Here is a 72,089-nt window from a genome sequence, read left to right as displayed (position 1 = left end):
TTCCTGGCTGGACACCGTTTTCCATAGTCAATGTATATTTTCCTGCAGGCGTTACGAGTACTAATTCTCTGGATTCCGCACTAGCAGCATGCAGAAAGAACATAATAATAGCAGGAGATTTTAACTCTCACCACATATCGTGGGGTTACCGATCCGATGCCGGTGGTAAACGGCTGCTAGAATGGTCCAGCTTGAATGGTCTTCAGTGTGTAAATTCCAGAACCCCTACTTATGTATCTGGCCTATCACGTTCTGTCATAGACCTGACCTTTTCAAGCTCCGGTTACATCATTTCGTCTTGGTCTGCCATCACTTCGGCCACAAACAGTGATCACCAACCAATATTTTTTGAAATAGCGTGCCCACTTACGTCATTAAGCAAATGTGTTCGCAATTATGTCAATTACAACAAATTTAAAGATTCATTACGGTCACTCTTAAACAAGCAAACAGGACTAAGTGACCAAGTAAAGGCACTTAATTTCTGTCAACTATTAGGAGATAGTATGAAAAAAGCTCAATTCAGTGTGCAGTCAACTAAAGGCGGCGCTCATGCGCCATGGTGGAATCCTGACTGTGATCGCGACTACAGGCGACGTAAAGCAGCTTGGAAAAAATTACTTTACAACCAGTGTCCACGGAACTGGAAAGATTATAAATATGCTGCTGCTACATTTAAACAGACTATTAGCAAAGCCAAAGAAGATTATAACTCCAAACGATACAGGTATATCTCAGAGACAAAAAATAAGAAAGCATTATTTAGGTTTCTGAGACACAAAAAGATTGTTCCCCCACCAATAAATTTAGAATCAGCTTGTTTATCAGCCGTAGAATTGGTTCAGTCACTGGAAACAGTTGCGAAAGGATTGGAGCGTCGCTTCACATCGGTGTTACCCTACCATTTGTCTGTTACAGAAAAAGCCAACGAATATAAGGCAGCGACCTTAGAAGAAATAACGGAAGTAGTAAAGTCACTGCCAGGCTCAGCACCGTCCAGATAATATAACTGCAGCCATGATAAAAATTGTTTGATTTATCTCCCATCGATCTCTGTAACTTTCTAAATTTTTCTATAGAAAATGCCTGGATTCACCCAGAGTGGAAAGTTGCCAAAGTAGTACCGCTGCTTAAAAAACAGGGCGCTGGTTATGCAATAGATAACATTCGGCCTATTTCCCTCACGTCGAACCTCGTAAAACTAATAGAGCGATTATTATATAGACATCTTGAAGAATGGATTGAAGCAAAACGTATACTGAATGAATCGCAAATTGGATTCCGCCCTGGACGCTCTATTTGGTGTGCCCATGTTGATTTGGAAAGTAGAATTAAACTTGCTCGGCACAAAAAACAGTATGCCGCCCTAGTGACCTTAGATATTGCGATGGCATATGACAGCGTAGAACACGCCATCTTGATTAGTAAACTCCGAAGTGTAAATGTTCCTGAATATATAATTGCATGGATACAAAATTTTCTAAGTGGACGCACATTTTATTGCTCGCAGAATGGGTTATCTTCTCAAAAATACAAACAAACAAGGGGAGTTCCTCAAGGGTCAGTTCTCTCGCCCATTTTATTCAACATATTACTAAGTTCGATTCCGTCGCGTAACGACGTGCAAGTGTATGTATACGCGGATGATATTGCATTCTTTGCATCCTCCAGTGATATACATTCGCTGTACAACATTCTACAGTCATATTTGAATGAGATCGAAATATGGCTTAATGACCTGAATTTGTCTCTGAATGTTAACAAAAGTGCTCTTCTTGCTTTTCCATTGACTTTCCCCGTGCATATCGCACTTATGTACGGCCACGCCTTTATTCCACAGGTCGATTCCTTAAAATATTTGGGTATAATATACACGCCTAATCTTAATTGGAGCTCGCACATTGAGTACATTGCAGCTAAAGGTTTACGTGCAATTGGATTATTAAGACGAATCAGCAGCACTCGTTTTGGAATGCGTAGAAAAACATTGTTAATGATGTATTGCATGTATGTACGTCCAATATTAGAGTTTGGATGCATTTTGTTCTGTGGGGGACCTGCTTATAAATTACGCCCTCTTCTAACTATAGAACGTGAGGCGTTACGTTTATGTCTCAGACTTCCAAAATTTGTAGCTAATAATATACTTTACCATGAAACAAACCTGCCATGTCTTCAAACTAGGTTTAGAATTTTAACAGTTCAAACATTTCTAAACATATATGCCTCCCACCACAGAGGCTCCCAATATGTATTTCTTAGGGAGCCGTCTACATTTTTTGAAAGTGAATGGTCTCGACTGCATCGCCCTCAAATAATTTTCGTGCAAAAGCTCCTGGAGCCATTACAAGTGACATTTAGTGATATTGATACCAGACAGCGTGGCTCTATGAAAGAGGAAGACGACGTCGCTTGCTGGTTGTTGCTGGACTGTCGCCATCTTGTCCACCCTGCGCTGTGCATTGTGAATAGTTATTAAACGAGCTACCTGTAACATTATTGAGCAGGATTTAGGCCGAAGTTCGATAATTCTTGACGGACGACGGCTTGGATCAAGGAAACCGTTGTCGGGGAAGGGTCAGGCGTTGAGAATGGAGTGACCACCGGTTGCGCTGCCTCAACTTCTCGACGAATGATGCGGGTGAGGTTGTCACATCGAGGGGCCTGGCGGAAGACGTCATCACAAGAGGAAGTAGGCGCTGTGTTCGGAAGGCGCGTGATGCTTTGAGGTACGCGGCGGGCTTTAGCCTGTTCTAGACGGCGGCATTCTTTAAGGATCGTGTCGATGCTCGCGATGTTGTTAAAAACCAGCAGATGGAAGGCGTCGTCGGCAATACCTTTCAGGACGTGATTAACTTTCTCGTCTTCCGACATGCGCTGGTCGGCCTTGCTACAAAGAGCCAGGACGTCAAGAATGTAGGAAACGTAGGACTCAGTCGAAGTCTGGGCACGCGTGGCGAGAGCCTTCTTTGCAGCGAGCTGACGGCCAGATGAATCGCCGAAAAGATCGCGGATCTTCTCTTTGAAGAGATCCCAGCTCGTTATTTCTTCTTCGTGGGTTTCAAACCATGTCCGCGGAGTGCCGTCGAGGTAGAAAAGAACGTTAGCGAGCATGAGTGTGCGATCCCAGCGGTGCGTAGCACTGACGCGCTCGTACCGGTTCAGCCAGGCGTCAACGTCGGTAGTACCATCTCCGGAGAAAGTGCCTGGATCCCGGGGAGGCGAGCATGTGACGTAGGTTGTGGCTGGGGCTGAAGGGGTCGGCGGTGATGAAGCTCCGGGAGGCGAAGTCGGTGAGGGGTCGCCGGTGTTGCGACCGCTGCGCGTTTCCATGGAGGTACGGGAATCGTCCACCTCCACCAATAATGTTACAGGTAGCTCGTTTAATAACTATTCACAATGCACAGCGCAGGGTGGACAAGATGGCGACAGTCTTGTCTTGTCTTGTCGCCTAGATCTTGGCACATACCCACAAGGGGGATTGGCCACACTGTACTTTATAATGTAAATGGTTTACACAACGCTGGCTAAAAAATAAAAAGGAGAGAAATTAGATAAGAACTATAATAACATTCCTTAAAGAAAAAAAAAAGGTGAAAGGGGCAGAAGCTTTCGATAAACCATAATATAAAAACAAATTAGCAAAAATAAAGAAGGGGATCAAAGAATTGGATGTAACTGGCGGTACCACTAGCAGCGTATCCTTCCAGTTGCCTGAATGAATTTATGTAGCGTTGACAGAATAACACTGCGGCCCGCACCCAACTGATTGGCTCCAAACGATAAAAGGGTGGGTGTATCAACTGCCAATCCGAGCATGCCAATCGGTCTCTCAAGAATTATTCGGCGCAGTGAGGCGAAACGGCGGCATGTGAGAAGAAAGTGATCTATTGTTTCCGGTTCATTACAAAGTGCACATAGGTTAGTTAATGAAAATCCTGATTTGTGGAGATAATAATTTAACCGAGGAACTCTACAGCGAAAGCTTGTTAGGGTCACCTCACATTGACGGGAAAGGCAGTTTGCGGTGTTCCATGTGAATTGCAAGTGCCGAAATTCTTCAGATTGTAGGAGCGATGTTTCGTTGATTTTTAAGATTAATAGGCGTTTGAATCGTTCAGCAGTAATAAAAGAAAACTGTGGAGCTACTAGTACCACCGGGAAATTTAACGATGCCGAAGCGAGCGAGTCAGCGGTTTCATTTAGTGCAATTCCAGCATGCCCGGGGACCCAAAGAAACCGAACTGCGACAGTCCAGCAACAACCAGCAAGCGACGTCGTCTTCCTCTTTCATAGAGCCACGCTGTCTGGTATCAATATAATATACCCAAACGCACTCAAACACACAGCTGTAATAGAATATGATGACATATTTCCAAAAAATGCTAAGTTATTGCCCATTAGATATTTAAATGGGTTGTTGGAAGACCACCTTAAAAACGTACGGATAAATTCAGTAATAGCCACAGATGCTTCTGTTACTGATGAGAAGGCAGGGGTGGGAATTTATTCAGCAGCACTAAATTGGTCATTTTCCCTTCGTTTGCCCGGCTTCACACCAATATTCCAGGCAGAATTAATCGCAATTATTCTTGCTTTGCGGAAACTCCCAGTACATATCTCTTCAGCAGTTATATTAACGGATTCCTTGTCTGTGCGTACGGCATTAGCAGTGCCACAGCCGTCGAGCTGCCTAACAGAACTTTTCTCATATATGCCCAATCACGTACGGCACGTCCGGTTGGTTTGGGTACCAGGCCACACTGGACTGATATTAAATGAAGCGGCGGATACTCTGGCGGTAGCATCCCTCACAGGACCGGTCATAAATATTCTGAGGCCGTCTTGTAATAACACGATCGCACGATTCCGAAATTTTTGTATGCAAGTAGAACGTACTAATTCTTCTGTCCTAAACAATACAGATTTTCAGCACCTTAGGTTTTCGTGGAATAGCACATGGTGTAGTACAAGGCAATTTGAAGTAACGTTAACTAGACTGCGATGCAGAATACCGTCACTAAATTTTTATTTACACAGGCCTGGTTTCGTTCCTTCCCCTAACTGTAATTATTGTAACCAAGCAGACACAATAGAGCACTACTTCACAGAATGTCGAAGATACCAAAACATAAGGCAAAGAATTCTAAAACCTCCTTTTCAAAAACTTGGCCTTGAGCTTTCCACATCGGCGTTACTCTCCCTGGGGGCGTCGGCACTAGGGCAATGCAACAGGGGCGTATATGATGCCATATTCATTTATATTAAAGAAACAAAGAGACTGCCATGTTAATATTATAATTAGATATGTCATTTCATTTATTTATTTAATTCTATCATTTAACACTCGTTTAATTAACATTCCGTTTAAAAAAAAGAAAAAAAAATCAAAATTGCCCCAACATTTTTTATTTATTTTTTTACTGTAAATTATCTTTTCGCATATTCCTTTTATTTTATTTTTTTCACAAAGTCTACTGCCGCACGCTTCGTGGCCGATCCCCCGTAGTGGGTTGAGCTATTCCCTTAAGGAACCAACCAACCAAGCTCCCTCGTGATCGACAAGTGTGCGCTCTTTGGGCAGTCTGATATGGATATTGCATTACAGGGCTCGGGCGGCAGCAGAGAGCCATGGCTACCTGGACTGAGGAGGCCACCCACCTTTGGGCTCAAGCCTGGTCTCATATAGTTAATTTTTCTCTATCTCTCTACCGAAATATAATTCCTTAATATCCGTTTCGTTCTCTTCTTCATTTTATTCCTCTTGGTTTAGGAGTGTATTCAGACCGCAGTTGCTTTGACTCTTGAAAGCCCTCTTATTCACGGACGCGTTTAATTTATGGAAGCAATTTGTGCACAAACAGAGCACGCGTCGTTTGAAAGGTGTTTTCATGCAGTGGTTCGGAGTACAGCCTGCCTTCTCTTTTTTTCCGCCTTCCAGAAATGCATGGGTTTCATCTGTTCACGGGCAACCAACGATATAAGTGAAGATGCCCATGTAATACTCCTTCACTAGACAGTTTTCCTTGCGAAATGATTTTCACCGCATGCGTTTCCCATTGGAATTACGCATGCAAGACGCGCCGCGGTATTCGTTACAATAAAGAAGAGCGCAAAACAAGTGTCAAAACCACATGATTATACACGGTCAGGCGCGTTCTAACAATACGAAGCACGTAGTGTTGGCCGCATGCGCTTCCCGGTTAAGATTCGGTCGCATAAGCTGTATTTGCCGGGAATCGGTAACTGTAGCATACGAATCAAGAGGCGACGTCGCTACACTTTCATATGCTAAATTAACCGCTGGGGTTTCACGGGCCAACGCCATTATATTGTTATAAGGCTCGCCGTGGTAGGGGACTTTGGATTAACTTCGACCACCTCGGGTTCTCTATGTGTACCGAAATCTAACTGCACGAGTGTTCTTGCATATCATCCCCGTAGAAATCCGGACGCCGTGGCCGGGAACCGACCCGGCATCCTCGAGCTTAGCAGTGCGAAATTTAACCTGCTAAGCTGCCACGGCGGGTCATATGCAAGCAAAATTAGGAGCAGCTTCCCATATTGGGAAAATGGAGGCAAGCAAAGCTTGGCGTGTGCGCGCCTGACCTATACTTGTTCTTGTTCACATTCAATTGTGGCTCACACCCACTGTGGGGGATTGGCCAATGATTGAGTGGTTTTATAAAATGTTATATTACTTTAGAAGGGAGGTTACAGAATAGAAACATTACAAATTTGATAGGAAATTTTGGCGCTCGATCAAATATGTAAAAAAAGAGTAATAATAAAGTAAAATAAATCAAATACCCTTTTTTTATATATATACATGTGCCGACACAGAAGGGTAATAATATAGATTAGCTAATTAAACCGATTGGTTTCATTGAGGTAATCCCTCACAGCCACGCAAACCTTCGCACTGGAGAACCCAGAAATAGAGGCTTCAAAAGACAAAATCACAGGCACAGCTAAATTCATTCCAATAGCACGTAAAGGTGTTTCCAAAAAGGTTTTTCGTGCTGTAGTATATCGCCTGCAGGTCAGAAAGAAATGATCGATAATTTCCAGCTCACCACAGAATGCGCACAGTGGAGAAGGTGCCTGAGCAGACCTGTGCTGATAGAAATGTAGCTTCGGTACACGACAGCGCAGCCTCGTAATTGACACTTCCAGTTACGGGTTTGGCAAAATGCCCTCCGCCAGGGATATAATAAGTGCCGATATTCTGCGGAACTTGTCAGTGCTGTGTCTGCAAAGAATTCCATTATGTTACGCCTGCGAAATAGCGCAGCCGTCACATAAGCGGATGTTTATTTATTTATTTATTTATTTATTTATTTATTTATTTATTTATTTATTTATTTCTATGGGATTGCGCAATGCTCCCTCCCAACTTTTTCCTTCCTCCGGGTACTGGACCATCACCCACGTGCTTAGCAGCGTAACGCTTCTGTTACTGTACAGGCAACAACGACAGCCGTGCGTGAAACACAATGAAGTGCAACCATGAAAGGCAGCAATGAAATGTGGCAACGTTAAATAATGACAAGTGACCTCGATAGAAGATCAGATTGTCATATCGGAAATGGCTGATCGCCGACAAGTCCACGATCGAGAGAGCGTCAGCTATATTGGAAGACAGTGCATGCAACCACCCAAAGTGAGCGGCGCATCTTCGAGGGCCGCATTTGTGCGCACCCGCATCTCTGTTCACTCGTCAGCGCCGGGTTTTTCGCAAACCACGCCGCCACCGTCAAAATCTGTAACTCATAAAACCATCGCTTAATAATCATAAAGAAAGGATCTGCCTAGCAAGTGATTTCTTTTGTGTTGTGATAGCGCTATAGCAAGGCCATGCATAGTTAGGACCCCCTAATAGCAGCATTTTGGCACAGTGCGTTTGTCTTGCTGCCAATCATTTCATGTAGTGCATTATTGCTCAATCGTTCAAGGCTACTCCATGCTCGTCTATCGGTTCAGGCGATAACACAACTTCGCTGGCCAACCGCATTCACAGCTTGGATTGGAGCAGTATTTTTTTTTTTTTTTGCAACTACAACTTATTGGGTATGCAACCAGTCCCTTCACGATCAAGGGAGATCGCTCAGCTATCTTATTGAGAAGTTCCGTTTAACTTATTTGGCGTAAGGGTGAATGTGTGACACGAAGCCTATGTCTCTTGACATAAAGACGGAGTTAAAAGCAGTTCACATGTGCCCCGAGTGACAAGGCTCGTTGGACTGTGCTAAAAACAGTAACTGACTCTACTAATAATAGAGGAGAGATGTTATTGGAACTTGCAGAACGAAATGAACTCCGCATATAATGAACGCCTTCTTCCGAAAGCATAGGAATAGAAAGTTGGCACGGAAAAGCCCTAACGAAGACACAACGACCGAAATAGAATTTATATCATGCGGTGACCCAGGCATACTGCAGGACATATAGGTAATATATAGGCAAGGTAAAAGCGTAGCTATCCTGGGTTAGCGAGGTTGTGGACGATAGCGCTCAATCTGTGAAACAAGAGCAAAATTAGCCACCAAAGAACAGGCCAACCTGGATGTACACAGTCAGGGTAAAAACAGAGGAATTTAGGATTGGCCTTCAGAACAAATACGATGCTTTAGAACGAGAAGAAAATTGCGACATAGACGGAACGAACGAAACTATAACCAGGCTGATTTCTGAAACAGATATTGAAAGTGGAGGTAAAGCACCGAGGCAAGAAGTGAGCGAACTCTACGAAACCACAAAAGACTCAATAAAAAACCGACAACACCTGAAAGCGACTAACTCAATATCTAAAAAATTCGCGGAGCTAATAATGCTGATTAACAAGAAAGTCAGTGACATAAGTAACTACAACGTCAAAGAGGTAGAGGCAGCAGTAAAAAAAAGGGGGCGCCAGCATCAAAACAGCTAAAAGGAAACTGTTTGGGAAGGAGCAAAATGCACGCACTAACAGATAAGCAGGGTAATGTTACGAGCAACTTCAATGACACACTAAGGTTGCACATAACTTTTACTCTGAACTGTACAGTTCGCAGATAAGTCATCTATCCTCGAGTGAAGGCAAAGTCAAACTAGACACTGTTATGCCAGAGCTCCCAACCCAAACTTCCTTGCTTCGGCAAGGCATCTAAGCTGGTAGAACGTCTGACGCAAGTGGCGTCAATATAGACTGCCTGATGCAACCAGCGTCAACAGCCGCGAAGTGCCTGATGCAACGAGCGCCAACCAAGCCGGTAGTCTTGTGCAGCCCACAGCAACTCCCGCGGTGCGCCTGACGTAACCGACGGCAATTCCTCACGCAACTTGCGGCAAGCCCTCTCATCCACGGATCCGATTCAAGTCAGCTACCAACGGCGGTTCCCGATTGGAGGCTTCGAACTACTGGCCGATGCAAGGGATCCCAGGGCTATAAAATAACCAAGCTGCGTGAAGAGACGAGGACAGCGAACGAAGAAATCCCGGGTCGTCATCGCACCTCAATCCGAGCCCAATAAGCTGTCGGCCCCAAGTGCCGAATATGTAACGCCTCTGTTTATTTTGTATATAAATGTTGCCTTAACTCACCGTCGCCTTGTCCGCTTCGTCTATAAGCTCTGCGCAGATGCAGCCGCAAGCTGAGACACCCGATGCCCAACAACACTGAAGTTCCATATGTAACTACCGACGAGGTTAGGAAAGCCGTACTCGATATGCCCCGCGGAAAAGCGGCCGCAGAAGATGGCATAACAGTCGATTTGATCAAAGATGTATGGGATTTAGAAACTTGAGGCCCGTTACACTCAATGCCTCAAAACATCGAAAGTGCCAGTGAGCTGGAAAAATGCCAACAATATATTAATACACAAGAAAGGAGGCATACAAGACTTGAAGAATTATAGACCCATCAGCTTACTTTGTAATATGCAAAATATTTACGAAGGTAATTTCAAACAGGATAAGAGAAACACTTTAAACAACCAGAAAGCAAGCCGGTTTTAGGAAGGGCTACTTTACGATCGATGGGAGTCATGTGATGAACCAGTTAATTGAGAAATCTGCTGAGTAAACCCCTATATACAGCTTTCATAACCTTCGAGAAGGCCTTCGACTCATCAAGGATGCCAGCATTACGTAACCAAGGAGTACTTGAAACACATATGAATTACGAATACCTAGCCAACAACTACAAAGATTCCACAGCTGTTTTGCTTCTTCACAAGAAAAGCAATAGAACTGCATAGAGAAAGGAATCAGACAAGGGGACATGATCTAGAAAAAAAATAATAATAAATATGGGACGGATACAGTCACGTGCGGGCCGGGCCGCGTGTTTGAGATCTCTGATCTATACCATATTGCAAAAAACAGCGTCGATCCAGTGCCTCCAGCGTGAAACTAGTAACTTTTTGACACTTGATCACACTGGGAGCACTAGTGCACGCTGGGATTCACTGGCACTTCAGTGAGCTCACTGGGATACGGCTGGCTCGCACCATGGTGGTGTCGCTGCTTCACCGCTATTGCGCTGGGGCGCAATGGAAAGCGCTGGAAACGCTGTAATTTTCACTGGAATGCGCTGGTGCATGCTGGAGCCTGTAGTGTTTACGCTAATACCGCGCTGCCTTCAATATATTGTGCGCGGCGCAATGTTTCAGCATCTTTAAATACCGAACGTTGGATTCAGTGTTACCGATGTCCGTTATACCAGTGAAACTACGGGGAGTAACCATTGGAAAGAGCACTGCGCACCGCGACAGAAGCGAAAAGAGTGTCGGCCCCTGCAGCACATCCCCTTACGTATGTTCATGAGTGTGTTTGCTGGGCACGTACCCAGGATTTTTTTTGTTCGTGGTGGAGGAGGAGGAGGAGGGGGGTAACCCAAGGTAATGTTTCATATTTCTATGCAAATAAGGGGAAGGGTGTACCTTTACTAGTACAAAGGTCAATAACGCACACCGTTCGCCATAAAGGCACGTGAACCCGCTAACGAGAAATGAAATAAGGTGTATCTCACAAGTACGCCTGCGAAGCGGAGCGTGAAGTTGCCACTTTTTCAAGTGCCCTCTCTTCATACAGGGGCCCGTCCTAACTCTCTTCGGAGGGCGGGCGCCAGCTCTATTTCGTCATAGAGCAGATAGCTGGTATTGGCCAATAGCTGACATAAACCAAGAGCGGCGTTTTAATGAAATGCGCTTCTTGCCACAGCTAGGGTGCCGCCACTTGCCGGCGCCGCGCTCTCTAGGGTGCTAAAAAGTCAGTTTCGCCGCAACGGCGAAGCAATGAATGCGGTAGCAACAAATTGGAATGTAACGCGAAGAACGGAAAGCAGCTCGAAATTTCCAGCGCGTCGCCCAAGGGCAAAGGACGCACGAAAAAAACACACACAGGACGAGCGCGAACTAACAACGTTCACAACTCGACATTTAAAGCGCGTCGCTCAAACATAAAGAAGGACGCACGAAACGAACGCACAGGTACACACAGGACGAGCGCGAACTAACAACTGTCACAGTTGTTACTTTCTGTTTGAACAGCGCGCTCCTTTCGCAAACGAGGCCGCTGCAGCGAGCGAAGTGACCTTCGTACGTTCTGTAACTTCAGCGCGGACATCCCCCCCTCACGAGATAAGCGCGCGTGCGGGCGACTATGCCCTGTAGGGTAAAGTGCACCTGGTGAGGCAGTAGGCGCGCGCGCATCGCAACGAGCGGGGCGGCGACCTTTAAATCGCGCCCCTCGCGCCATCTCGCTGGTGACCAAGAAAGCCCGCTGAAGTAAACTAATAGCTCGGCTTTAGCACGCTGAAAGAAGACGCACGCCTCGTGGCTTAGCCGTCTAACGCCGCGCGTTGCGGCGCGAGAGGTTGTCCGTTCGATTCCGTTCTTCGGATTTTTTAAATTATTTTTCTTTGTGGCTTATATATATATATATATATATATATATATATATATATATATATATATAGGCGGAGGGTTTTCATTTTTCCGGAGGGGGCGGGGGCCTGGCTGACTTGCTGTTCCACATTTTTCTCTCTCTCATATATATATCGAGAGAGAGAGAGTCCGACTTACCAACCTTAGTTGTGCCGACACCGCGATATCATTATGAAGATCTCTCGTGCGAGACTCCAGATTTATTCTTCAATTTACACAAAGACATCGATCCGCCTCGTAACGCTTGGCTCAAAGCGAAAAAGGCTGCATAAGCTGCTACTCGTTGACTGCATCGTATATAATTGATTCCCACAATGCGTGTGATTTGCCGAATCTTTTTATTCACATGCTTTACTGACTTTGTTAAACCATGCACCAGACAGGAGTTGTTAACTAATACTTGCACAGGCAGCTTTAATTATGCCAGAGAATTTAATTTAAGATGGCCAAAAATAATTCTCAGACGGTAGCAAATACAATTTGCCACCACTGTAGACCTTGTGCAAAGCTGGAGGAGGAAATAACTTTTATTTAAGACAGAGTTACGAATTTTCCGCCGAAGGTTGTTTTCTGGACGAGTATTTCAGTTGCTTTTCGGTCGCCGAACTGGTATAGTGAAACCCTTTGCTGATAAATAAAAAATAATATCTGCCATATTTTCTCGGCAATTTTATAGGCAGGCATGTCGAAGGGATACCTCTTTGTAGACAACTAAGTCTGTGCGAAAGAATTCTCTGATTGTGTCGGGCAGGACCGTAGCTAGGGGTGGGGGTTTGAAGGGGTTAGCCCCCCATCCCCCCGAAATTTCTGATGCTTTAACTTTTCGGGTGATGCTAAAATATTTACACGCCTTCACAGCGACCACCAGTTGCCAAAGTTAGCCGTTCAAGATTCCTGGGTACGACCCTGGTGTCGGGATTGCTTTGTATTCTCAGTAGCATTCTTGTGTTCTGAAAACCAGTTGCTACGTGGTTCATGACTTCTTTTAACTTGTCATAGCTTAAGCGGTCGATTCAGCTGTTTATCAACAGAACATATTCTGCACATACAAATCCGCTTGAGGGAAATTTTCAACTGAACGTTTGACTTATCACTGGTCCGTGATCCGAATGTTAAATGCCTGAAATGGAGAAAAAAAACGGGCATAAATAGTTGCGGCCCTCTGTGAGATGGCAGCCAGACAGGACAGCCAAATATTCTGTTATCAGTGGACGGGACCTAAGCCAAGCTCCTAAAAAACATCACGGGTCGGCGCCAGGGGGGGGGGGGGGCTTTGCCCCCCCTGAAGCCGTCCGGGGAAGGGGGGGTGAGCCCCTCAGCCCCCCCCCCCCCCCGTACACTCCGCCTATTTTTCTTTGTGGCTTATATATATATATATATATATATATATATATATATATATATATGTATATATATATATATATTCGAATTCGCTTCGATGCGAGTTTAGATTATTCGAAATGAACGAACATATGTATATATTTGACCACACATAACTCACTGTAAAGATGGTTTCACTGCAGCGTTTGGTTGCTGCGCCGTGAAACCACCCATCCAGGGGAAATCTGCACTGCCGCGAAGCCACACTTCAAAGTTAAATGTACATTTTTTTTTTTTTAAGTTTAAAAGCGTGTTATCTGGGCTTATATGCGCTAAGTCTAGTAATTTTTTAAATTGTAACGTATTGTACCACTTATAACTTGCACCCTACTGCTATTGAAATTTTTATACTATTCAAGGATTCTTCCACTTGATTTCAAACCAAAAAAGGTGACATTCACTCATACGTCATGACGAAAATGCTCATTTTCCTTAATAACATGTGATGAGTACTATTCGAACTATTCGATTCGAAATTATTCGACCAAATCACTATTCGCTTCGGATTAGCTTCGAACCTCAAATGTACTATATATATATATATATATTCGTATACGGGACATGACGGGAAAAACCAGCCGAGAGTGTCCATATAATTGATAAAATACACAGTAGCCACTCTAGCGAGCACCGGAATCACACCGAAAGAGAGCGACTGCGTCCCACGACGCGCCCTGATGCAGCTTATTGCCCCTTTATCATCCCTCTCTGTGTAAGGTCCCTTATCTCTGTGTAGCTTCCACCGCGCTCTTCTGGGCGAAAGGTGAGAGAAAGCGCTTATAGCGTGCGACAAATCCCTGCAACTCCGCTCGTTCTTCACGGAGTCGAGAAATTTTTACTGCGATATATTCGTGAGGCAATAAACTCCGATACTGAGGTCATTCGATGTTTACTTGAAAAAGTGGTTCACCACGTGACCTATGCCACCGACGACGCGACATCGTAATGACAGCACAGATCGCATGGCATCGTCGCTAGGTCAAAGCAGCGCAGAGTCCGGAGAGTCGTGCAACCACGCGAGGTACAGAAAGCTTCAGGTGGGGTGCAAATGCAGTCGACCGAGAACGCCAAGGTAATTTTGATGAGCCTCACACTGCGGCATCGTTGTGTCTTGCAAGAATTAAGTCACATGTGGTCCCCGATTGTACTTAATGAACTTAATGCATTACCAAGTGTTCAGCCGGCTTTCGCCTTCTAGTGTTAAAGAGAGTGTAATATCAGTAATATGTTGTCGAACTTACCCCCCAATTTTTTAATGTGGCCCATCCCCAAATATAACCAAATTTCAAGTTCATGCATTTTCTTACGTTTTTTTCGAGTTGTGGACAGCTCTTGCTCAGGTTTTGGGGGGTACGCGTACTTGCCAAATATTGCTTACTCACTAATAAGAAAAAGATAGTTTGCTAGAATGCAATCGATGAAACACTACACTACGGCAAACATAAAAAACGGAGAAAAAAAAAAAAGGCTAGGCGACTTAGGTTGCTGCCCCGTTTCGAAGGGAGTGCCAACGTCGGCATCCTCATCCACCTTGGGACACAAACTTTATGAAAGGCTCCGTTGCGTCCCCTGCAACACTTGTTCACTGCACCTGCGTGCCTAATGCTTATGGTATGCCAGTGGATGGCTGGGGCAGGTGATTTTCACTTGTTAATAATATTGCAGGTTTGGGCACTTAGAACCCCAGTATTCACTGATGAGGTAAGCCTTAGTGAAGCAACTCCAGATCAATTTAGACCATCTGGGATTCCTTTGAGTGCACCTAAATACAGGTGCGCAGATATTTCTGCACATTTCTCCTATCGAAAAGCAGCTGCAACGGCCAAGAAATACGCCTCCATTTGTGTAAAGTTACCTGTGCCCGCGATTATCCAGCTTGTATCTCTTCCTTACGTATCTCGGACTCGCAGTCAGCATGCCGTCAATACATGACCGGAGCTCGGCCGAAAGTTGCTAAAATCTTAGGAACACGCATGCAACAATGTCACGCTGTCATTTGGTGTCCTGTACGCGCGGGGCTAGAGGGTAACGAGGGCAGAGGGTAGAGCTCGCTGAATTGGTAACCGGGCGCCGACCGAGACTAAGAACCACCAGTCACCCCGCGTGACATCCTGGAGGCCCAAAGAAAGGCACAAATTCAGCTCGCCACACCCCAAACTCGATATTGAAAAGGCTAGGGGCTGGCGGCGGTTACAAATTACACGTACCCCAACTGGGAGCGGCCATCTCTCACCCATAACGTGGATGTGTAGACTCCGACTACCCGAAATTAACTTGCCCTCATTAGGGAGAAACCCATTTGAGAGGCAGTGGGAGGTCTGGCTCACAAGATCGGAAAAGCCAAGTTGCTCTGCTCGATCAGGCCCAGCCGCACAAGCCAATGGGGACCTGTACTAGGGACCCCCCCCCCCCCATACCCTACAATTAAATAATGTTTCTACTACTACTACTGCTACTCTAGCTTCCCTAACCCAAACGTAGACTCCCCGCTTCTCCAGTTCTAACCAGTTAGAGCGACTTTGGTTGTGTCGCCGCCAGGGCAGGCCAACTTAATCAAGGCTGTACCATTGTGCTTTTGCACAAATTTTCTTTCGTATATTTGCATGCAGGATTGTAGCTTCTATTTACAGGAAGTGGTAGCTTAGACTTGCTTCTTAGCTTGAAAGCTACTAGAAACAGCTGTGTGTCGAGTCATAGCCCAGTAAGGAAAGGTTGAAGTGGAAGCTGTAGTTACCGGTACGTCTGTAGCAGCCACCTAGGTGCAGCACCATAAGCAGCTGCAACAGTTTGCATTCCATAGGCCCCGCCGCCCAAATTTCCTTCAGGAAGTCAGCATGTTTTTTTTTTACTATTTTCCAAATAGGTACCTAAAAAACTGCAAGCATTCCATATGTGACCCAGATAAGCAGAAAATTCTAGATACCTTATGTGGAACAACTAGCACCATTCAGTGCTGGGAGTGTCAAGACCAAGTGATAGCAGTAAAGCTAGTTCATCACAGGCTACTGCCAGATTGGCAAAGGTTTCTCTAAAAGCAATGCACAGTCTTCTCTCAAAATGTGTTTGCAGTATCTGCATTATGATGCACCTTCAAGCCTTACGCAGCAAAGCAACTAAAAGCAAAGCAACACGCCTTTTCATTGTAGTCAAGCTGTTGCAGCATCTGCAGAAGACTATGCAGCCAAGAGACCACACTGAAGGTGGAACAGACTCTTGTAGAAAACATTTTTAGTGAGCAATGAGGCTTTCACGAGTTGTACGCATGCAACAGTTTATTCAAGAGGTTAGTGTACTTTTAATCGTGTAAACCCAACAACCTTTAATCAGTGCATTGAGCTAGCAATGCCCAAAAACAATGGATACTTTTAAGGACAGCACAATTGTTCACTTCTGAAGTTTCCTATATCTTGATCTTGCTGTACCTGTCCCGAACAAGCAAGCTGAAAAAAAAAAGTCAACCAAGCACCACAATACTGACATGCTGAACCAGTCCAATCAGTTTCACTGAAAAGCTCAATCCAGAATGTAACTACGTAACAAAACAAGTAAATAAAACCTAGCAGTCCAGATATAGCTTCATAACAAAACAAATGAATAAAACCTAGCATAATGTCAAAAGCCCTGCACCACCACTGTGACCCACTAATACTTGCCATTCCTACATACAATTGTTCTGGCTGTAAAGGTAGCCTAGGCATGTGCATGTCTACATTTTGCAAATATTTGAAAATAGCTGAAGTTTGCAAGGCACTATGCAATGCTGAAGGTTAGGAGTTACTTAGCAAAGCAAGCATCCAAGTGTTTACAAGTCGACTACAAACGCAAAAGCAGCACCACACAAGTGGAGTCGCATAGTAGCATGCGACAGGTGAAAAGCTTACGTTTAATTTAAAAAAAAAAAAGAAAACTGACCAAACAAGGAAGAAACTTTTGGCCAAACTAAAATTTACAATAAAGTAGAAAGTAATGTGGCTTAGGGATCCTCTAAAAAAAAAACACTTGGCAAAAGAGTGGTCGCTCGACAACCATCTAAGCGGCAACATCCTGCAGAAGTGCTGTTGGCCACGCATGTTTGTCCTCTCTCCCACCAAAAGTTAGTGTGCTGCTTGGGTTAGTGCAATATGCAATTACGAGTGACCTTACAATAGAACTGCTATTCGAACACTTGCGCGCAAGTCATTTTCGCGAGTTCGAATATCACCTGCTATGCCAAGATCACACGCCAAAGCCTGCTTGCAAGCCGCCAGACAATCTGGTGCCTGTAGCGAACACGCACCTGCAATTAAAAGCAATGTGCTAAAGCCTGACGTAAGTGTTAAGTAGGGCTGTTCAGGCTGCATGAGCTGTGTTCTTGCTGTGCAGATCTGCTGTGCAGGATTGCCACGTGTTTTTCAAGGCACCAGACAGCTGGTAGCAAATGGAATACAAAAAAAAAAGGGACACAACCAACCAAACAGGTTTCCCACAGGTGTGAAGAAAGAACAGCAATAAAGCAGGTTACAGACAAGAATGAAAGAAAATAAATATATTACGGTCACTTTGACAGCATGCAAAACAGAAAAAGATTAAGTACAGCACACTGGAACATATTTAACAATGCTAATTAGGCCTTTAAATAATGTACTAAAACAGAATTTTACCATTACAAAAAGCTCATGCCTTGTTTCAGTATCATGTTTTACTCACTACATTAAAAAACAGCTAGGAAAACCAGCTACCTTTCAGATTTCGAAAATATAATGATGTTGCTGGTGTTTTGTTCCATGAAAACATTTTAAAATTTTTATGAAACTTTCGTAAAAAGGGCAGTGTAGGCAATAAATGTCCACTACAGCTTCTTCCTCAACGGCTTAGTTCACAACATGTAACTGAACTTTGAAGGGAGCATACTGCAGTTTCCGATATACACACATATTTGCACAGCTGTAATAAAAACGTCAACAAAGATAGTCATCAAAAAAAAATAAGTGTAAAGATAGGGTTAAGCTTAGACAATGCTCATGCATCGAAAAACTAGAGCAGCCACAAGCGTTTCACAAAACTTCTTGTGACAAAAGACAAACGTTCACCGGGGTTTCACATCGTGCACCGGATGCTGAAGCTTGGCCACAGCACAACATGCCATTTGTGACATGGATAAACTATAAAAGAGTAAACTATGAATGCTCAACAACGACATAAAAGCTATTCCACTATTATAACAAAACAACTACTACGTATATGCATAAAAAATGCGGATAAAACAACAGCAACAAGACTTCATCCAAAGCTTCACATCAGCTGGGTTAACACCATTCCAGACATGTTCATATCTCAAATTCATGCACCTAAAGTTGGACACGCTTTCTTGATCTTGGGCCATGGTCCCATATGGCAGTATGCTAGCATGGACGTCTTAAAACTTGCTATGAAAAGATTTTACACCAAGTTTGGCTTTGAACAGTCTCACATGACTGGCCTTTTTTTTTTGCACTCGCATTTTACAAAATATCTTCAGATATACTTTCATAGGATGAACTTTGAGCCTGAAACTACACAGACCCATAAAGCTTCTTTAAGTGGTGTGTGTCAACTTCAAGACAGCCTGAACTAAGTAAGCATCTCTATCTCTCAACAAGTAACAAATGTTGTCCTGATTTCATCTAAAACATTTAACACATGGGTGTTCAGATCTTGCTGTATAATACAAGAGTGAATCATGATAAAGAGAAAAAACAATTTTTACAACAATAAAATGCAGCATAAGCGGCAGCACAGTTTTACAACACCAAGAGTGAATATAGGCTAGAGTTCCAACACCAATTGAGAATGCAGGCAGAGTGGAAAGACTGTAGACAGTCGAAAATGAAAGGAAGTTGCCACATGGCGTTGTCGAGATGTCACACGCGCAATCTCTCAAGGGGAGTGGCAGGACCCTTTGGTGTCTAGTTCCCAGAGACAAGCGCCATCAGGACCTTTCGATAATCGCCAGAGGTGTCACCCTGCATAATGAAAACATGCATACAGAAGTGAAAACATGTACCTGAACATGTTCTAAAGCTACTAAGTGGTCTTCTCCAATGCTGAATGTAGTTTGCATACAGCCAAAGCTGGGCTAAAGAGTGTGACAGGGATTTCATTGTCACCAAAAAGCCAAAGGTCATCACTGCCATTTCTGTATAATTTAACCACTGCCATTTATGCATAATTTCATCGCTACCATTTCTGTATAACTTCATGCAGCTCACAGTAAGGTCGTTCACACACAAAAAAAACACAAGTCATAAAATGTGATGTTTTAAGATTATGGCACGAAATTATATTATGTAAAATACAGGCTCTCTGCAGGCTTCTATGCCACACAGAAACTTGCATTTGGACAGAACACAGTAATCATGCATGTTGAGTGTGCAGTCAAATGAGCTGCCAGCAAGTCCTGCATATGACCTCGCTTTGAAAAACAACAAACTAATCAGCATTACACAATGTTTTTAAGAAGCAATAACCAAACTAAGCATCACTAATTGCCAAGATAATGTGGAATATATAGCATCTTAAAGCTCCATCTTATTTGTTTTATGTCTGGTCTCGAGGACAAAGTTTTCAAGCACATCATGGATGGTGTGAACATGAATTGGTGCAATACAAATCACTGTGCTTAGCAATGCTGGAAAAAACGTGTCCAAGAAATGTGTTTGAAAATCCTCAGAAAAGAAAAATGCAATATTTCCTCGCTACCTTCACAATTACGCTTTATGTAGTGGCAGACTTTTTAGATGCCTAGAGAAAATAATTACAGCATTAATTACAGAAATTAAAACTTTTTAGTTAGAGGAGACAGGCGATCGGGTCCTATGGGAGAATTGAAGCCCTTCCTGCGAAGAGCCCATTGCCGTTTCTAGATTTCCAAAAAAGTGGCTTCTGGTAATATTAACAGTGACGAACACTGACCAAATTTACCAGCGAAGCAGAAACACCACTGAGCAAAACTAGCAGAGGACCAGAATGGCGTCACTGTTTGCGACAAGGATTGCAGTGGTGTTAGTTAATTTGCACTCATTAATGAACCTACATGCGCCATGCATGCTATAATGGCAAGCGCAGCACGCACACCCACAAAGCAAAGTAGATCAATGGTTGATTTAACAAAGCTCGCTAATTTCGGCTATGGCAGTTGCACTCTCTCGAGTTTTGATTTCGCCGACGAAACTGGTCAGATTTGACCACTCTGCTAAGATTACCAGCGACTGCTTTTTGGAAATGTCAAAGTGGCAATGGGGTCTGCTTAAGAGGAGTTGCTATTCTCTCATTTGACCCCACCACCTGTCTCCTCCAATGAAAAAGTGAACTTAATTTCTATAATTGCTGTCGTTATTGCAGTCTGCAGTCATCGTAGAATGTCTGCCATTACAAATAAAGTACTTATGAAGGCTGTGAGCAAATATTCTTTTTCCCTTGCCTTTGAGGATTTTTGAACACATTTCTTAAAACACACTGTATATATACTACCAGGCCTTCCCTTCAATTTTTACTCTTCAATAACCTTTTTGCCTTTGGATACAAGAAATCAGCAGGTTATATAGGCAAGCTAGTCAAGGCATAGAGTTAACTCATAATCAACTCTGAATGGTCCCCTCACTTCTTGTACCAGCCAGAGAGAAAAAAAATCAAATCAGAACAAAAACAGGAACGTGAACTATGTAAGGATTCTGCATGACACCAGGTTTTCATTATTGCAAATACTAGCCACTCACTCCACCGAATGATAAATTAATAGTCAAAGAAAGAATGTTTAGATACAAGTCAATGATCGATAATTTGGACTCCACAGGGAACACAAGCAAGTCCAAAATATCGAATGCTCCCAAAAAAATCTAGCCGAGAAAAGATCCCTTTATTTACATATTAACCCTTTGCGATTATTTGTCGGGCCCTGCTGGACAAGTTCTTTGCGGTTGATTCACGCACGTTTTCTCACTACGTTATACGCCACCTGTAAAAGAGTAAAAACTTCTTGAACTTTGAGTCTTCGGACCAGAATGGATGGAAGGATGGAAATGTTTCGGCCCGCAAAGGGTTAAGGCCCCTGTGCTAGGAAAAACTGGTCAATGTGTTGCAGAATGTAGTTCAACTTACATGCAACCACTCCCGCTTCTACTTCTACCAACGCTGTGTTATAACTTCATGTCAAAGCAAGAACTGTAAAGACTCAAGTCAGCAACATATGTTAAAGGATCTGAAGTGAAGGCTTGTGTGAACATCTGAAAGGGTAGTAGACTGTGCATGCGGTGACCAGAAGTTCGGTAACGAGGCGTGTGCCATGTTTTCTGGTGCTCACAGCGCGACGAAAGGAGCGAACTGAGCGACACCTGGCACTGCAAGCTTGCAAATTATCCCGGAAAAGAAAAAATTATACATGGCTCTGCTATCACAAACACCAAAGACTAGCGGAGCTGTGGGAAGCCCAGTAAAGTAGCACCAAGCCACACACTTAGTCTAACTTCTGCAGGGCTTTTCCCAAGCTGAACTGGTCCGTCAACCGGTCAGGTTCATGAGCCTCTAGATGCTCATTTCTTCCTCTACGTGAACTCTCGGCTTCCCTCAATCTAAACTCGGGACGCAACACTTGGTTTCAACTTTCCTGGCTCTCGCTTCATGATCGGGTCACTGTTGCTGCATCCGCTCACGATTAGCTTCTCGACTGTGCTGCAGTCGAGCGGCTTCTTTCTCGGGAGTCCTGATGGTAGTCTTCGCCATTGCTAAGCAAACAACATCACTTCTTTTTCCACTGTGAGAAAGAGAGCTAAGCAAACGCCGCGCCCACTGCGAGAAAGAGGACCGCTGCGGCGCGCGGGTTTTATAGGAGAGCAATGATGCCACGCGGCTCTTTCTCCCTCGCTAAAAGCTCCACCCATTCTCGCCGTGCCGCTCCCTCTCTCCCGCCAAGCCCCGCTCTGCTACCACCTGCCTCACTCCTCTCCACCTGACATCCGCTCTCACCCAGCTCGGCAAAGCTGCGCACAACGGAATGGAAAACCTAGCGGGGTTCTAACACCTCCGCACTAAAAGTGCGAATCAAGTGCCCCGAGGTAGCCTACCAGCGTGTGGCAGACAACTTTGGAGGGCACCGACCACCAGTTTCAATTTCAGCGATCTCCACTTGAGGTGCTGTTCAGACCCGGAAAAGGTCCATTATCAAGAATGTCCAAATTATTGGTCAGTGACTGCACTATACACAATTCAGTGTGTCATACACAATTCACATTGATTCTAGATCAAGAAAAGGAAGAAGCAGATGAAAAAATTCCAATCTGATAAGCCCATGAAAATATGTTACTCCTATATTAAAGTACTACTAATCAGTAGAGAAATGCACTCTAAAAAGGTTTGGACTGGAGCTTGTTTGCTGCAATACAGTTGAGAAACTTACTAGTATGCTTTGCTTTTTTTATCCCTTAAAGGGGCCCTGCAACACTTTTCTATGTAACCGCCAAATGGCTTCATTAAAAGAGCTTATAGCCTCACGAATTGACTGGCGCCAAAATTTTTAGAACCCATGAAGTACGAGCGGAGTTAGAGATTTGTTGCACGCTTCAAGCGCTTTCTCTCTCCTTTCGTACTAGTGAGCACGCTGAAAGCTATGCAGGGAGGGAGGGGGATGACACTGGGGGCAAGAAGATGCGTCCCTTCGTCAGGGCGTGTCATGACCTTGCGCATTTTTTTTTTGCTTCGAACACGCGGCTTACCTTTAGTGTGATTGCAAGCGTGCGTGCGGGTATGTGGTAGCATCCTGAGGCAGCCACGACAACTATGCAGCTCACGATGCTCAAATCAGCCAAGGGCCGTGGACTTTGGGTTTATGGCATCATTTGTCGAGAGAAGAGGGAACGATTTCTAGCTGACTGAGAATTAATTTCCAGGCCGCGTGCTGCATTATGTTTGGCTCACATGTTCTCAGGAGCTTCAACTGCCGATAGGCAGCGTTTCTGACCATTCTGAAGTGTTGCAGGGCCCCTCAAGAACATTATGTATGACAATGGAAGCACAAGCAGTGCTTGCAGGGGTAAAAGTGCCTAGCTCTACTATCTCTTCCCGTGAAGGAACACAGTTTGAAATAAGCTGCAGCACCTTACCTTGATAGCATCTTCAAGGCTCTTGCCATAAGCTCTCTGGTACTCCTGCTTGACGATAGCCAAGTCAGTCTCACAGCGGCTTACAACAATGCGAATCAAGGTCTTGTCATCAGTTCCAGCTCCCTGCAAAAGTTGGTGAGCACAACATACAATGAGAAAACCATAAAGCTAACTTAAGCAGAAATTACAAATTAAAAGTACACAAACCTTCATGGCATCGTGGAGTTTCTCAGCAAAGTACAGCTCTGTGTTGTAGACAGATTTCACTGAAAAAAAAAAAAAAAAAGGTATTTATGAAGGTAAAGCAAAGATGCTGGAAGAAAAGCACAAAGCACCACACCTTTGTCATTAGAAAATGTTGCTGTGACAATGGATTACAGATAGTGGTAGCACCTATGATTTATATCTGTCTGCTTAGTGCCGTTGTGCAAACCTCAAGAGTCCGCAGCTTGCCGGGACCTTTCAGTCCCGCTTTCTTCAGTCCACAAGCAGACTGGCCTGCTTCCTCTGAGCCACTGGTGATGTTGTGTGCGTCCTTAGCCCCTCTTGTGTACAATGATGCACTCACTCACAAGACAACAGCTGGTCAATCAACAAGGCTATGGCCAGCTATCTGACAAACTGCTGCCCTGCCCGCTCTTTACAACATGGCATACGCCTTGGAAGAAATAAATGTTTCTTCTCTCTCTCTCTCTCCTTTGCAGACAGGTTAACATGGTTCAACTATTTGTCTAGTGTTTCCAGTGTCTGTTCTTGCATAGTAAATATGCATTTCAACACAAATTAGGCCAGCTTATTACCCTTACAACTATCAGACCCCTGGCTCTCACAGCAGTTTTATTTTATTGCCTCTGTCTTCCTTCTTGAAAGTAATGAAATATTGTTGTACTGAATTTGCAAATAAACACACTGTTACATTGTCATTAAAAATATGTGTCATTGCAGAGAGATAAGGTTATGCAAAACTAAATACTTCATGACAATTGAGAATTCCTGCACATTAAAGCTTGTTATATTGAGGTTTAGCAGCAGCTCTCCTGGCTAGCTAACAAAGGGACCTTGTCCCACATACCCACACAAAAGCGAGTACCATTACAGTAAAACCAGACCACACATACAATTGAACAGTGGAGCCTGCCGCTCGTGTAACAGGACTACAAATCGATTTTGCATTGTATCCTAATGAGCAATTTTAAAGGGTCCCCAAACTACTTTTTATGGCCTCAAAAATGCTTTGGAATGAGTGAAAGTACTTTCCAGAAATATATTACCAAAAGGACATTTTTTTTAAACACCTAGTGCAACCAGAGATATTCCTGGCGCACGCACACTGTTTACCCTTCCAATCCGCACTAAATGTCTTCGGCTTCAAGTGCAAACAGGGTGTCAGTGTGGCACACTGTTTATGGTGGGGTGTTTGTTTCCTATTGGGTGGGCGCAGCCAAGTATCAGCAGATGACAGTTTGCTTCTCTCAGGATTGTGCGATTTATTCATTACCAAAGTTGACAACTACTTAATACCATCAACTACCGTACTTACTCAACTGTTAGCACCCCCTTACTTTTACAATCAATATGCCCATACTGATGGGGGCTGCTTAGATTAAAAAATCTAATCTAGCCTCTCTATAACTGGAATGAGACCTAAGATGGCCACTGTCTATTTAGCAGTCCACTGTGACTACTGGAACAAAGCCTTGGTATGCTTCATTGTGCAATACCGCTGTTTTGGGGCATAGCTGACCTTTAGGAGATGTCATTATGCAATGCCTTTCAGATCCTTGTGCTCTATAAACTTAGAAGCCCTTGACAAGGATGATGAAGGTGGACTTGGTGCAATTGCTGAAGTGGCTAATCCATTCAATGAAGGCCATGGAAATGAACAGGATGAAGCTTAGAAGTGAACAGTAAACAGCAGTGACGATGACTGCCATCAGATCTGCATGTGAGACCGCTTGTTTGAGGCGATGAGATTAAAATGGTGGATGTAGTGGCTTTGCTTATTGCCCTTTCGGACCTGCAATCACGGTAACAAGTCTAAAACATTTGCTATAAAGGGTGTGTGGTGGTGCCGCGAAGACACTTGAATCATCAGGCATGTCCATAAAATTGATTGCCTAAAAAAAATGGCAGTTGACTGTATATGTGAGCAGAGACGGAAGAGACCAATCTACATGTCTAACTGTGAATTCCACTGATAGATACCAAGCGGTGTGCCAAATCCACGAGGGAGCAACAAAATCCAGCGCTAAGTGACCTGATCCTGATCAACCAGAAAAAAAGAAAAAAAAAAAAAAACTCGCTCAATCAGGGAGCACAGTGGAAGTTGTCCTACACATCCGGTTGCCCATGTTGGCAATTTTGCCAACGTAGGTACGCAATATTTCTTTAAACATTTCATAGAGCATGAACGACTGGTCCTCATCGCTGCTGCTGCTGCTACTTTCAGAAGTTGTGCTGTCACTATCACTCAAGGCGAGAAGCAATCCAGCAGAGTCGAACGACTCCAGTTTTGGAATGAAAACAAGTGCACAGGGTAATCAGACACCTCAAAAAACGCTGAAGACAACAGATTTACCCGACTGCACCGTGTTGTCGAAGTTCCGACGAAATCCAACTCTATGAGGCGGATCAACACGAAGCAGGTTGCTTTGAACCGACCAGTGGAAAATGTGAACTAGCTCCGGGATCTAACAGTGGAATTCAACTTCTCGGCCACGGAGCAAGAAAACTTCCTTGATACCTCCCCAGGGTATGATGATGAGGCATGTGGCATTGGGCAATACTGGATTAATTTTAGCCGTTAGTGCTTCTCTAACATACACCTATATCTAAGTACACAGGTGTCGATGAATTTCGTCCCCATCAAAACATGGCAGTCCTGGATGTGAACCAAACCAAACTACAATAAAACCTCATTAATTCGAACTCTTGTTATTTCGAAATCCTGCTTAGTTCGAAAGATTTCTGCGGTCCCGTATTTTGAAATGTAAATTTGAGTGGATAATTTGAAGCGGCGGTCAGTACCAGCCCGGTTGATTCGAAAAATTTGGGTGCCATCTGCCAATTCTCGATACCGATTTCGCCGCTAATCCGCGGAAACGACGGCCCTTGGGAGCCACAAGGCAATGCACTGTAGCGATACTAACGAGTGACAGCTGAAGCATCCCAGCCTCGCGACTGCCAGCGGGGGGGGAAAAAAAAACAAAAAAAAAACGGTCTCGTGGTCAACTGAAATGGGCGCCTGTGGAAATGAAGACATGCCTCACTGCAACACAGCGGTGATACGCGGGCAGCATGTCGCATATTTCTCGCAACTCAGCGCGTCATGATTTACCCATTCTTTCTGGGAAAATAAAGGAATTAATAAAGGACGGTCTGACGGAATTCGTGATGTATGCGAACCTCCGATTGGCGGTTGCTCCGGCAATTAGCAGCTGTCACCTCGCCTGCTCCTCGATACTGACGCTGCGAGGAGCAGGTGACATGCTGCCCGCGTGTCACCACTGTGTTGCAGAGAAGATCATCTTTTCTGCATGCACGCATTTCAGTTGATCACGAGATCTTTTTTTTATTGCGATAGCAATTATATGAACAGTCTCGGCTGAATTTTGCCGTCGCCGTCGCCCGTCATGCACCGTATATGTATAAGTATGTGTATATATATATATATATATATATATATATATATAAAGCCCCAAAGAAAAATAATTCAGAAAAATGCTTCCGAAGCGCGGAATCGAACCAGGGACCTCTTGCTCCGCAGCGAGTGGCGCTATCCACTACGCCACGAAATGCAGATCCTCCACGTAGCTAACAGCGAGCGTGATATACACACCATTTACCGCTGGACGGACTCGGAGACGCTAGGCGCTTATAAGCGTTTCTTCATTACCAGCGAGATGGCGTTGGGAGCGCGACGGGTGGATTTAAAAGTCGTCGGCGAGCGCGCTCGCTTCTTGTTATGTTTGCGCAGGGAGAACCTTGCCCTTCCAATGTCTGCTCGCGCGGTTTTCTCGTGCTGGGGGGAAGAGGGATGTTTCACGCTTTCACCGTGATGTCCGCGCTCATGTTACGGAGCGTACGAAAAGGGACGCCGCTAAACGAACAAACAGGAGATGAGCGCGAACTATCTAGTGTCACAGCTCGACACTTGAAGCACGCTAGTTTCCTTCGCTGCTTCGGCCGCCTTTGCAACAGGAGCGCTGTTCAAACTGAGAGTATCCATTGGCGAGCCTCACTTCGTATAGCATTAGTTTCTTGCTATCGCATTCATTGCTTCGCCCTTGCGGCGAAGCTGCGACTTTTTTGTGTGTGTTGGCAGCCGAAAGGCTTGCTGTTTCGCCGGTTTAGCGGCAAAATTGGAACCACGGAATGCTGGAAAGCATAACCCTTGTAACCCTTGGAGCCGCAAGCTGGCAGGGACAGCAAACGACCACCTCTGATTACTTTCAGTAATTGTATGTTTTTTGTATGTTTGGTTCATTCGAAAACCCACTTAATTCGAAGATTTTTCACAGTCCCAGTGACTTTGAATTAACGATCTTTTACTGTATGTCCGAATAGGAAATTAAGTGCATGGAGTAACGTTTGGAGAATCTCTGGGTGCTCATGTTATAATCAACAATGAAATGATCGCTGATCTTTGCATTGTGTAAATGACTGTGTAACCGTTAGAGGGCCAGTCCCGCCATCCTGGAGGTCATTCTCAAGTGCACACACAATAATTCATTGTAAAGGAAAGAAAAAAGACTCACCTATCGTAAGCAGGGCTTGCCTGAAGTTGCCAGACATCTCCTTCTTGATGGCCTCCATGATGTCATGGTTGGCAAAGCGCACATACTCGCGGAACACCTGGCGTAGTTGATCGTAGCTCTGGGAGGCAAGGATGGCGTTGAAAGTAGACTCATCCGTGCCCCACTTGGCCACACCAGCCTGGTACAGTTGCTGTCCCATGTGAAAGATGTTGAATGTTGAAGGTAAGGGCACCTTCCTTGGACAGTCTGGTTTCATTAAATAATGCTACTACAGTGAACTCTCAATTGAGTGAACTTCAAGGGACCCAAGGAAATAGTTCACTTAACTGAAAGTTCACTAAAGTAAATATTCACTAGGATATGGAACAGCATTGGGCACAGCAGACATTAGAGTCAAAAGTGTGAAATGCAATTTATTTTGAAAAGAAATCTGTAATTTTCATTTGGACTGGTGCCCTTAAAGCGCAAGAAGAGACAAAGCTTACCAGAGAGTCTACGTTTCTGTGCACTGCCTCTGGCGCAGCTTGTTGCTGAGACACGAAGTCTCGCAACTTTCTAACATACTCTACGAATCTACCGCGTCGGCTAGAGTTACAGGATTTGAACCTGCCTCAGCCGTTACGACTTCCTCGTCGCACTCTTCTTCTTCTGGTTCCGGACGAACACTCGAAACAATTTCCAAATCAGATAGTTCTGCACATGTGACAAGATCACTGTCACACTGCACATCGTCCTCAAATGAAGCACCACTGTCAACGTCCAGCTGTTGTTTCCCGAAATGAAGATGACCGCACAATACCGATGATGCCGATGAGACAGACAAAAGAAGAAGGGGCGAACTGATGCGCACGTGGCTCGCTTTCGTCACCCGCACGGCCACTTTGCCTCGGCGGCGCTGCATGCACAAGCGATGTCGCGCCGCCGCCGATGGATGGGCGATTTAGTGGCGGCTCGCATCGGCTATGCCAGTGCTGCAGGGCACAAAACTTCGTTGAATTGGTTTAAAAAATGAGCTTGGGTCCGCGGATCAAGTTCGTTCAACTGAAAAATTCACTATTCTGAAATTCGTTTAACTGAAAGATTTTTGCATAGAATGCATAAGAAAATCGCCGGGGATTTTCTAAAAGTTCGTTATTCTGAAATATTCGTTAAACCGACGTTCGTACAAGTGAGAGTTTACTGTAGTACAATTTATGTGTCAATGGTACCCCCCAGAAGATTTTCACAATTACTACAGGGTCATTCCATGCCAAACGCCCCAGCCATTTCAGTGATCATCTCAAATGTACTAAAAAAAAAGGGTGTTTTAAGTGCACTGAAAACTGAATTGCTAGAATATTTCGGAGAGGAAAAATTTTTTGGTCACGTGGAAGCCTTTCGAATTGAGTCAGAAAAATTATTCTGAGGGTATCGTTCTTGGTTTCAATACCAAATTTTGTTTAGGTATTAAGCAAAGGCATTTGTGTAAGATGTTCGAAGCTCAATAATATTAATGCAATTTTTCTGCCATATACGCCTCCATAAATTTTGCCAAAATGTTCTATGTTCTCATTTTTTCCTTTGTAATGTTGCGCTATGAATGAATATCTCAGTAATGAATACTTACTGTACAGAAGGTATATTTTGCATTAAAATTATTTTCACACAACTCTTATTTCAAATTTTTACTAGAAAAAATCACAAATTTCAGAAAGTCATCACTTTGGTCCAGATTGAGACGCGATTTATACTATGTGGTGCTCCAATTAAAAATCAGCTTTATACCTCAATCGAAAGCAAATAAATAGTTCTACTTACATGACAAGTTTTATCATTACAATTTTTTTTAAGGAAGAAAATAAATTTTGAAGTTCCCTATTGAGGGCTATCTTACGATTGGGTCATACGGCAGCTTCCTCGGAGTTGCCCATTGTCATCGATAGGGAACCTCAACAATTGTTTTGTTGAAGTTCCCACGTTAAGACTATTTTGTTGAAAGACTCCCACGTGACCAAAAAATTTTTCCTCTCCGAAATATTCTAGCAATTCACTGTTTTCTATGCTCTAAGTGAGCACAATTTTTTTCGAGTGCATTTGAGACGGTCGCCGAAATGGCTGGGACGTTTGGCGTGGAATGATCCTAGACTGTAATGCGTAAGCCATACTTCGCACATATTTTCAAAGAAATTCGAAATTAGAATTCAAGATCCGAGGGTGCTGTCACTGAGGTGTCGACTGATGATGATGATACTATCCAAAGGTTGATGATGGTGGCTAGCAAGCTGCGCCACCTGTCACTTCGCAGAGAAAAGGACCACCAGTGCAAGCCAGCCATGGCGGCGTATAGTTCAAATTATCCATAGTGGATCCGATTTGAGTGTGTTAATGAGCTCCTTTATACATGGAACTTTACAGAGCTTGGCTGGACCATGCAACACTGTTCCAATTATTGAAAATTTTGAACTCGTGAGGTGTGAATACACAAGATTTTATCCCTAGTTTAAGATATCTGAAAAATGAATAAAAATTATTCAGCTAATTCTTTGATTTGAATTTTAAAATCACATATTCGCCCCCTCCTATTTCACAACAACAGGTAAGATGTCTGCTGTTGTGTACACAGGTAAACACAGTACTGAATTACGGGGCTTTAAATGACAAAACCAGCATGATTACGAGGCACACTGTAGTAGGGATTCCAGATTACTTTTAACCACCTAGGGTCAAAATCCAAGTAAATGGGTGCTCTTGAATTTTGTGCCCAATAAAATACTGCCACCACGGCTGGGAATTGAGCCAACATCCTACCGGCTAAGCTACTACAACACAGTTAAAAACTAGGGGTGCGAGAATATTCGAAATTTCGAATATTTTTCGAATAGTGTTTGCTATTCGATTCGATTCGCAGTGGGATTTTACCATTCGAACTTCCTAAAGACAAATACAGTCAACGTCCGATTAAAAGTGACCCCTTCAGATTTTCAATATTACACTCTCGTATTGCGGCAAAGCTGCTTTTCAAGTTCCGTTACAGTCGAACATAGCCAAGGCACAGTCAACGTTTAATTAGAAGTGGTCCTTAGATTTTCAATATGCTTCACCTCATCACACCCCCGCATTGCCGCAAAGCTGCCTTTCAAGCTCCGTTACGGTCGAACGTAGCCAAGACACAGTCAACGTCCGATTAGAAACGGTCCCTAGATTTTCAATATGCTTCACCTCATCACATCCCCGTGTTGCAGCAAAGCTGCCTTTCAAGCTGTGTTACAGTCGAACATAGCCAAGACACAGTCAACGTCCGATTAGAAGTGGTCCCTAGATTTTCAATATGCTTCACCTCATCACACCTCCGCATTGCGGCAAAGCTGCCTTTCAAGCTCCGCTACTTTCGCAAGAGCATTAACTCAAGAAAACACTGGTTCCAACATGGAGACGAAAGATGTGGCAGAGGTGGGGGCCCAATTAATGCTGTTTGGGACCTGAAATTTGGGCAGGAAGTCCGAAAAATCTGACGCCGAAGCTTTTAAGCATCCAAAATTTCAGGTGTTATTATATAGCGATGTCTATGATGCCACATCAAATGGGCTTCCACAGAAGTTGAAAGAGGAGGAGAGGCATCTTTGCCTACCACGTGTAAAGTGTTGTCGGCAACACTTTGGTTGCACTAAGTCATGTACATAAATACAATTCGGCCTCTACATTGCGCTTTAACCTAGTGAAAAAACACTTTCATGTTGCTATCTCATAAAAATATGCTTAGGAATCCTCTCCAACTTTTTTTTTCTGCAATTTCACTTCGAAGCATTCGAAAAATATTCGAGAAATATTCAATTCGATTCGCACTCACACTTCAATATTCGAATTCGCTTCGCACCCAAAATTTTGCTATTCGCACAGCTCTATTAAAAACAGGAAACGAGTTGCAGGACAACACTATGGTAAAAAAGGTTGCAAAAGTGGCTCTTCTCTCTCACTCTTTCTTTTATTAAATTTTTATTACCCATAGTGTTATCCTCTGATCATGGAAACGTCTCCAAGGGCGTAAAAAGACAAAAATGATATGAGCGCACACAACTCACCTGTGCATCTTCTGCAGCTTTGTTGGCATCTACGGGCACTCCCTCTTGACGTGAACACTGGAAGACAAAGGAAGCTTTCAGAATACACAACTCAAGCAGTAAACTACTGCGCCAACAGCTTGACCATTTCTCAAATATAGTGGGTACTCCAGCATTGGAATGGCCATTCTAACCCATTCCATTTAGTATTTGAGAGCTCAGCATGCTCAAAGCAACTATGAGCCACTACACGTGCAAAATAAGGTGCTTGCAAGAAAGAGGCTTCACCTTGCAGCAGCACTTTGCTAAGCTCACTCTGAACTTGAGCAAAACAGCAAAATTTAGCTTGCAACATAAATCAGGCCTATACGTGACCCTTAGCCTGCATTTTTAAACAATGTATGAGCCATGCTATGGCAAAATCTACCAAGAACACATTACAGCACAGTAAGCAGCAAAACTCTTTGTAAAAAAAAAAAGCTTTCTTCGCAAACACTCCCAGGCTTTCCTGACCGTGCTGCTGTATTTCCATATAGCTACCAGTTAAAAAAAATAAAGATCAGCCCAATGGAGAGGGTAATGATTGAAACTTGCGTTACATGTGTTGTAACAAGTCATTTTGCCTTGCTGGTTCATAAAGGCTTCGTGTACGAAAATTCCCACAATGCGTGGAGTTCACATGGTCTTTTATTTAATTCAAGCATTCACTGAAGGAATTCTCCCAAAACTTTCGTGTTCCTAAATAAGTGCTGGACATAAGAAGCCTACAGGAGCAGCCAGCATACTTAAACAATATCATATCTGGTAAAGCTACAGAAGTGAATCAGACAGAATGCCATTACTGATGTGCATAGGTCGGCAAACTCACTCATGAGTAGACTCACTCGGACTCACTCAGACTCAGATCGACTCGCGAGTCTGAGTGAGTCAGGCTGAGTAATATTTTCGTAAGTCTGAGTCAGAGTCAGTCCTAATGAGGAAAATTTAGCCGAGTCTGAGTCCGACTGAGCCCTAAGGGCAAAATATATCTCATGAGTGAGTGAGTGAGCTCCACATTTTTTTGCCAACCTATGGTCCTATCTACTGAACTTCAGCATTACTATCAGCCATATGATGACTCACGTTTATACTCACGTCTACTCAATCATACTTCAAAGCACTAGCGTTAATATGCCATCTCAATATTTATAGATCAGAGGCGTGAGTTACAAAGGGGGGCAAGGGGAGGAGGGTTTGGCCTCCCTCTGGCAAAATCTTTCATGGGAAGTTCTTGATAAAATATCCCGCGTGAGTCATCGCTTTTGATAAAAATGTCCTAACTGCATTGTAACCATTGATAACTCGTTATTTGAAGGTATGAGATGAAAACGCGCCAAATAGGACACCAGTTATACGAGATATTGATGTTAAAGAGCATTGACACTATGGTTGAAAAAGTAAATTATACGCTCATGGACTCATGAGTCGACTCACTTAGACTCACTCAGAGTCAGATCGAGCCGTGAGTCTGAGTCAGAGTGAGTCTGAGCGAGCAATATTTTGGTGAGTTCGAGTGAGTCCAGTTGGGAAAAATATCTGCGAGTCTGAGTCCGTGCGAGTCCGGATGAGAAAAATTTTGGTGAGTCTGAGTCCGAATGAGTCCCAAAGGCAAAATATATTTCATGAGCGAGTCTTAGTGAGCTCCGTATTTTTTGCTGACCTATGCTGATGTGTCATTTATTTACTGCTTTCCTGCACTAATGCTGTGCAAATGGTTAGTGAAAGTATGTACAGATGCATATTAAAGTATAATTCTAATAACGCAAGCATTACCAAAACCAATGGCCCCTAAGTAACAACTCGTGCCACTGCTCTCTCTCTCTCTCTTCCTCAGCCTCTTTCTACAGCTAGATTTTTTGCCCCACTATGCTTCTCTGCCACAAATTTCCCTAGGAGAAGTCGCCGTGTCAACTCACAAGGGCTAGTACAATACAAGTGCAAGAATGCAGATTACCGTAAAATTTCGAGGAAACATCCCACCTGAGCAAGCAAGCCCACCCAAGCAAGCGCCACCTCTAATTTCACTGCTGCCCCCCCCCCCCCCCCACACACACCACACACACACACCACACACACACACACTCCGACCCCGATCATGCACAGTGTCCGTGCAACACTGGCCTGCTTGAATCCCATCCAATCCCGTTTAGCAGCCCAATTTCTAAGCACCCGAAATTTATCGTCAAAATTTTATTCTTTTTTTCCTCATAATTATCCTGAACTTAGTGCAGACATCCATGACAATTTTCAGAGTCCCACGAGCAAAAGCATGGCCTTAGAGATCTGTATTCCAAGATGGCACCCATGACGATGTAGTCAGCAAAAGTAATGACTCCGAGATTGTGTTTGTTGCTTAAGGCCGAGATATAGTCAGAGATATAGCTTAAGGCCGGGATATAGTAGCGCATGCGCGTGACTACACGCTGCGTGGTTAAGTTACGCCGGTGAAAAGTGGACAACTTAAAGTCTGGCGTGATGGCGTCGCCGGCGCAGAGATAGAACATGTCCTATCTCACGCCCTGCACGCGCCAGCATTAGACCACAATGCACTGCGTGCAGCAGCAGTACTTGGCAAAATGGCGGCATGTGGACCGCGTTTGGAAACTGCGGCCGTGGTTTACTTGACATTCATCGATGATGACATGACTGTGCGCCAGCTAAAGGGGATTACACTCAAACCTCATTATAACAGTCTCATCTGACACAAAAATAAGTTCTTTATATCCGGAAATGCGTTATAAATGTATGTTTGTAACACTGTGTATATGACAAGACTATTCTTCATTTACTTCATTATAAACGATAATTCGTTATATCAGTGTTCGTTACATCGAGGTTTGAGTGTATAAATCGCATGTGTGGGCAGACCAACAATAGCATGGACTGCTGCGACACGGAGAGAAAAAGGAACGCCTGGAAAGCCTCCAGAATCCGCTCCTGCATGTAGTACATACATGATTTGCTTTCGCTTCCGACACAACCTACGCAGCCATTTCCTGGCTTCCAGAGTGATTTAACGCAATGCCTATGAAGAAAGTTGTTACGGATGCAGTCAAACAGTGCGCAAAGAGAAAAAACACGCGAATCAATTGAAAAGCACAGGTATACAAGCAGAGAGCGAGAAAAGTGTAAGAGTCAACCGAAGAATACAGAGCCTAGGACATGCTCCATGCAGAGAGTGCGCATGTGCCACTCCGAAGCTGATTGCCGCAGCATGGTGCGTGTGCCGGACTCTAGAGTGTGGAATTGGCAGCTGTCGTTAGCTGCGCATATCCAGCATATCTGACCTCGCCACGTGAGACTTGGTGCGCCGAACACACCGGACTACATCTAGGCCTTTAGAGTTGTGTTGGCTCATTAATGAAGGTGCTTCCATGCCATGCCTCCCACGGTCCGACCGCGTTGCCTTTGTTTTTCTTGTATTTGTGAGCCATCGTAATACACCCTGTCACAAAGAGTGAGAAAACTAGTCTGAGGAAGTCTACATGCACACAGTTTTTTTCAGGCGGGAAAACTTTGCCACTGCAATCTTTAACTTTGGTGCCGTTCCGGGAAAGCGCCCCCTTTCATTTTGCTGGTAATTTGAACTTGCTGGGGAGGCGGTGGCCGGGAAGGGAGGGGGGGGGGCTTGCTTGTCAACGTTGTGTATAACATTTCAGCCCCTTAGCTATGTGCAACACACCGCATTTCACCTAAGCAAGATCACTTCATTCCATGACTATTATAAAATAAATGCTTTGCCAAGTTGTGACACTAACAGTTACCGTATTTATTCGAATCTAGGCCGATAGTTTTTTCGGAATTTCTTTGTATCAAACTCCAGGGTCGGCTTAGATTCGAGGATTTTGAAAAACGCGCCATTTTTCATCGAGAGAAGTGTTGCAAAACTAGCGCCACCTAGACAGTATTGTAGCCATTAGTAGCCGAGCCAACACCTGGCTTAAGTACGCACGCGAGGCCGCCATTTTTATCTTTGTGGCGAGCCGTTCATCAGTTCGAGTCTCGCTTCGAGTGGGCTGTGTGTGGCATAGCTCAATGGCGCCAAACGAGCGTAGTCATTATAGTGCGGTGTATAAAAGGAAAGTTGTGCTAGCCGCGGAGTCGTCCTCCAACGTTGAAGCCGGGCGGGAATTTCGAGTGGACGAAAAGAATGTTCGTCGCTGGAGGGGCCAACGGGAGAAGCTCTTCGCGTGCGCTGCAACGATAATGGCTTTTACCGGTCCACGGAAAGGCCGTCACCCTGAAATGGAGACGGCATTGGCCGACTTCGTTCGGACGCAGCGAGCAGCTGCCCTTCCAGTGACAACGGAAGTGCACCAGGCGACGGCGAGGGCGCTTTCAAGGGAGCAAGGTGTTTCGGCGGCAGACTTCAAAGCCAGCCGAGGATGGCTGCAGAAATTCATGAAGCGCTTTGGCTTCAGCCTCCGTCGTCGCACCTCAATCGCCCAAAAGTTACCGGATGACTATGAAGAGAAGTTGCTGGAGTTCCAGCGTTACGTGCTTCGGAAGAGAGAAGCGAGAGCGTATCTGCTAGGCCAAATCGGCAACGCGGACCAAACGCCGGTGTATTTTGATATGCCGGTGGCGTACACAGTCTCAGAAAAAGGGGCCAAGGAAGTGAAGGTGCGCTCTGCGGGCTATGAAAAGCAGCGCACGACTGTGATGCTGTGCTACACAATAAATGTTTTCTCTTTGTGAATTTTACCCGGCCTATATTCGAGGTAAGTTTTTTTTTTTTTTTTCGGGCTTCGGACTTTAGGGGGTCGGCTTAGAATTGGGGTCGGCCTAGATTTGAGTAATTATGGTAAGCGATTTATGCTGATAATGTCTTATCACAACTGTGGTCTTCCTTTATGAGCCAGTCCATATTATGAGAAATGGAAAGTGTGCGTGGCAGATAAAATTTAGGAAGTAAAGAAAGAGCTATGTTAGGTAACACTGATAATGCATTTCCTGAAGACATGCCATGCATTGATAAATAACAAATTTTAATGTGAAAAAACCCATGCGCGCGCGCACCCACACACACCCACACACACACACACACACACACACACACACACACACACATACACACACACACACACACATACACACACACACACACACCCAGCAAAATGAAAAGATGAAAAGTATGTTGAGAAACAGCTCACCGTCAACATGGAGACAAGTATACGCTGGAAGTCACCAGACGTCTCGCTGACCACAGCCTTCTCAAGGTCTTTGCCATATTCTGCCCAAAGCAAAAAAAATGCGTGCTTAGTTTGAATACTAAAGACTGCATGCAATACACATACTACCATCCATCACTAGCAAGGCAGTCACGTAATAAGGATGCACCAATACAAATGCATTAGTACACACACGCTCAAAAAAGGACAAATAAGGAAGTAAGAACCAAACAAATATGTAATACAAGAACAACTGCATACATGCTACCTTGTTTTTCCAAAAAGCATTTGTGTGCACATTTATTTCTGGCACAATGTTACCTAAAATTCAACACAACAGTTGCCTTTACGCATTAGGACTATACAAAGTACCCCAGCTAACTTTGGGTGTGGTGTAAAACTATTCATACTAGAAGCGAACGGGACTAAATACGTATCAGTCAGTCTGAGGAACAAATTACATAACTTTCTATATTCTTTCAGTTGCACAATCAGCAAGAAATAAATGATTCAACTCTGCAAGACAGATTCAGGTATAAACTGTCAACGAGGCAATTGCAAGGTCTCCTAGAAAACAATTGATTAGTACTATTAAAATTCCAACCTATTAAGCAACTGTCAAAACCCACAAAATATGAAAAGAACATATGAAAAGGGTACTAGCGGCATCTTTGGCAAGCTGAACAGCCCAGAGTTAATCATAGAAACCGAACTGAGCAGCATGGTCTGCCACTGCTCCGCATTAGTAATCTTGTAGCTCTGAGGGGCTACTCAGGGGCAGGCAGACACACAAGATGCGAGGCAAATCCTCCCTCTTATCACATGATTTGTAGCTGAATGAGTAGTGGCACAGGAAGCAGTGTTAAATTTATTTTGTGAGGGCTAATTTGGGTTGAGCTCTCTTATGAAATTTTGTATGTTATGAAGGAAATTGGAATATCAAAATGTTCTTGAACAATCAGTTTAGAGTGCTGGAAGAACACACTTTAGACTGATTTGGGTCAAAGGAACAGAATGTCAAGCTTTTTAAATAACCCATAGTAACACCAGGAACAAATTATCACTTTCTAAAAATTTTTGCATTGGTTGTGCAATACTTTAGAACTACTCCACTCCACCTACTTTTCTGTCACACACAAAAAAATATTACAGCATAAATACAACTAGAGATAGTATCCTTCCAACACTGCAACATCAGGAATGGTGTCTAAAAAAAGAAAACATTTTACCACTTGATTGTGGTGATTATGACACAGGTGAAATTTTAATCAAGGAAGACAACGGGGTCTGAGTGAGCAAAAAAATTGCTCCACGTCATCTTGGAGAGCAAAAGCACGTGAAAAGATTTTTGGGTGGATGTTCAGCTCCAAGGCGCAGTTTCCTTAAAGGAATTCCCTCAAGTTCTCTCAAATTCCCTTAAAGGGACACTGACCAAAAATTTGAAAAAGCTACGAAAACACATTCGACTCGGACGACACGACTGTTCCTGTACGCAGCGTTTATTTCACGTAATTTCGAGCAGTTGGCCGTATTTTTAGTGGATTGTGAGAGCGTGGCGGCTGCATGCCACTGCGCTTGTCGGCGGACGTGACGTCGAGTGCTCCAGCAAGAGGGGGGCAACCGGCACGCTCTCTCCTGCCCTGCCACTTCCCTTTCTCCACCTCTCCTCTCAAGAACCGAGGGTGGCTAGTGTGGCGCTGAGCCTTGTCCTCTTTTCCCCACATAGGAAACAAAATAGCGCTTATTCCTCAAAAACCGCTACAACTACCGAGCGTGTCGCGAGAGCGCAAAGATGCAAGGTGCGAGTGACAGTGGTTCCACGAGCGGTCATTGCGACTCCGAGTTCAACAGGCCTCAAAACGGATGCGCCAAATACAACCATATGCGTGTGACCGTTCTGCTGTGTCAAGCGACAGCAAGGACGACGAGCCAGACGAGCCGCCGTAGCCCAACGTGGGTCGGCAGTCGGGACCAGCAATTTACTCAGTAACTCAGTCACTATCCTCGAAGTGTTCGGAGCACAAAAAGTCACGCTTTGAAGGCACCCACGTTGGCTGCGATGGGCGCGCAGCGCGAATCCATATCCTTCGAAGCTTCGGCTCTGTTGGAAAGGTATGACAGGGCACACCCTAGCGCAGAACAGCGCTGAGGGATTCAGCGTTGTGTCAGGTGCTTCACCGTTCACATTACATAGCAGCACACAACACAGACGGCAAATTCGTAGACGTGGGCGCAAGCTCCGCTTGAGAAAACAAATGTACGGCCGAGAGCGCGGCAATGGCGTCGTTGGCTGCCGGTTGAGAACACGCACGGAGAACACGTTTTGAGAGAGACGCGCGGCAGTGGGTGGCGGCTTGCGATGTCGATTGGTAAGCGATTTTGCTACGAGCACGGTTGGCGAGTCACTATCCGCGGAGTTTCGCGTCACTTCCTCTCTAGTTCGCGGCGCGGCCGCTAGACGCGCCAATTCGGGAAAAATGCATTAAATTCATTATTTTCTGCTAGTCTCTGGCTGAAATGAAGGTTGTTTCAACAAATTTCAGCACCCAATCTTTCAATTGAGTCATTTATCTCGGCGGCGAAAATTTTGTTCAGTATCCCTTTAAAGCAATTTAAGATTAAATTTTATGTAACACCCTGTAGAAAATGCCAAGCAAAACAGGCAGTTCATTCAACCTAAACATCATGCCCACATCCGGAAAAGTTGTCTTACATGAGTGCTTTACATGACTGAGAACTGCCATTATTTCTGTTAGTACTAGTACTGCTATCACAAGTGGTGGATACGTTACGAAATGTTATGTAAGAGACTTAAATCTTGGAAAAAGTACAGTCTGTGGTCTCTAGTGAAGAATGATAATAGAGACAAACAGTGGGACAAAACTGGTGGCACTGCCAAGTCACCCACAGAGCACAGACATCACGCAAGTGGTCAATTAAATAGGGTTGCAATGCAGTGTGCATCATCTGTGAGGTCAAGTCAGATGGCAGCACTTCATGCAGCCGTGAAAAAAAAAAAAGACGTTATCGTTAACAACCTAGCACCAAATGTAAATAATGAACATGATATACAATCATGGTTCGGCAAACTGACTCATGAGTAGACTCACTCAGACTCGGATTGGGCCGCGAGTCTGAGCGTGTCCGGGTGAGTGATATTTTGGTGAGCGAGTCCGAGTGAGTTCGGCTCAGGAAAATTTTTGGTGAATCTGAGTCCGAGTGAGTCCGGTTCAGGAAAATATTGGCGAGTCTGAATGAGCCCTAGCCGCAAAATATATTTCTTGAGTGAGTCTGAGTGAGCTCCACTAGCCGACCTATGGTACTATCTACCTATGTTCAGTTTTACTATAAGCCATATCCAGGCTTAAGTTTATAGTACTCAAGTAAATTCACATTTACCTCAATGCACTAGCATTCATGCGCCATCTCAATATCTATTGATCAGAGGCGTAAGTTGAGGGCAGCGGGGTGCCATGACTTCCCCCCACAAGCTCTTCTACGTTAAGTTCATCATATAAATATCTCGTGTGAGTCTCGTATTTCATAAAAAATGTCCTTACTGGATTGAAAGCACTGATAAACCCGTATAAGACAGTACAAGATCGAATGGTGTATCGTAGAGCATCGATTATGCGAGATATTGCCGTTAAAGAGCATTGACACTGTGATCAAAGAAGCTAATTTTACGCTAACGGACTCATGAGTCAACTCACTCAGGCTCACTCAGACTCAGGTCAAGCCGTGTGTCTGAGTATGAGCGAGTCCAGCTGAGTAATGTGCTGGTGAATTTGAGTCCGAGTGAGTCCAGTTGAGGAAAATTTTAGCGAGTCTGAGTGAGCCCTCAGAGCAAGATATACAGGGTGTTTCAAGATATACAGGGTGTCCAACCTTCTAAAAAAATCAGGAAAATGAGATATTTGCTCGGGGCTTTCAGAATTGCTTTTTCTGTAGCGGCAGGAATCTTAAGGTAGTTAAAGATATCATTTAGGACAGTAATTAAGAAAGTTACATTAATTAACTTTTTAATTAGTGGAGTAAGGTGATTGTGTCAAATTGGGGAATTGAAGTTCTTCATGCGAGAAACCCATCCGAGCTTTCAGATTTCGAAAAAGCCTCCTCTAGTAATTGTTGTGGCGTAATGAAATTCAACGAAATGCAACGGCATTCAACAGCGAAAGCCATCGAATTCGGTTGAATTTCATTACTTCGTAATTATTACTAGAGGCCGCTTTTTCGAAATCTCATTGTTGGGATGGGTTTCTCGCACAAAGAACTTCAATTCCCCAATTTGACACAGTCACCTAACTCCACTAATTAAAAAGTTAGTTTAACTTTCTTAATTACTGTCACAAGTCCTGCCTCTAACCATCTTAAGATGCCTAGCGCTACATAAAAAGTCAGTCACTCATTTTGGAGGTCTCAGAAGATTATGGCAGTTCCGTTCTTCAATGTTTCTGTTTAGGTTTCGCCACTGAATTTGGTTGAATTTCATTACTTCGTAATTATAATACTAGATGCCACTTTTTCGAAATCTCAAAGTTGGGTTGGGTTTCTGGCATGAAGAAATTCAATTCTCCCATTTCACACAACCACCTAACTCCACTAATTAAAAAGTTAATTTAACTTTTTTAATTAGTCTTAAATAATCTCTTTAACCATCTTAAAATTCCTGCCACTACAGAAAAACTAATTCTGAAGGCAGCAATCAAATATCGCATTTTCCTGATTTTTTGAGAAGGTTGGACACATTTCTTGAAACATCCTGTATTTCTTGAGTGAGTCTGAGTGAGCTCCAATTTTTTTGCCGACCTATGTATACAATCGGCTCTCGATAATTCAATCTAGAGGGGACCCCAGGATTTTGTCTGAATTACCAGCAGTCCTCACATACATGGCATGGGGCAATACCAACACAGGGCCGCAGCAATGCGGCCCTGAGTTGCGTGTGCATAGACAGCCGTGAATGATTGCCAGCAAAGGTTTCAGGTGTAAGCAATTGTACTGGCACTTTAGCTAATTACACGGTGCACGCATGCGTGTGTAATTAAAGGAGAAAAAGTGCTGTGTCCCGTGACAGCTGTTGCCTCTTCCCCATCTTAGTACGCTTTTTTGCATGACACCAGTGTACTGCGGAGAAAGCAACTCAAGAAGCATTCTGCACGCTATTGACAAAGGTCGGACAGCTTCAGTTTTTTTTCCTTTCTTCCTCAATCAACACGCGATTGTTGGTGCGTGCAGTGTGGCTAGTTTGCTTGCTTTGTGGGCAGGCAATCTACTTTATTTGCAGCTGTTAGTGACATAAGAACAGAAATTTCAGCTAAAAGTGACAAAGACAGCAGATATTTTTTGGCATGGACAAGCAAAAAGTATGAATCAACAAAATCTACACAATGCAGCAGTTTGAATTAGGTGGCTCTAAAATACATTGAAAACATAGTTGGCTAAACAAAAATTTGAAATTTGTTTAAATTAACCGAAAGTTTGAATCGTAGCAAATTATTTCGAGTCTACTGTAAGTACAACTGTGCATTAAACTTTTACTGCGATCGTTGCGAGCCCTACTATAGATGCGTACAATTCACCAGTGTTGTTTACATTGTTGGAAGATAAATCGTGATGTTCTTCGTGGAGGTTCATGAAACTGAAAATATAAATTGCCACTGTTTCACACTATCGAAGCTATATATACTATACCCCACATTATCTGCATGCATCGAATCCCGGGCACGGCGGCTGCATTTTCGATGGAGGCGAAAATGTTTGAGGCTCGTGTACTTAGATTTAGGTGCACGTTAAAGACCCCAGGTGGTCAAAGTTTCCGGAGCCCTCCACTACGGCGTCTCAGAATCATATCGTGGTTTTGGGACGTTAAACCCCAGATATTATTATATATATGCAGGTTCCTCCCCTGCTTTTCCTGATTGAATAATGATGCTTTTTCTTGATGCTCTGATGTTGACTCATCCCAACTAAAACACTAGACTCCTGGGATCACGTTTTTTAGTGACTCTTTTCCATTCCTTCTCTCCTTTTATGAACAAATGCAGTGAGTGGACATTAACAACAATAAGGTAAATGCCACGTCTTGCCTGCCGAGACAAGTTTAAGCTCTTCCAGTTATTCTGTAGACCACTCAGCCCCATCCCAATTATAAATTCTTCATGCACTTTTAGCTGAACAGTGCAGTTTTACAAGCGGAGACGCGCCAGAGTCGCAGAAGAGGGTGTACACTTACTCTGCTTGTAGATTTGCTTGATGGTAGAAATTTCAGCGTTGGTGCGGGTGCAGAGGATTTCAATCAGGCAGTCCTCGTCGGTGCCAGCACCCTTCATGGCAGCCTTTAGCTCAGACGCCAGGAATTCATAGAGCGGAGTCATCAGCCCAACAATGACATCCTCGAATTTCCCAGACAGCTCCGACTTGAGATCCTTTACAAGGTCCTGAAAAAGCAAAGCAGGAATGTGACTACTGTTGCAAGTAAAGGAAAACTCGCGAATCACAGTCGACAAAAGCAAACAAGTGAAATTTTCATCTGTTTCTCAGGGCTGCAGCAACATTGTCAACCACTCTGAATGACTGTCAGTGAAGTATTTTGATGCTGGCGATCATACTGGTACTAGTAAATATACAGTGCATGCACGCACGTGTGAAGAAGGGACAAAATGTGCTTTGTCCTATGACAGCTAGTGGCACCATTCTTAATCTTAATTCGCTTTATACCGCATAATACTGGAGTACTGCGCCAAACTTTACTTAAAAACTGTTCCACAGCGCGAATGACATTGCAAAAATGTAAAGTTTCACGCATAAGGCACTTCATTTGCATGAAGATGCTGTTTATGTCCTAAGGTGCCTAGAACAGCAACTGTATGGTAGGCATGTACTACAGTACAGCACGGCAAAACATCACTGGTTTTTAATGTGTTTTGGAGAGTTCCTCACTGAGATTAAAGATAACGCTTGGAGCCGTGAATAACAAAGGTCACACACAAATGCGGCAGCAGTGCTACTTAGAGTAAAGTAGCAGAACCAGAGGCACTCTCCCCCACTTTACATCGGAAAGAAGAGGGGAAGGCGGCTTGTTATCTACTTTTTGAAATAGGGTTAGGGTCATTTTTCAGAATATTTACGGCCGTGCCCATAAAATCTGGAGTCTCCGGAAGAAATCGGGAGTTGGCAGGTACGTTAATTCATATAACACTAGGTACCTCAACCAGGGAAGAGCATTTAAAGGGATCATGAACCACTTTTCCAAGTAATGATCTAATGACCTCAGTACCGGAGTTTACTGTCTCCCGTATTGATTGCTGCAAAAATTTCTCGAATCCGTCAAGAATGAGTGGAGTTACGGGGGTTTGGTGCACGCTCTCAGCGCTTTCTCTCTTTTGTCGTGCCGACAAGCGCACTGGAAGCTACACAGAGAAGGATGGCACGGGGGAAAGAAGTTACGTCAGCGCTCATCATGAAATGCGATCGCTCTCCCGCTGTGACTCGTGTGCGCGAGTGCGGCTACCGTGTACTGAGGAGTGCGGTGCCGGCAAGTGGCGGCACCCCGTGGCAAGAAGCGCATCTGATCCAAACGCCGCTCTCGATTTATGTCGGCTATCGGCCAATGAGGATGCTATGTCTTTTGAGACATGAGGATGCAGATAATGACGTCAACGGGCAGACCAGCAGACCGACGAGAGTGAGAACCGGCCTCTGTTTGAAAAGAGGGCGCCTGAGAAAACAGCAAGTTCGCGTTCAGCTTGTAGCCTTTACCCCGCGCACGACCGCAATATTTGGCTGAGCAGTTCATAGCCGTGTCAGCTTTCCGCAGGATGTGTTTTTTCAACAGGCCCAAGGCGTGCTTCATGACCCCTTTAACACCATGTGAGGAGCCTGCATTCATACCCACTAGAATGAATTATGACTAAAAGCTGGTGTCTTTCTGTGCATGCAAAAACTATGCTCCATCCAAATGCCAGCCACCCAATTGTGCTTGAAGAATGATTCCACACCAACTGATCCAGTACTAAATATATATGTGTGAGTCTGTACAAGTGCATGCTCTGACTACAACAAATTTTAATTAAAACATATAGAACACGAGGTTTTTGCCTTATGAAAGTGCATTTTCTGGTATATTTGAAATATAAAAAACTTCCCCTCTTGAATCACAAGGATTAGCTATACCTTAAATGAATTATATCTTGGTGATACATTAAATGGCATTTCTTCAATAATGTGGTTGTACTATCGGCGTCAAATGAAACCCGAACAGCGGCAAGCATTCGCAATGGTATAGCATTCGCGCCCTCCGGTCATCACCATTGAGAGGCGCGTGCCTCCGGTTTGGCTGTACTGCGCATATGTGCGCCTGCCCATGGTGACAACTGGCTGGCGCGCACTATACCACTGCGAATGCTTGCCACTGTTCAGATTTCATTTGACACCGATAGTAGAAAATAAGAGGCGAATACGAGCACTGTTTGGAGCATCCCCAAATGTTCTCACTAACTGCATTTTTACAAGCCTGCTGGTGTGTCTACACAATACAGGCAGAGTTACAAACATCATGGCCTAAGACATACAGATTTCACATTTATTCCTTACATTTAAAAAAACATTACTGACCTCGTATGCAGGACACGCAATTGTAAGTCACAGAGCTATTTACTGCAGATTTAAAACGTGCCACGACGCCATCTTCATGCCTCGAAAAAAGTCCATGTTTTCAGTGGTAGTTACTCTAACGTACATCCTTCATGTCTCACTTTCAATTAGCTTGTACTATAATACATCAGTGGGTTAAGTGTTGATGTAGTGTGGGGTTTTATGGTGCAAGGGTGAGAGATGGTAAAAAAGTACTAATGAATTGAAACAGACAACAGTGTGATCAGTGACAAAAGGTGAATGTAACATGCCTATACAGAGGCATAAAATCAGTCCCTACAGAAGATGAAAAATCCTTATAGTCCTTAAGTCCCTATAGAACTGCATAAAGCTCATCATACAGTAACACTAACACTGGCAGTAAAAAGGTGTGCTGTGGATATACACAGACACATAGTGCAACGATAAATTCAAAATATTCCTTTAGTATTATATATGTATTCGAGTTACACTAATACTTTGCCACTGCCCTTGGCTGCAGAGGCCTGGAGACAAGTGTTATGCCAACATCACTGTCACAAGGATGGCCTCTGATGGCGGTCATGCTTTGAGAACAGACAATATGTTGGCCGCAGTAAAACTTCGCCATATTTTCCAACAGCAATGAATGTCACTTTGAAACGCCTCGTACAGATTCAAAATGAAGCAGCTCCTTGCTGCAACCACTGTTGCAACCACAGAGGCACATGGCTAATGCAGTGTTGTGCAGGTCACTAAGTAACAAAGAAAGTACATAAAAGAACTTCAGCCATTCCTTCATCGTTCCTGCCATTCCTTCCCGAGCAATGACGCTGGCGAATGTAGCCAAGACAAAGAAGCATAGAAAATAATATCGTTTAGAATAATTGGAACGAAATGCAGCTAAAGTTACAGTTAGTAGCAGATATCAGCAAAAGTTGAGACCCTCGAAGCATACTGCACTGACATTATCAGTACTATATGTGTTTCAACATACCAGACAACTTCAATTTAACACGGCAAGAACCCTTCTTCGCAGTAATGAAGATAACAGGTCAACGTCCCGATACGACATATCTCATGGCAAGTGCAAAGCCTTTCAAACAATCAGACTTCAGACGTCTTTGAGCAGCTGCTCTTTGCAGTATACCCACACCAATGATGCAGAAGTACTTGCACGCCCCGCACAGCACTCATCAGCTAGTTATCATGGCTACACTCACAGCTAAATAGAAATGCTGTTGATAAGTAGTGAAGTATGTGCACACATTACTACTTTTGTTGACTGCATGTGAACAAAACCTTTTAAAATGCAGCTCTAAAACCTCCCTACACATGGAAAAAAGTTTATTCAGCCATACGTCGTCAAATAAATCAGAAATAAGACATTAACTTACCTCTTTGCCTAAAGACAATATTGTTTCAGAAAGACAGAACAGAAGGTTCAAGTATTTAACAACTACATAAACTAATTGTTTTTTAAATTAAAATGTCACAGTACAATTCCCTCTACATAAACTAATAAAAGCCAAAGACTGCACATTCTACCTTCATATGCACATACAATAAAAACAGCACCCTGCAGGTGGTTTTCATAAGGCTGAAGCTGTGCCGTCCAGAGCCGCACTTGCTTTACAGCCACAATTCTCTCACATTACGCCAACGGCTTGTGTTCAAATTCTCAGCAGAACTGGCCCAAACCATTCACGCAACAACAAACATTGCTGCACACCCCAGACAACATGATCAAAGCAAAACTATCGATGCCAGACAATCCTAGGACTGTCAGACACACACACACTAGTCATCATCCTCCAATGAAATATGGCCAGGAATGCAGCAGGCATACATACCCCAAGATTACAGCCAGGCAGGAAAGTAAAACACACAAGCAAGCCAAAGGCACCTCTACGGCACTCTATCATCCATCATGCACAACTCAGACAATGGGGCCACAACTCACCCGTCCAAACATCTGCTTGTATGTTGTCAAGATCGCCTGTCGCTGGTCACTAGTCCTTTTTGCGAGAACAGCAATGATGGCAGCCTCATCGGTGCCTACAGGAACGAGCAAATAAAAAAGAAAACGCACTGAAGCCTACAGAAACAATGCACCATCCATTAACACTTTACAAGAAAAGAAACTGAGCACACGCAAACATTGTTACAGTAGAGCCAGCAAACACTTACCACTTCCAGAGTTACCAAAAGACACTCTTTCCTTCCCTTCCTAATGGAAAGCAGGGCATCCCAAGTATACATAAAAAAAAATTCTATATGAATTCCAAATAATTTATGCCTGCACTGTCACTTCGCCTTCTTGCATCTGAACACATCCTTTTGCATTCCACATTCTGACTGGCATGACGAATGAAAGCACACAATGGGACAAGTTTATCACCAGATAAATTGAATGTTGTCAATATATATATATTAAATATATATTCTAATATTAAAACCCCTTCTGCCACAGCCTTTAATCAATTAACTGTCTTGTACGAAGTAAGACACCAAAAATAAACTCTTCTGCAGCCACCTGTTTATACCTCTTCACCCACAGTAGCAACCCACACCCACCAATTTTTATCCCAGGGTGTCGTCATCAGAAATATGAAGGCACAAAAACAATGTGTACTACTTGTAGAAAAACTGACAGAACTAACAATGAATACCCTTTTGAAACAACTAAGTGCTACGATCTGGCACAGATGTATCACAAACCTTACCTACTGGCATGTAGGGTCATTGAAAACGTTTCATGGATGGAAAGAGTAGAGTGAAACGCAGAGCTGCAATGTCTAGCAAATTCCTGCAAGGTGAAGCAATTCCATAAATGGATGACCCATCCCTACTCCCCAATCCCACTGGTTACCAGCCTTACACTACAAGTATCCTTTGTATTAACTCTATTTTGGCCACTGTGGGCTTAAAGGAATAATAAGTACACTCAAACCTCGATATAACGAACATGGGTATAACGAATTATCGGTTATAACGAAGTAAATGAAGAATAGTGTTGTCATAGATGCAGTGTTAAAAATAAATGTTTATAACAAATTTTTGGATATAACGAAGTTATTTTCGTGGCAGATGTGACTTTGTTATAATGAGGTTTGTGTGTATTACCGATTTAGCTGTATCTCTAAGAAATACCACCCCTGCAGGAGCAAATAAAGTCTTATGATGAGAGAAGGCTCAGTAAGCAAAAAAGAAAAAATAAAGACAGGAAATTTGATAGCAATGCTGCCTTTAAGTTCCTATAGCAGTTACAATGGACTTCATGGATTCACTTGACAGCAACTGCTTAGGGCTAGAGAATGATTTATCAATGTAAAGAAAGTAAAGGCTCAGCCTCACAAGTTGTGAGAAATCTTGCGACACCAAAACAGCCCCATAACAACATATATACACAGTAAAAGCTCGTTAATTCGAACTTACAGTTAATTCGAACTGACGCCCTGGTCTCGGCACAGTTGTGTTTTCTATGGGGGAAAACTCCAGATAATTCAAACTGGGAGCCTCTGGTTTTCACTGCTTCTCGCAGGAGTTGGCCCAAAGTTATCATAATGTGTTGCAAAACCAAACCAAACTAAATTTAGCAGAGATGCAAAAACAACAAAACAGCAGCATTTCTCAGTAGATGAGAATTCGGACGCTGAGCTGGAGCTCTCGGGCAAGCTGCAAGTGATGTCATGGAGTCTCGACAGAAGAAATGCAAGCAGATGCAAATTACTGATTACTTTTAATTTTGATTGCGTTAGCTCTACCATGTAAATAAATGTGCTTTGGAGCATAAATAGCATCATATATTTCACATTAAGGCTAACTTCTCACATGAATGCATGTCTGTGCTTGTTTCTTGCGTATCACTGTCTGATCAATTAATTCTGTTCGCTGTTCGAGCACCATGAACTTAATTTACAAAATCACCTGCCACAAACGTGTAGCAGTGCCTAATTCATGATAACGAGTCCAGAGGTGGCTTCTTTGGGTTCTGCCCGCGCAGTGTGGCGAGATGTCCGTTCATTCTAGCGGCCGCCCGCTAATTCGAACCTTTCTATAGTCCCCTTCAAGTTCGAATAGACCTTTTTCAAGCTATCCCAGAACCCCCCCCCCCCCCCCGGGCGCGCGAAGCACTATGGGAAAAGTGTGTACGGCGAGCCCACCGACTGTTCCGTCGCTCGCTGCTGGTTGACGCCCTGGGAGCACCAAACGAAAAAAAAAACGCGTCGCCGCTGTAGAAGAACTGATAGCTGGGCCAGTTGGTGATAATACTTGGAACATGATTAACTTAGCGCAACGACGACGAGGACACAAGAGAAGAGGACACAAGCGTCGCCGCTGGTTGACTATTATTAAATCCTAAATACTACACATGTCTGAACGCACCTGTATCTATCTCTTCGCATGAAATGCGAAAGGAATGATGAAGGCAGTGTAGGTATATTACCGAGCGGATGTATACCGGATGTAGCAGTTAAGCGGCATGTGAGTTATCATGTGCCGATACATGCAGTCAAAACGTGCTATCATGAGCAATGTAAGCTGGAACACCGAATTTGTAAGTTATTCAATGATTACTTATTCACAAGCCACTATGGCATTTAATGCCGCATAGCGACTCGTGATCGGGTTTAACCAAACTGTAGAGAGGTATTACAGTGTTCAGCTATACAGATGATTATTTGATTTTAACTGACAAGTCATGCCTTGCTCTGATAATTTGCAGTTTCTTGATACATGCTTTTAAGTTTCACTGCGGAACATGTTTGCAGGCAGTATAGCCCGCGTTCAGCGAAATGGGTGTTTAATTTCGCGTCGGCGCTTTCGAATATTGTTAAACGAGGAATTGTGATGATTACGCATGGCATTGGAAAAAAACTTGTGCACATAAGATGAGCAGTAGTTTCCAGCTGCAAAGTGATCAAAGAGGCGGGATATCCTGTGTATCGTTGTATCGGTTTGCGAAAATCTGTTCGCATGGCAAAGAAAGATAACACGGAAGTCCTCCATTCGTAAATAATGAACAAACTAGAAATATTGCAGTTATTCCACATATGTATAAGAAGTCGCATGGCCTGAAGAACGTAGGGAAGCGATGTGGGGGTGAAGGTTGTGTTTGCCGCCCCAAATAAGCTTAGTCGCATAAAGGTCGCAGGGGTCTGCGGTGGGCAAAGAAAAATGCGGTCAGAGGCATGCCAGTTGTTTTGTAAATTGTGTAGGTGTTAACCGCAAATTTCTCTTTCTTGTGTACATCGGCCAGACTGGTCAATGTATTATTACGTGCCTCAGCGAGCATCGAAATTCATTGAATGGAGCCGTCTCATCTCGCATCGCTATGTCAGTCACGAAAATGTAATCCCATCTTCGAAAGCACAGTAATTTTGTACCATCAACCTAATCAGACAACGCGAGAAATTTCGGAGGCATATCATGTCACAAATAACGCCACACTTTGTGTCAGTCAACCTTCTCAGTCGTTACAAGACAAGGAATTCAACTTTATTAATCGACTGTAAGCACGCGCCTTGGTTGTTTGACTTTTCATGCCTCTTTATGACACGCGCGACGCACTCCCATTTTTGTATATATGTTTTTTTCACGCGTGCAATAAACTTTCAGTTGTGTGAGCGCTGGTTTGCGCATTTCCTTCCTTGTACTGCTCCTTTCTTTTTTCGCTCTAAGTATTATTCCAACCTGTAGTTATAGCACCAACGAAGGTTAGTAGGCACTTATCGTTCGTTATATATATGGTGCGAGCGACGCAATAAATGTATCACATTTCCCCAAATGCCGACTACACTTTCTATATAGTGTACCTGTACTGCTCATCCGCTGCCCTAAGTTCTGAAAACGAAACTGTGCCCTTCGCCATCATCTGGCCCAACGCGGATCATCATCTCAGAACATTGGGCAGCTATACGTCACGAGGGAGGGTGTGGCAAGATCTTGAGTTGAGCGGAGCCGAGTCCAGCGGCTCGTGGCACGCCACTGCCTTTTACGGCTAGAACTATGTAATAGAACTATATCACCAAAATATGTAACTGAAGAAAAAGTGTAATCCGTTTATTGTAACTGCTTTACTAATTTAATTAAAAGTTTTGATAGCAAGTTCTGTCGTTATCTGCCAGGAACGAGGGTGTGCTTAGACTTCGTCGAGCGCTGCCTTCCAGGCCTGAACAGTACCCTTTAAATATCAGAACCTCACACTGTACTCGCCGACAGTGTCGATGGACGTTGATTCCAAATGCATCCGCGAATCATAGACCCCTCCTGCACTTCATAGGCAACCGAGTTGCATTTTTTTTTTATTATTTATCCCGTAAGGCGCACTGGCGCAAAAAAATAATAATAAGAGGTGACGCTTTTGAACCGCTCAACTGCATGGTCCAACAGTGGGACAGATGGGAATCGTCGAGAGGCCGTCGCAGCTAAACACTGAAGTTCGTGATTGAATTGCGCAGTAACATGTTGCACCTTGCTAAATTCACTGCGTCTGAGAAGTCCTGGCACGGCGCAAGCGGAAAGCTATACAGCACGAGGCCCGCGCGCTCGTCGCGGCTGCTGCTGCGGCGTACACACATTTCCCATGAGCACTTGCGCGCCCGTTGGTGGCGCTCGTGTGCCTGAAAAAGGTCTATTAATGAGCTTTTACTGTATGTGGCTTTGAACGAAAACTTGATGTAACTACATCGACAAAAGCGGGTACAGACAGGAAAGACGCTCTTTCGTCGATGTAGTTACATCGTCAAGTTTTCATTCTTCAAGACCACGTCTCACCAACTGGCCCAACATGCCACTGCTGTGGTGGCATGTCAATTAAATTAAAGAAACTCAAGCAGATTTCCATTTTATCCATTAGTAATCACGAGGATGAGACTACCGCGGTTGTGGCTAAGTGGCTATGGTGCTGCACTGATAAGCACAACGATGTGGGTTCAATTCCTAGCCACGGCAGCCCCATTTCAATAGGGGTAAAATATAAAAATGCCAGTGAACTAATATTCAAGCAAACATTAAAGGGGTCATGACACCCAATTTTCAATCATAATTTGTGTTATGTGGGTTAATCCTTGCGCATTCCCAAATAAGATGGCGAAATTTTAGCGCATTTGGTCAAGCACTTAGTTTATAATTGAATAATATAAACACACGAGTGGCCTGAGAGTCTGGCAACACTGGCACACTCGCAAGCCGTGATGTAACAAGCAGCTAGCTGTGCGAGCGTCTACATTCCGGCCAACGATATTGTTCCGCGGTCAGCTGCACATGAATTCGAGATATATTAGCTTTCTTCAGCTTGGCACTGAAATTGAACAACTTGCAGCAGCTGAAACTTTGGTAGAAGACAACGGCTCCGCTCCTTGCTGCACATGTCCCACACGCCATGGCAAAATGGCGGTTGCCGGCAGTGGGTGGGGTTTACAGCCAGCAACTTCTAGAGCTTGTTTTGCACTGGAACATTCTTTTACGGCCCACTTTTCATATCTGTATAGGCATAATAGACCCTCTACTTCTAGCTTTCGTTGAAAACCACAAATTGTTGGGTGACCGTGTCATGGCCCCTTCAATGAACCCCAGGTGGCCAAAACTAACCCACAGTCCCCCAACAGCACGCCTCATACTCTTATGGTTCTAGCATGTTAAATCCCAGAATTTATACTTTTCAACACTACTTAATCTACAGTGTTTTAGCACTGCTCTCAATTTATTATCTATCATTTGTGCAAATGTATCATTAGCCTCAAGCCTGCCTGCACCAGAAGGCTCAGAGCCCATTTTACTTAACCAAGTGCAGCTAGGGATTTATACACCCTCCTCTCCCCACCCTGGAGAATCCTGAAACTCCACAAAAATAATAACAGACCATCAACCAACCCACCCCTCCTTTCTTACAGATAGGCACTCATCCACGGCCCTCATGTTCTGGTAAAGCCCCCCCCCCCAACATCGAAATGCTGGATAAACCCTCGAGTGCAGCCTCCTACCTAAGGAGCCATACACTGAAAAGGAGCATCGTCCTTCAGGTTGGCACCAACACCATTACAGTGTCTTTTCAGCTGCATAAGCATAACACTTCGTGCCAGTTTGTATGCCAAGTCCTCTGGCCAAAATTTGCAAGTTCCCAGTGCGAATACATGGTCCTGCCGCTGGAAGATTCATTGCAGTATAGACGACCATCGACTGTTCATTTAACAACCCACTCAATTTTTTAACAACAGTGCAGTGCCCGTTGGTGCAACAGTTTTTTGATGTCACTAGGTGCGTTTTGGCGCTCCCCCATACACCTGGAACTTTTGATGTAAGGCTATGTCAAGACACAATCCATTCTCAATACTTTACAGCCAGGAATGTCATGTGCACATAACCTGCTTGAAACAACTTGTGTGCGTGCACCCAACTTGTATGAAAAGTACTGAAAGGAGATGCTCACAGGGATGATAGCATGGTTCTCTGAAAAAAAAAATCACACCTACTAAAGGTTCATTTCCCATATGCATGTGAGTGGCCTCTGCTCTAAACTGTTCTGTAAACCAAATGGACTTGTAACATGGTCTTTTAACAAATAGACAATGGCTTACCATTGGCAACAACTAACTGTAAAGTAGCCGCACATTTAATGGTCTTCAACTCCACATAGTTTCATACAGAATGAACATGCACAGGCGTAAAGTGGTGAAACAAGTGAACACAAACAATTTACCAAAGCCCTTCATGGCCTTCCTGAGTGCCTGGGCATCATCCTGGGGATTGAATCCTGGGTAGGGTCTGATGGTGGCCTGTGCAAAACAGAGCAAATTATGTAAACTGTAAGCAGTCCCATTATTTTTATGCAAATTAAATTAACAGCCGCGTACAGAAGTAATCTATGACGACGACACTCACCATGTTTCTTGCGTTGCCTGGACTCTGGAAGCAGAAAGACACACAAGGAAAGGTCAGAAACAGTAAATAAGTGCCGAGCACCGAACACGGTTGTTTTCAAAGTGGGACAGCGCTAGGGGCGGGGCGACGTCGGACGGAGCGCCGCCGACACAGGAAACGAAACACAGCGAAAGAAAAGAGGGAGGAAGGTGAACATGTGCAGTGACGTTATGGCCACGTGACGTGAGTCACGTACCCCGACAATGCAGCGCTTGTATTTTGCTTTCACCGCAACGCATAATACACGTGCGCAGCGCTGGTCTAGGCAATAAAGCCGACAAGAGCCGGTCCACAAACATGACGAATCTCTCGCGAACGTGGTGGATAGGCACAGCAGGTAGCGAGATTTACCAATGGCGGCCTAATGGAAAGCCACGCCAACACGCACGTTAAATGAGCTCTCGTCCCGAGGGGCGGCTACAGCGCGACGAAGCAAGAAGCAAACGGATCGCTGATCATCGCCGCACAGTCGGTCAACCATAACGTCGCCATAGCGACGACGCATGTTCGCTTTCTTGCGCGATTTTAGATACCACAACTCAGATCGAAAGGCAGCCGGCGATTGTCCCGATCGCACTTCGGGGCGTCGGGCGGAAAGCGCCGAGTTGCAAAAGAACTAACTTTGCTCGATACCCGAGAATCGAACTTATTAAAGGCGGCGTGACTCACCAAAAGTCGCTGTCGATGCGAATTTAGTCTGGGAAAGCGGTCCCCACCGAGGTCTAACTGGAGCAGTCAACGCAAAAAACCTGGCCACACCTACTCCGGCATCCACGCTAGCGACCGCCGATCGACGCAGAGCCGGACAAGCCGCTAGACCGAGACTAGCGAAGCAACGCTGGCAACGCGCGCAGCGCGCCAGTGAGGTCAAGATGGCGCTGCGCTCGCAAGAGATAAACAGTTGAACAAAGGGAGTGGCAACAACCTGACGACGTGCGTCGCTAAACGGAGAATTGCACACGCAGCCTAATCGTGTCAACAAGATTCGACATTGTTCGCGACCGGGCAGAACACCGTGAGAGCTTGCAATCCTATCACCTGCCCAGAGATGAGCCATGCCTGTGGAAATTTTACCAGCAACGCCCCTCCAAAAGTGCGCCACAATAGATTACAGCGAAGCCTGACACTGCAGTCATGCCGGAACTTTTCCATATGACGAAAAGTAATTTTTGGGTAACTTTCTATAGAAGTACATGCAGCCAAACGTTCATGCGAAACTTTATCGCACACTGATGGGAGAGACAATGCAGAATTGTTCATGCGTAGGCGCGTGACAAAGTCACTGCTCCACATTCCTCGCGAATGCAAAAATACAAGCAGCACGAGATTTATCGCGTTCATGCGGGTCGTGCAGACGCGTTAACATTTTGGTTTGCATGGAGGTTGGATAATTTAAAGCCGGAACCAAAATGGCGGGCCAAGTATTTCTCTACCCAGACATACCCCATCTTAAAATGGGGAAACAACGGATTGCGTGCCTTGAGCGCCCGGCTTCCTGGAAAGCGGCGCGCGGTGTGTGAACAGACCAAAGAAAACAAAAATGACTTTTAAAACGTCGGAGAGGAAGGTGACGAAACGACCTCGAGTATGGGGTGGGTGGGCACCACGTACCAAGGCTCTCACGGAGACAACTTGGCGAGCGTACCGCAGCGCGACTCCCCCCCCCCCCCCCCCCCCCACACACACACACACACACACAAATGCCCGCCATAAAAATGCACGCTGGATTTGCTCCGTCGTTGCTGCCGCCTCGCAGGAAGACCCGCTCTTCCGCGCACTTTTTTTCTTTCCTTTTCGTCCATTATGCGAGCTGCCTGGCGTGCTCTGGCGCCTGCCAGGAGATCGAATGGGGCCGTCCGAAAACTTGGCCCCATCCCAAGGCAGAAGTAACTCGCCCTCGGGGCGCTAAAAATACGCGCATCAGACTACGCGAGCGTAAAGAAATAAAAGACAGCGTGCGCGCGCACCGCGGCGTTTTTAGGACTGTCTGGTCATCACCACGCGGCTGCGGGACGCCGCCAAGAACGTTACACGCGTTACACAACACGCCCCCTCCTCCACAAACTCCAATCCGCTTCCTTTATATCTTTCATTTCTGCACTCGCAACAGCTGCAGCACTGGCCGGCGAGCGCAGCGGCAAGCACCGCGCTTTATTACCTTTTCCTCTTTTTTTCTTTCTTTGTATTACGCTAGAACTCTCGCCTTATTGGCATACAGGGCGCAAACAACAAGACACTAAAAGTTACGAAAAAAGTCCAGCGTTGGACTAGTTCGTGCTGTATTGCCAACGTTTCCCAGCGAATCGGAGACAGGACAATAGGTGGACCTCAGAGTGCCTAGTCCCTAGTAGCACCAAATGCTGACACAACGTTGCCACCACATTCAGAAAGCTGCTTCAACGTTGTGGCAACGTTGCATGCTACTGGGGGTGTCCATTTCTGTTGTCCCCGTGGACCTGATGCACTGGAAACCTTGAGTAATCTCGCCCAAAATAAATAACCTTATCACTTATAATGCATGCCTTATCGTGTTACAAACGTGCTGAAGAAAACTGGATTATAAATGCAGTGAAATACATACCAGGTACTGCGCCCTTACCTCAATGTCTAGTGATTATGATGAGAGGGGAGCCTAAAGAAGGAAGGAGACCGCGCCGTCGAACAGCACGTGCTTCAAGGACAAGGCGATAAATGTGCCAAACTGACCAGCTGACTGATAAAGGCGTATGATGCTATATGCTAGCTTTGTTAACGTAAACCAACACGTGATGTATTGCACAACTTGTCGGTTATTACAGACACTAATTATATAGTGAACAATGGCAACCGACATTGTGCATACAATGTGTGGTCTTCACTACACTTCCAAACCTATGACTGATACAGTACGAACACGTTATAGTGGGCTCGTATAATGTGAAATTGAGATTGTACTGAACGTGTAAGCGACCTCTGTGCCGCCTAGATGGTACAATCAAATCATTCCAAGAGGCGGACATAACTTGCACAGTAAATTGCGCTGATGAAGTAACAGAGCCTTACTAATTATGGTGTAGTTGCAGAACTGAAGCCGGGCAAATTGTTCTTTGCTTCAGAAAAATTTTGTCACTATTATTGATTTCTGGATATTCGTTCCTAAAATATAGCAAGAAATGCGCTGGTGCTCCAGCAAAGTTTTCCAAAAGCTTACAATTTCTGCAAAGTGAATATGACATCGCTAGGCCCTGGCCTCGATTTGACCATTGCAATGTGTGTCCACTAGAGCGAGTAATTGAAATGTTAAATAGTGTAACTACGTTTATTAACTGACCGTGAGAATTGTTATGCCATCCAAGCAACATCCCACGTTTCAAGTCACCCGCCTGAAGAAGCGTAATCCCTCTTTCTGCTGTTAATTTGATGTGTTAGGTTTACTGCGCAAATGCCAGATGTGGTCAAGGATCGCATTGCGCGTGGTGACCCTGACGGTGCGTCCACTTTGACGCTTATGCCATGGAGGAAGAAAGATACTACGGGGAGAGATTCGCGTCACGCGGTCAGCCTTGGCAAGCGGATCTCTCTGTGAAGCCCGCATAGTACCGGCCCAACATGTGACCTAGGAGAGAGCGTATTGGTGGAGTGTGTTCGGCTGCGCTCTGACGCAGCGATCACGTGTTTGGTTGATACTTCGCACTGCGTGCATCTGGAAGCCCACCACTCGCGCAACGCGCATGCGCCGTCGACAGCAGGTGAGCACAATGGGACGATTGCACTTCCAACGCCCGTAAGATTTATGTAGTAACATAAACCGTGGAACCTCGACAAAGCGAAACTTTCGATTTAACAAAACATTTCCCCGATACATTATACAATCAACTTCAATTTGTTGTTAAAATAAACCCTGCCTCCCATAACAACAGGCAAACACACCCTCACACAGAGATCCATACATTTCAACCTCGATCTAGCGAATTTTTCTGGTTCCCCTGGATCGCTTCCGCTGAAGACCTGTGGTATCTTGAGCGAGTTCACAAGGACAAGAAATGCGTACAGTACGTGACACGCGCCAAACATGCAGCTGCTCAGAGTAAAAAAAAAAGGTCATATTCCTCAATACAAATTCGGTACTGCAAGCGTCTCAGATGATTCTGAGCGGAAATGAAGCATCGCAACTTGCTTGTGCTATTCGCGCTGACGCGTTCCGTTCGTGCGTGTGGAAAGCGCGTTGGGTTAGGCTGGTTGGTAGTTTGGTGAACTTGAAGGGGAAAATGCTGAAAAAAGTTCAGTGCCTACGGAGAGCTCAGGTACAATACGTTGTCAGAAACTAGCATTCCTAAAAACGAACAATCGAGTGGGGAATTTCACAAGGGACTCGCCTCGAAAAGCAGGAGAAATATCTGCTCACAATAACCGAACGCCCTTAAGCATCTAGGAGGTGTTGAGACAAGCGCCCCTCGAACCGTACGCAAGCTTTTCATTCTTCGAAAGGAATCGCATACCGCCATTTCAACTGCGCCATGATGATTGACAGAGGCCATATTTACAAGCAAGTACGCCACTCAGCCAGCGTGCATAAGTGTTCAGTGGCTCGGTGAAAGTGAGTACGATAAAAGCGCAGAATAACCGCAGGATTCGAGTGCTCATACAGAAAACATAGTGCGTTATATAAACTGGACAATGATTATAATTGATGGGGTTTTACGTCTCAAAACCACGATATAATTATGAGGGACGCAGTAGTGGAATTGTACGATGCGGCGAGTCGGAAGGATAAGACCGGGCGCTTTGGGCGTGAGTTTCCCATAGTTTAAAAGCGCTATACGCCCGAGCCACATGCGCCGGAGATCCAAAGCTCGCGATGCCGTGGCGCTGATTTAATTACGGTTGTCTAGCGGAACACCGTTACGTTTGCAGTAGGCGCGGCTAGGGACGCAATGGTAAGCGCTACGCTACGCCGAACCTGATAATGAGCGTCTGAGTTATAATCAGGGTCTGAGCTTTTCGATTGGGTCAAACGCTCGTTCTCACAATATTTTTCATGAAATATCCCTTTGCGACATGGCGTTCTCGTTTGGGGACGCGAACTTCGGAGGCGCGTCCCACGCCGCGTGTTTCTTCAAATGACCTGAAACTCAATGTGCGCAATCGTGCACGCTTTCTGATTGGACATCTAGCGGTCATTTAACTTCATTGTCCTGCGTATTGCTGCAGAGGATCACTTTGCTGGAGGCACTACCATGTTAGACGATCGTTCGACGTGCCGCGTTTCAGGACCAACGTCAACAGTATTTTTTTTCTCCGCTCGAAACGAATACAACCAAAAAAGTTAGTGTGCATGCGTTTCGGGCCTAATAGTTGACTCTATTTATGCAAGTATTGAAGCTGACTGATGGCAGAATAATTAGATAATGAGTTGGACGCTAATTGAATTTTTTTACTGAAACTCGCACAAAACAACACATTCCTTCGTTTTCTTTCTTGGATTGTAATAGTGAGCGTCTTGAAATGATGCCATGCGCATTTCATGCATTTGCAGACAGTGCATCATAATTCGTGTCTGAAGGGGATATGTGATGGCGGCCATGCGGAGATCGCTCGGCGAGATCTTGTCTGCAAAGTGTTAAAAGGCTTGCGTGGAGCGAAAACGACAGAAATTCCAAACAAAAGGCCGCGCGCCACTATAAAGGGAGCCGCGCTTTGAGCGGGAGATCACGCGCACGAATGCCCTGCGCAACACGCAGTGCTTGGAACGTCACCGACAGGGGCGTAGCCAGAAATTTTTTTCGGGGGGGGGTTCAACCATACTTTATGTATGTTCGTGAGTGCGTTTGTATGTGCGCGGGTATATATACGCCAGCAAAACTGAAAAATTTCGGGGGGGGGGGGGGGGTTTAAACCCCCCCCCCCTGGCTACGCCCCTGGTCACCGACCATGGCACGTGACTTAGGCTCATCAACCAATGCGGAGCTCGGAATACCGCCAACGGAAATGTGCCGCAAGGAAAATTTGGAAGGACGCTGACTTTGTCACGTGATCATAACGTCGATAATAGAACATTGGAGAACGCAAGGGAGGTACGCCTCTTGCGGACGCTAACCGAGGCATGGGAGAGAGATAGGGACGTAACGAGGCTTTTTTTGTTTGTTGGTTCGGTCGGTGGTGGGGGTCCGACCCATCTTTCCTGTATAGGGGACCAGCGCTGGAGTTTCCGCGGTGCGGGCAGTGCCGCCCTGGCGGTCAAAGCGCGCATACTCCAGCCGCTCCCCCGGACGATAGTGGCGACTCGTTGAGGCGATGCGGGCGCGTGTCGCCGAAACAAAACTAAAGGATGCTGGCGGTACTGTTGCGCATTCAAATGCCACAATACGTAGAAATGAGGGAGGACGTATCCGTCTATGCTTTTCCTTCTAAAACGTGCATAGGAACGGATGCGCCATTTCATCCCGGCAGTCAGGCGAGCACAGTATGTTCTGCTCTTGCTCTCCTGTCTAGTCGCGTCGGGCTGGTTTATAAACCGAACTGCGCGTGTCTGCTAGATTTATTCGATAGTGAGGGCCACCAGTGGAAATAGGGGCCTACGAGCAGAATTTAATCCGTGTTTTGTCGTAAATAGAACATACATATTATGCAGCATGCGGCATATGTAACAATCTTTGCATCTGACCACCACCAAGCTCCTTCTGATGTCACCGCGTGCAGTGAATATGATAGGATAGGCAGGTAGTCTACATTATTTGCAAACAGTTAAGCAGAAGGAAAGCTGTCTGTCTACGAGATGCGTACGGGGGCACGTTCGCCGACGCCGCGGAACTGTTATGAGAAATACGCACGCGATGGATGCCTCCGTTGAACTTCACTTGGGCTACAGACAGAGTTGTTGTCACGAACAGAGCAGCGGACTACTCGAAGCTTAGCTTTCTGGAGTCAGCCGATGCGGTAAAGCTTGTTTGTGCATTGGCTGCCGCGGCGAAGTGACATCGCAATTTATGCCTCGCTAGAAAAGGGTCAGATGTCTTGGATTTTTACTCGCCGTTTAATTCGCTTAACGTACTGTGTTAGTTTATTCGCTCGCTTGTGTCTGCTTAGAATAAACGTGTTTGATCAACATCGACAATTGCTGGCGTTTTACGTGCCAAACAGGGTACGATTATGAGGCACGCCGTAGTGTGGGAATCAGGATTAATTTTGACCGCTTCGGGTTGTTTAATGTGCACATGAATCTCAGTACGCGGGTGTTCATTTTATTTCAACCCTATCGAAATGTGGCCACCGTGGCCGGGAATCTATCCCGCGCCCTGGAGCATAACAGCGCGACACCATACATGCTATGCTAGCACGGTGGTTTGCTTGATCAACGTCCGCGTGCATACATACCGCGGGCTGGGCATACATACCACGGCAGAAAAAAAACATTGACGCAGCTGTCTCTTGCCTCTTACATTTTTTTTTACTGCAGTAGCGGGAAGCTGGTATCGACGTAGCCCGTACTTATCAATGGAGGCTTGTTAGCCTGCACTAGCTTGACACAAATTCCAGTACGCAACCACAAAATGGTGACGACGGAGTCGTCCTATGGAGTCGCCACCACGGCACAGCACTGTCTTTTCGACGCCGTATGCACAGACGTAGCCTGCTTTGCATGGCTTCTCTCCGTTTTCCAGTGCTTTCCTGAGAAATTAGCCTTCAGACAAAGTTTTTTTTTAAACCATAGAGCCGTATTACTGGCGCAATGGCTGCTCGATCTGTTCGCGCCAAAATAAAGCACGGGAACGGCGCACGCGCGTGCGCTCACCGCGGTACAGTGCGGCCTGTCGTCCGAGCGCGAGCGGCATGGCCTCCGAGATTAGCCGGCGGCGCGGAGGCCAAGCGAGCGGCTGAGTTATGTCGCGACTCCCCGCCAGGCGCCATTTTTCGGCGCGCCACCTATCCAGCGCTGGTCTCCCATGCATGTTCCTGCCTGTGTGCGTGCGTGCGCGCGTGTGTGTGTGTGTGTGTGTGTGTGTGTGTGTGTGTGTGTGTGTGTGTGTGTGTGTGTGTGCGTGCGTGCGTGCGTGCGTGCGTGCGTGCGCGCGCGCGTATACATATGCATACAAAATGTAAAAATTTTGGGGCAAAGGGAGGGGGGGGTTGAAACCCCCAAACCACCACTGGGAGGAGAGTTTCTGCTGGCAGTGGCTCTTGCCGCCTTGCCGTTGCAACTTTCCATAACCCCTCCAACACTGAACTGGTTTGAGAAGTTTTTCCGGTAAAACACTCCCTGCATGGCACCTAACTTCCAGTTCATAACCAAAATTTGTAATGGGTCTTGGTGGGGGGCCCTTTAACAAATTCTGCACAACTTTATTGAACTGAGGCCCCCGCTCTACTTAGCAAACACCAGCTACTGTGTCATACACTGTGAAACGCGTGACCACAGTGTATAATGATGCAGTAAGCTATAAATGTTCCACAACATGCAGCGGGTGTTTCTTGTGGAATATCCTGTCCTACTCAATACGGTGTTTTCCACAGTGAACGAATGCATCTTTTTAAAGAAGCCACAGAGGAGAATAAGTGCTGACGTCCGACAGATTTTTTTTAATTTCTGGGAACAGCAGAATACATACGCCGGCGCCAAGAAAACGAAAAGAGTGCTATCGTGAACAAGTCAAGTCAATTAGAGCATGTGCCTACAATCATCTTAAAATCCACCAAGTAATCACACTCAAGCTGCAATAGTGTAACAGAAGGATAACTTATTGCTGCAGTCATCAAGCTTATAAATTGTTTCTGCTTCTATTCACGACAGAAAGAGAATTTTAAGGACTCGTTTTTCTTTGTTAGACACAACATTAATGAGAACCAACAGACAATCAAGCCAAGGAAAGTATAGGGGATGTTATGTGTAGTAATTGTGATATAAATGAGAAGAAATTAAAGTGGATGAAACGATAACTTGCCACTGGCAGGAACCGAACCTGCAACCTTCGAATAACGCATCCGATGCTCAACCAATTGAGCTACGCCGGCGGTCATCCTCCCGCCCACTTTATCGGGTATAAAAGCGTTAATTAGCGCCACTCACAGCCATGACAGCGATTGTGGAACACCCTTTTTTTTGCCTGCTGGCATCACATAGCAAGTGATCTTTTTACGAGCTGGCAGCTGACCAATAACCCCTCGCATACTACCTGAAGGCATGAAGTCTGCCAGAACGAGACGCTTGCTATGAATGGACGAAAGAAGGGGAATTTTAAGGGCTTCTATATTTCACATGTCAAGAGCAACCTATGCCTTGTCCGTACAATGACAGCGCACTGATCAAAATACATGAATTGATCGAAACACATGAATGAAACACAGAAGCAGAAGAAACTTCTAAGCTATGTGGCTCGACAATAAGCGCCCCGTCTATCACACCATCATAGCTTGAGCATGATCACCTGGCTGGATTTTCAGGTAATTGTGGGCTCACAAAATACTCCAAGTGATTTGATTCATCTCCGGCATCACTGGCTTCATTTTAATTGTATTAGTGTTTATATTCTATCTTCAATAGCAACAACGAGTTTGGAAGTCAGCACTCTGTCTTCTCTGTACTTTTCCAAAAAGCCAATGCGTGCACAGCGCATTCCTTTCCAATACCACTCCTGTACACCAGACAGGCATTCTGCCCCTTCCAGAGCCAGTTGCCAGACTTCAACCCTTACACTTAATGTTGATGACTTGCTGCAGTGGCTGCAGCATTCTACTACTGAGGACAAGGGTTCATTTCCCAGCCACAGAGGAGTCATTTTTATCGGGGTTAAATGCAAAAACATTGTGCTTTGGGTGCACATTAACGTAAAAAACTCATAGCCCCAGTGTTGGTTTGGGAAGTTAAGCTCGATAAATTGAGCAACTAATCGCCAATTATGACTATGTTCAATGATCACCCATCATGGTTTCAGGCCTACAGGCGTGAGTCCCCACAAGTAAACTTGTGCTAATAGGTCCAACCAGTACACATATGCTGCCTTGTATAATAATAATAACTGAAGGCATAAACTGTTCAGTAAGTTCTGAAGAACTCCGGTTTTTTCCCGCAATCAGGTCAGAGCTCCAGTGGCAAAATTTAGCTTATTTTCGAGTACTTTCATGTAATCTGGTTTCGGTGCACTATGAAGCATGTTTGCTGTGTTGTTTACACCAAAAACGATAATGTAATTCATTTTTTTTTTTCGGGAGAGAAGGGGAAAGTGCTGTGGCAATGGCAGCCATTTTGAAATTAGTTGAGTATGACTGCGCAACAGAAAACACATGGGTGTAAGAGAAGACGACACACCCAGCTCAGGGTGTTCTGAAGAACTCCAGTTTTCTGCCGCAATTAGGTTAGAGCAACTCCAGTGGTGAAATTTAGCTCATTTTCGAGTACTTTCATGTAATCTGGTTTCGGTGCACTATGAAGCATGTTTGCAGTGTTGTTTACACCAAAAACGATAATGTAATTAATTTTTTTTCGGGAGAGAAGGTGAATTTGCTGTGGCAATGGCAGCCATTTTTAAATTAGTTGATATGACTGTGCAACAAAAAAGACATGGGCGTAAGAGAAGACGACACACCCAGCTCAGGGTGTTCTGAAGAACTCCAGTTTTTTGCTGCAATTAGGTTAGAGCAACTCCAGTAGTGAAATTCAGCTCATTTTCGAGTACTTTCATGTAATCTGGTTTCGGTGCACTATGAAGCATGTTTGCAGTGTTGTTTACACCAAAAACGATAATGTAATTAATTTTTTTTCGGGCGAGAAGGTGAATTTTCTGTGGCAATGGCAGCCATTTTTAAATTAGTTGAGTATGACTGTGCAACAAAAAAGACATGGGCGTAAGAGAAGACAACACACCCAGCTCAGGGTGTCTTCTATTATGTCCACGTCTTTTTGGTTCATACTCAAGTAATGGATTACCAACTTGCCCAGAATGCTGCTCTCATTTTTAAATATTTATATGGACTTATGTTCACCTATGAATCAAGCACATCACTGATGTGTAATAAGTGGGGAGCCAAAGAATACTGAAGTTCAAGGGAAGATGGAAGCTTGAAGTAATCATCAAACAAGGAATACTGCTGGAGCCAACGTTTCGACAAGGCTGCTTGTCAAGACAAGTCCACTTGTTCAAGTGTTGACTTCAACCATATTCTTACTTCAGCATATTGTCATCACAATAAGCAGAGAGGTATTTGGTGCCCTGCAATAAGCACTGCCCATAAATTATAGCAGAAGCCTGGCTGTGACACTACCAGCACGCAAATGGCCGTCGATACACTTATAGATAATTAATGAAATTATCATGGTCAAATGAAGCTCTTGCACAAACTGCAAGCAAGACCACAAAGAAAGTTTCTTTCGCATGTTTGTATATTCTGCCTGACTAAACTGCCTCTACAGGGTTACATAAGCCTTTTCAAAGTACAGTAAGGCTATGAATTTGTATTTTCTGTGATATGACAGTCAGCTTGATACTAATGTTGACTTGGTTAGAGTGAAGATTTAACAGTCAGCTCAGTGACACCATTGTTTTTAGCCCTTGAGCTTACATTTTGTGCCTGGAAGCTCACATTCTAAGAAAGACAAAACTTCCAAGGCAGTGGGTATTAAGCTAAGACAGATATCCAATACTCTACAGGCAAAAAACGGCTCAAGTGGTTTGTGCGGTGGGATACAAAGAAAACCGAAATGTTGCCATTCTCTCAGAGGTTCAAGCTTCTTGAACCAACAGAAAATAGAGTAGTGTTGTACTCATTAGGCTGAAAAAAAAAATTCTAGTAACCTCCTTTGCCTATTATTATCCTGCCTCTACTAAACAGTGGCTCACATAGCCTGCTAGTATGTTTCTGAGGTGAAATATCATGAAACTGAGCAGGGCCCTTGGCTACAAAGCAAAGCAGTACAAACTGCTTGAAATATGCGACCTGAAAAGAATTTGCCATAATACAAAGCAGCGCAACCGTTTCAATACATAAAGCATTCAGCAGACTACCAAATGAATGCCCAAGTATTCCAGGAGGAAGACTGTTAGCTGTAACCAAGGCCTTTAAAATTCAGAACGCTTTCGCCATGAATTTTGTAGCAGAATATTACACAAACTGCACTCACATGCAGTTATTCAGGGCATTGCTTTTTTTTTTTTAACTGTTCAGCTACACTCAAAGAGGTAACAATTGCTGTTGAATAGAAGTATAGACTTCAGAAATGAAGCAATCTCTCTAATAATATATATATATATCTGCTATTTTTGAGTCAGCTACACTTTTTCTTTCCATCGGTTACAATAAAGCAGTTAGCTCAGAAGCTGCCAAAACCATTTACATTTTGCAGTTAGCCCTCAGAAAGTATACCTGCCACACATATTTTAAAAGTCAGGAAAGCATGTGCCAGTAAACTACAGTGAAACCAACCACTTTTGTATTGCTCAATTTTTGACATGGAAATGTTACAGCCCAGCAAACACCAAGCAAAATTGGCACTTCAAATCAGACCATGCATAAAGCAAAGTATAGTCCCAATAATATTTCCCAATGATGAAATATAGTCACAGCTAAGACATATCCCACTGCGTGAAGCACATCGCGCACTTACATGTTTACAAAAGTCTTATCACTTACATCTCGTAAACGCTGTCCTGTATAGGATGATGAGTGAGTAACTTGGGCAGCACTGGAGTAAACAGATCCTGCTCCATAGGCTGACTGTGCATAAGGCGCACCATAACCACCAGGTGTCGTGCCTGCGCTAGGGTAGCCTGCAGACGAGTACGGGCTGGGAGCTGCCTGAGTAGCAGGATAGTTAGCAGCAGACACAGGTGCAGGATAGCTACTCTGGCTTGTTGGGTAGCCAGGGTATGCTTGAGCGGAACTCTGATGGCCAGTGGCTGTGGGCATAGCATAGCCAGGCTGGCTAGGGTAACCAGGCTGACTTGGATAACTGGGTTGGCTCGGATAGCCAGGTTGGCTCGGATAGCCGGGTTGGCTCGGATAGGCAGGTTGGCTTGGATAGCCGGGTTGACTCGGATAGCCGGGTTGACTCGGATAACCAGGCTGAGAAGCAAAACCTGGCTGGGTCGGAGGGTAACCTGGAGCAGACGATTGCGAGTATGTCTGGTTTGGCACTTGGGGTGGGTAGCCAGGAGTCTGCTGGGTGACTGGTGGTGCTCCATAGACAGCACCCATCGGGTAACTTGGTCTGTCTTGGGGTGGGTAGCCCGGATAACCCTGCTGAGGTGGATAAGGACTCCCACTTCCGCCTGGGTAACTCATTGTATCTTGTTACAACTGGCACTGCGAAGAGGTAGTAACGACCCATAAAAATGACATTTATGCAATGCTTAATCAAAATATTATGGTCTGTCTAGTTATCGTTCAGGTGTGGTAGCCCGTCAATGCTTGTAAGACATTCTAAGTAGCTTCAAAGAGAATTATTGGTCGTTCCAAAACGTCCGCACCAAAGAACATAAAAGAATGCAGTACTGAAAGCTCAGGGACCGAGAGTAACATTCGTTTAGGTCAATAATTACGTAGGATATATTACGAAGGCCTATCATGGGGACTCTTCAGTGCATAACCATTAAGTTACGCGAAATCTGGCCCCTGCAGTTCATGCCTTTCTGCAAAAGCTTTATTTGTTTTGTTTTTTTCATGCAATCTTAGTCTCCTGCTGGCAGCGCGACGCGTTTTCATCTACGGGCAGCAGCCTGTAGACGAGACGCAACAGGTAGAGAAGTTTGTAAATCTGTCTTCTCCGCAACGCGCACATTCTCGGAAATTAGGCATACAACTGGGACATTGAACAAGCGAGCAGAAGCTACATACCTAATGTGTGCCCAGCCGGGAACCTGATCCAAGCTTACGTCACGAGGAAACGAGGTGACGCGCACAGCCGGCAGCCGGATTGGGCGTATGCGTACGGTTTGTTTACAGACACGGATAGTAGTGTGCGCGTCACTATACGCAACAACAATTCACTACACAATAAAGCTTTTAAACGTAAGACATGGGCCTGAAAGGAACGCAGAGGCAATAATACAACCACGATGGATCTAGATCGTAGCTTCCTCTAAACGCACCAAAAACGGGACGAAAGTCACGACCGGCAAATGTTGGCAGTTGCCGAAAGTCAAGGATATATAGCACAGCCTCGCTACAAGCTCAAAATTATTGCAGACCACTGAAGATCACCGATAACAACTCACCTGACCTTACAAAGCTTCTGGTAAGTACACACCTAGGTACTACACACCACAATAACAACTGATCACTTTAGTCTTGGCACCGCCGTTATCTCCCGCGGTCTCCGAGAATAACGTCCAGCCACAGTCTCGGAGCCCGTCCGTCTATGTTCGCAAGTTGCTGCTAAGCTAAGGCCGCATAAGCACAACGGCAGCACCTCACACCAAGAAACGTGATGCGATGGCGCTTGGATTGCATTGTTTGCGCACAAAGTGAGGCCGTGAGGCACCGCTAGCACCGCGCAGCAACAAACTTCGCAGTGTACAAACCTTCGACTGGGCTAGATTGACTTAAAATACTGGGCATCTCTAGAGCACACTGGTAGCGCTATTTTCTCGTGAATTCCAAAACTCACGAACCTACGTGTGGTAACTCAACCACCAGGGCCGTACCCAGGAATTTTTTTCGGGGGGGGTTTGCGTGTAGAACGGCTGCCATTTTTTAAGATTTATACTGGCTTATTTTTGTGAATAAATCAAGTACATCGCTTACTTGTAATAATTCGATGGTACTTTTCAATTATTTGTACCCAAATAAAGAAATTGGTATGTCAACCTCAAATTCTGGTTAAAGCAAGAAATAAGTTTGGACAATAGCACCACCAAAGCCGGGGACACCGCGACCAACGGCTCCTGATGAAGTAACACAATGTAACCACGGTACAAAAACGGTATGTATGTGTTACAAGCTGCCACTCTAGCGTCGCCAGCGCGAAGTCGGCGACGGGAATGGCAGCAGGTTAGGTCGTTCCGTACGTAAGCAGAGACAGTGAAGAGATCAGAGACGTGTGTGGGGAAAAACAAAACTCTAGTGATATTGCAGCACGAGGAATCTAGTACAACACTTAATACCAACTAACAAAATACATATAAAATCAATAAATCAGCTTACAAGAGAGAAGTATTACAAACTACACAAAACTAACCAACAATAAAACTACAGATGAGAAAGTCCGAAGGTATAAACAGGTGAAGGGATACCTGTGATGACCGGCAGCGTTGAGTCCACGACGATCGGATGCAAGAAGTCAGAGAGAGTTCTGGCACAACTGCGATGTCGGCGGTGTTGCAGCGCTGGTGTTTCCGGTAGGCTAGTGCTTGAAGCCGATCTCGGGCAGGTTGAACTTACTCGAGATTCAAGTACCGATGCCTACGTTACAGACGTTAATTTCGCGTCACAACTAGACGAATGGCTAAGTTTAGGTGACCAGCCGATACGGAGCCACAACCACTTAAGGGATACTTCTTGATCTCCTTCTACACCATGTTGGTCAGCAACTAGACTGCTTAGCAAGGCGAAATCCTGCGCTTAAATCGACCTCCGTGTCCCCTCATTCTCGTCCTGGGGGAAAAGAGACCTCTACATGGGTCCAATCATGCACGTTTCATTGTTAGAAACTCCACCCTAAAAATATATTGACCGCGTCCCTTTTTAATTAGGAGAGGGTCCTCAACTGAGCGAGAGTGACAACCTGTTGGGGTTCTCTCATACGGCTTGTCCACAAGCAGTTTTGCCCGTGGGAATGGTCAGTTTCCTTGGTTTCAGCCGGTGCGTCTTGCAGTCTACAGCTGGTTCGGGGTGCATCGCGGCCTTTGACGACCCTGCCGACGCCGCCGTAGGTACAAAGGATCAAACATCGGCGACTAACGTTTGAAGAAGAACACCCCATTCAGTACTTCCCTGCACTAAAGACCAGTCTTTTCATGAGCGAACGGTTCCACCGGTCAGCGGGGGAGTGCGGCGCCCGTTAATTTGCCGTTACGCCGGGTCGCAAAAATGGCAGTCCGTGACAGTATGTATGCAAGCAAACAAACAAGTCGCCCGACATTCCGATCTTCTTGTTACCGTTCGCACATTCTGCTTGCTGGATAGTTTCCTCGTAATTGCGAAAGAATAGAAGGGTTGAAGCTTGGGCTAGCTGGGTTTAGCTTTTAATCGACTCTTGAAACATAGAGGGAAGTTTAAACGAGGAAGTTTTTCCTTCTCGGCAACTTGCAAAATTCTGTGAGGACTTGTTCTGGGGTCACTTGAAGTTCTCGATGGATGCTGAGCAGTGCTAGTCCGGTCAATCTGTCGTTGTTCATATGATTTCGAAGGTAGCTCTTCAGCCTTCTCAGTGTGGAAAAAGTCCGTTCCGGGGTCGACGTCGACACGGGTAAAGTCGCCAGGATAGAAAGTAGGCTGTGGATGTTCGGAAAAAAGTCGCGGTTGCACATCTCTAAGGCCTGTAAAGCACAAGCTGGGCGATTCTTTTCTTCGATCTGGCAGCATTTGTTCACCCACAGTGTGAACTCTGCTTCGATGACATTAGCGGAAGGAATGTCGCCAAGGTAAAACTGCACTGCATCATCAATATCAGAAAGGCTAGCCGATGCGCAGAATTTCGGCAGCAGCATGTTAAGGCCAACCACGACCTTCTTATGGGCATCGAACCGGTCTCTTAATTGATTTTCGAAGTCAGCCAGCAAAGGCAAATACACATTCCTCCGGTAGTACTCTTCGGGAGTAGCAGAAGGTACGTTGCTTCTTTGCATCTGCCTTCCAGTGATGCGTGGTAGGGCCATCTCAACATTTGTGATCTTCAGCAAAGAGAGCGACTTCAGAAAAATCTTATTAAATTCCGTTTCCGCACTAGCCCTTTTTGTGGAAAGAACGTCTATAACATTCTTTACGTGATCGCACGCTTGAGCCAAGTCACAGTCAATTTTTTGAAGAAACTTGCAAAGTGGCAGTGTCAAAGAGAAGAGGTCGCTACAGATCTGAAGCGAAACGACAAACTCGGGCTTCGTAATGGCATTGAGCAGTTGAGAAGCTTTTGATGAAGTATCAGATGACGCGGCCTCTTCTTCCAAATATTCGAGGAATTGTACAATAGGCACGTACAGTTCAAGGAAACGCTGAAGTGCAT

General features: G+C 44.8%; 1 protein-coding gene across 4 annotated transcripts; it reads right to left on the bottom strand.

Moving 5' to 3' along the window:
* Nucleotides 1–16,561: 16,561 nt before the first annotated feature.
* Nucleotides 16,562–69,284, bottom strand: LOC119395005 (annexin-B12). Of its 4 annotated transcripts, none has more exons than XM_037662303.2 (12): nucleotides 69,145–69,284; nucleotides 67,562–68,233; nucleotides 54,923–54,946; nucleotides 54,741–54,816; nucleotides 48,000–48,094; nucleotides 43,659–43,863; nucleotides 37,406–37,485; nucleotides 32,235–32,291; nucleotides 28,177–28,366; nucleotides 23,627–23,685; nucleotides 23,420–23,542; nucleotides 16,562–19,288 (listed from the first exon to the last, which is right to left on the bottom strand). In XM_037662303.2, exons 2-12 carry the CDS (start codon nucleotides 68,210–68,212, stop codon nucleotides 19,232–19,234), a joined length of 1,617 nt encoding a protein of 538 aa, XP_037518231.1. In that variant the 5' UTR covers nucleotides 68,213–68,233; nucleotides 69,145–69,284; the 3' UTR covers nucleotides 16,562–19,231. The 4 variants fall into 4 exon arrangements, with proteins under 4 accessions (XP_037518231.1, XP_037518236.1, XP_049271477.1 ...); XM_037662308.2 differs by lacking the exon at nucleotides 69,145–69,284 and adding an exon at nucleotides 68,765–68,892; XM_049415520.1 differs by lacking the exon at nucleotides 69,145–69,284 and having other exon boundaries at nucleotides 67,562–67,884; nucleotides 67,939–68,233.
* Nucleotides 69,285–72,089: the final 2,805 nt, after the last annotated feature.

This window comes from Rhipicephalus sanguineus, chromosome 1 (assembly GCF_013339695.2).
Source record: "Rhipicephalus sanguineus isolate Rsan-2018 chromosome 1, BIME_Rsan_1.4, whole genome shotgun sequence".
NCBI lineage: Eukaryota > Metazoa > Arthropoda > Arachnida > Ixodida > Ixodidae > Rhipicephalus > Rhipicephalus sanguineus.
The sequence above is the reverse complement of the archived record's forward strand: the minus strand, read 5'-3'. Positions and strand labels throughout refer to the sequence as shown.

What these genes read in the sequence shown, in the direction of transcription:
- LOC119395005 (XM_037662303.2), bottom strand. Translation starts at nt 68,212, where the DNA reads ATGAGTTACCCAGGCGGAAGTGGGAGTCCTTATCCACCTCAGCAGGGT. An exon ending in GCAAGCCCTGCTTACGATAG is followed by an intron (nt 23,686 to 28,176) that starts GTGAGTCTTTTT and finishes TTTTTTTTTCAG; the next exon opens with TGAAATCTGTCTACAACACA. An exon ending in GCCTTGAAGATGCTATCAAG is followed by an intron (nt 19,289 to 23,419) that starts GTAAGGTGCTGC and finishes TTCATTATGCAG; the next exon opens with GGTGACACCTCTGGCGATTA.